The 71,408-nt window shown below is 47.7% G+C and overlaps 1 protein-coding gene across 2 annotated transcripts; it reads left to right on the top strand.

The window, feature by feature from the left end:
• Window positions 1-18,980: 18,980 nt before the first annotated feature.
• Window positions 18,981-51,959, top strand: NLRP12 (NLR family pyrin domain containing 12). Of its 2 annotated transcripts, XM_055309445.1 has the most exons (10): window positions 18,981-19,415; window positions 23,384-23,464; window positions 26,403-28,104; window positions 34,144-34,314; window positions 36,102-36,272; window positions 38,424-38,594; window positions 42,254-42,424; window positions 46,395-46,565; window positions 49,204-49,374; window positions 50,337-51,959. In XM_055309445.1, the coding sequence occupies exons 1-10, from the start codon at window positions 19,133-19,135 to the stop codon at window positions 50,422-50,424; spliced, it is 3,180 nt and encodes a 1,059-aa protein (XP_055165420.1). In that variant the 5' UTR covers window positions 18,981-19,132; the 3' UTR covers window positions 50,425-51,959. The 2 variants fall into 2 exon arrangements, with proteins under 2 accessions (XP_055165420.1, XP_055165421.1); XM_055309446.1 differs by lacking the exon at window positions 46,395-46,565.
• The last annotated feature ends 19,449 nt before the right edge of the window (window positions 51,960-71,408 follow it).

The following is a 71,408-nucleotide window of genomic DNA, read 5'->3' on the forward strand; positions in this document are numbered from 1 at the left end:
TTCTGTTCAGCTCTTTCTAAGTTGTATTTTCTGATAGTAAACTAGTTTTCAACAAAGCACTTTCCCGAGTTCTACAAGCTGTGCCAGCAAATTGTCAAACCTGAGGAGGGGGTGTGAGAAACCCTGACTTATAGCCACTTGGTCAGAAATACAGATGGCAAATTGGGACTTTCGGCTGGCATCTGAAGTGAGGAGGGGGTGGGTCTTGTGGGACAAGCCTTAATTCATAGGGTCGGATGCTGTCTCCAGGTACAGAGGGTCAGAACTTACCTGGATCCCTGGACATTGGTGTCTGGTTGTTGGTATGGGGATCCCCTCCACATCTGTCAGAACTGCTGGTGGTAAGAAAGACACAGTTACACCCCCAGATCCCAGGAGGAGGGGGCACGCCATGCCAGGTGGGGAAAAACCAGGGTCATACAGGACGCGGAGGGAGGGCAAACCATGGGCAAGAGCCTGACAGTGGGTTACTGTGGGAAGGAACACGGTGAGGCAGGGTGGATAGATATAGGATGCGCTCTTGGCCATCAGGGGATGTCCCTGGTTGTCTGGTACCTGCCCCCCTGGATTAGGACAGAGAAGAGGGGTCTGGTGTGAAATAAAGGGGTGGTCTGCATAGGAAAGGCACACTCAAGGGCCAGTTGTTTGCTCCTTCTAGGAATTAGCTAGACCTGAAAAGGGTGGTGGGTCCCTCCAGTGTCAGCCAGATCTCAACGTGTCAAAGCATCAACAAGACAGAATAAAAGGAGATGATGAATACACCCATCCCCTCAACGATTTCAATGCCTGGAGACGGTTTTGGTTGTCTCATTAAGGGAGGGGAGGGTGCTACTTGGCACCCTGCATGCAGGACAGCCCCCCAGGACCCATTGAGAATGACTCAGCTCCAAAGTCTAGTCATGCTGAGGCTGAGAAACTTTGCTTTAGAACAAAACCAGGAGGGCAGCCCGGGTGGCTCAGCAGTTTAGCGCCGACTTCAGCCCAGGGCGTGACCCTGGGGACTAGGGATTGAGTCCCACATTGGTCTCCCTGCATGGAGCCTGCTTCTACCTGTGTCTCTGCCTCTCTCTCTCTCTCTCTCATGAATAAGTAAATAAAATCTTAAAAAAAAAAAAAAAAGAAGAAGAAGAAGAACAAAACCAGGGCAACTAGGTGGTTCAGTGGTTGAGCATCTGCCTTCAGCTCAAGTTGTAGTCCCGGGGTCCCAGGATCAAGTCCTACATCGGGCTCTCTGTGGAGAGCCTGCTTCTCCCTCTGCCTGTGTCTCTGTGTCTCTCATGAATAAATAAACAAAATGTTTAAAAAAGGAACAGAACCAAAGAGCTTATCTTTCCAGAGTGGATTTACTAACTCAGTAGACTTTTCCGGAAACCTCCTGTGTTCTGGACCTTGTGCAGGAGCACAGCAGCAGAACCACCCAGGTCCTGATGTGGGGAGAGCTGTGGTCTGCCTTCATGGGCTGACTCCAGACCCAGAGGTCCAGAAGGCTCTTGACAAAAGCCCTAGAAAGAGTGGAACGAGGCGAGAGTTATCCGTGCCAACTGTTTATATTCCTGAGTCTGATTTGATGAGAAAGATGAGTAATCGTGTTGTGTTCCCGCGCAGAGTGGCATCTGCTCCACACTGCCAGCTCCTTCTTGGATCTCCTGAGTTTGCCTTGCGTCTTGTGGGTGGAATCCAACGCGCACCTGTGAAGTCTCCGCCTTCAGCAGGGGGTATGAGTACTCCAAGAATGAATGACTGAGGGAATGAATGCATGCATGCCTGGGCATCCTGAGTACATGTTCAAGGAACAACAAATGCACAGAGGCAAGAAGGATCTGGTTTTGAATCCCCATAATTCCTTCCTTAACAACAAACGAGGGCAGCCTGGGTAGCTCAGTGGTTTAGCGCCGCCTTCAGCCCGGGGTGTGATCCTGGAGACCCGGGATCGAGTCTCGCTTCCGGGTCCCTGCGTGGAGCCTGCTCCTCCCTCTGCATGTGTCTCTGCCTCTCTCTCTGTTTCTCTCATGAATAAACAAATAAAAATCTTTAAAAAAACAACAACAACATACAAATGAAATGCCAGAACAACAAATATGGCAGAGGGAAATATCTATGGACATCATCTTCAGGAAAATGAAGACACCAAGCGTCCTGATGAACCCTAAAATGCAAGAGGAAGGGCTCAACTGAATGCAGACTTCTTATTCAAAATAATAGTATCACAGGGGCACCTGGGGGTCTCAGTGGTTAAACATCTGCCTTTGGCTCAGGTCATGACCCCAATCCCTGGGGGTCCTGCGATTGCCTGCCGCTTGTGCTCTTTCTCTCTGCTTCTGTCAAATAAATAAAATCCTAAAAAAAAAAAAAAAGTAAAGAGGAAAACAATTATTTAGACATCTGAGCAATAAATAAATCAAGTTGACTTGGAAGGGAAAAAAAATTAGATCAGCATCAAAGGTTTGGACCGCAGTGCTGTGCTCCAGGAGATTGTGGTTTGGGATATAGAGGATACCCGACAGCATGTTAAAACAAAGGAACGAAAATATGTCTTGACTAAGTGGGGATTCAAGGATGACCCAGATTAGGAAATCATTCATTCATCATCTTAACAGGGATAAGCAGGAAAAAAAAAAAAACCCTATTATCATCCCCAGATATGCTCAAGAGGCATTTGGTAAATTTTAATATCTATACTTGTTGGCACACAATGAAATAGAATGTGATGGTTCTTTAAAATATTAGATAGATAGGGACACTGGGGTGGCTCAGTGGTTGACTGTCTGCCTTTGGCTCAGGGCACGATCCTGGGGTCCTGAGATCGAGTCCCACACAGGGCTCCTCAAAGGGAGCCTGCTTCTCCCTCTGCCTATGTCTCTGCCTCTCTCTCTCTCTCATGAATAAATAAATAAAATCTTAAAAAAATAATAAAATAAAATATTAGATAGATATCTTAGCCTAAAATTCAGGATCTCAGAGTAATTATGCAAGTACGTATTCCAGTACATAACACACCAGAAACTAAATCGAAGCCAGGAACAAGAGGAACACGCCCCACTGTCTTCACGACCACTTAACATTGGGCAGCATGTTTCCTGGTGTGTGCGGAGGAGGAGGACTTCATATCCACCTGTCAGCATTTGGGAAAATCTATTGAGATCCCCCTGGTCTGTGGTCATGTGTCCCCATGCTTCATGGAACCCCCAGGTGAAAGGAATCCAGTTGCAAATGACCCAACAGGACCATATGCCAAATATTCCCGTGCACCCCTGCAGTGTGTCGGGCGCTGTGCTCGGGCGAGCGCAGAGGGATCATGGTGACAGTGGGCCACATGTCTTGCTTCCTTGAGGGGTTGTCTCAGCACAGACAGCTGCTACCTTCTTCCCGACTCCAGATGGGATTGTGTGTATGTGGGGAAAACCATCCAGGGGGACGCGGCCTACTCCTTTGCCCCTAGTAGCTCCTAGGTGATGAGTCTCAAGATGGCATTGTGTGCCGTTGGTGCTGCCACCGACTAGTGGACAGAAGGGCCACCTGCCCAGCTGGTGCTCTCTTCCTCTCTCCTTGGGTCTGTCTCCCTGCCAACTTCCCTCCTTCTGTTACTCTTTAAAGAAGTTAATTGCTCACCCTTCCTTTAAATAACCACATTTTCCAGTAGCATTGAAAATACCCATTACCTTACTCAGAGTTGAATCCTTGTTAAGAATCACTTCCATAAATGGTTTGCTGATTAAAAGTGTCTCCTGGCCACCGCCCAGGATCCTAAGACATATGACCACCCTCAGCTTTGTCCAAGAGAACAATGGCAGTCTTTCACTTGCATTTCTTAGGGTTTTATCATCTTACGGGAATTTTGCTACCTTGCTCACTGCCAGCTAGTTGCAGATGATTTCCAGGAGCTGACACAGGGTTACTCAGTGGTGAGTCATTTGCAAGTTGACCGGCCCAGCTCACCTGGCTTCCGCTCGGACCGGGAGGCTGGCCGGGCGCGCACCTGCTGTGTCGGAGCGCCCTCTGCTGGCGGCACGGGCCCTCTGCAGCCGCGGGCGGCCCCTCGGCGGAGGTCACCGGTCAGCCGGGCAAAATCCAGCCAGGGGCGTGCCTCCCTGGCTTCAATCCTGAATTTGGTGGCCACTATCCTTGGGAGTTCAGGGGGTTTTGTTTTCCTTTCTTTTTAAATTAAATTACGTTTATCTTACTTTATTATTTATTTGTTTTATGATTTTTTGCTCTGATTGACTGCTGTGACTGGCACCTCACTGTGCTCAGCTGTAGCAGGGGATTCTCACCTGCCCTGGGTTGTGTTCATTAACTTTCTTGAGTGGTTTCAGATATGTGGGGCATGGGATTGTTATCAGGACAGCTGACACTGGTCCTAGTAGGTTTTCAGACTAACTTTGACCAGTAGAATTGCTTTTAAAAGTAACTGGATGGGGGATCCCTGGGTGGCGCAGCGGTTTGGCGCCTGCCTTTGGCCCAGGGCGCGATCCTGGAGACCCGAGATCGAATCCCACGTCGGGCTCCCGGTGCATGGAGCCTGCTTCTCCCTCTGCTTCTCCCTCTGCTTCTCCCTCTGCTTCTCCCTCTGCCTCTCCCTCTGCTTCTCCCTCTGCTTCTCCCTCTGCTTCTCCCTCTGCTTCTCCCTCTGCCTGTGTCTCTGCCCCTCTCTCTCTCTCTCTGTGACTATCATAAATAAATAAAAAATTAAAAGTAACTGGATGGAGGGGTGCCTGAGTGGCTCAGTGGTTAAGCGTCTACCTTCAGCTCAGGTGATCCTAGGGTCCTAGGATTGAGACCCCCACACCATCAAGTCCAGCAGGGAGTCTGCATCTCCTTCTATCCCTCCCACTCCTCATCCTCCCTCTTTCAAATAAATAAATAAAATCTTTAAAAAACCCTAGCTAGATGAGTTAATTCTGCAGAGATCATATCTCCACTCGACAGTAAAACCAGGGCACTCTTTACTGGAGGCCAGAATCAAGAGTGAGCTACATTTTGGATAAGACAGCTCGATGCTTTGTAAAAGGTCTGGAATATGGCATTTATAGAATGTCTGTTGGGCTCCACTGATATGGGCTTTTTTTTTTTTTTTTTTTTTTTTTTTTGCTAAGCCACTTGAGGGAGATAGAGCATGGGCCCTCTCTTATTATAAATCACAATATCACAGATCCTCATTCATTGCTTCCCCAGACCCTAGGGCATACACATTTGTTTACCTGCACATCCTCACCCAGAGACCAAGTGCCATATCTGCAATTATGTCCTCTGAGCACTCCAGCAACAAACCAACTTTCCTTTCAAGGCTTCTCATCAAGTCCCCCTGTGATGCAGGGTATCCGTTTATTTATTTTTCTAAATTTTATTTATTTATTCATGAAACACACACACACACAGAGGCAGAGACACAGGCAGAGGGAGAAGTAGGCTCCATGCAGGGAGCAGACATGGGACTTGATTCCAGGTCCGCAGGATCAGGCCCTGGGCTGAAGGCGGCGCTAAACCGCTGAGCCACCCGAGCTGTCCAGGGTATCCGTTAATTTTAACAAAGGCTAATCCATGTTTCTAAGGCTTAGAGGATGATCTTTTTTGAAATGTGAAATCCTAGTGTCCATATGATTTAGAAAGGAAATGTGTTGGGCAGCCCCTGTGTCTCTGCCTCTCTCTCTCTCTGTGTCTTTCATGAATAAAAAAAAAAAAAAATTTTTTAAAAAAAGGTAATGTGTCAAAAGATCATATTTAACTAATTAACTAATGAGGGAACTAGTAAAGATATTATCAGTTCTGAGTGTTTTTAAATGACATATATATGCATATATATTTCTCATTTATTTTATTATCATCATTATTATTTTTGGTGCAAAAAAAGTGGTTTTATTAAAGCATAGGGACATGACCCGTGGGCAGGAAGAGCTGCCTTCCCAGATGTCCTATCAAACCTCAGGAGCCCCTGGGGGGGCTCAGTGGGTTAAGCATCTGCCTTCAGCTCAGGTCATGATCCCAGGGTCCTAGGATCCAGCCTCACATTGGGCTCCCTGCTCAGTGGGGAGTTTACTTCTCCCTCTCCCTCTGCCTGCTGCTCCCTCTGCTTGTGCTCTCTCTCTCTCTCTGCCAAGTAAATAAAATATTTTTTTAAAAAAGATGATACCCCAGCCCCCTTGCACAGCCCACTCTGTCAAGGCAGGATATGGTCTGCATACAGTGAATGAAGTACATAATGAACCTGTATATAATAAATATAATATATAATGAATATACAATGAATGAAGATGCAGGGCCAGGCCAGAGAGCCAGGATCAAATGCAGGTGGTCTGGGATGCCTGGGTGGCTCAGCCGGTAAGTGTCTGCCTTTGGCTCAGGGCATGATCCCAGGATCCAGGATCGAGTCCCACATCAAGTTCCTTGCATGAAGCCTGCTTCTCCCTCTGCCTATGTTTCTGCTTTTGTCTCTCTCTCTCTCTCTCTCTCTCTCTCTTTCTCTCTGTGTCTCTCATAAATAAATAAAATCTTTTTTAAAAAATGCAGGTGTCCTCCTCCCAGGATGCATACCTGTCCACCAGGCTCCGTGGGCTTGTGCCGGTGGCCTCCCCCTGCTGGCAACCAGGCCCCTGCAGCTGGAGCCCTTCCTGGTGGCGGTGCGCACCCTTGTCTCTGTGGCCTTGGCCAGCGTGTCCTACAGTGGCATCCTGAGCGTTCCTGCTGTTCCTGCCTTCCTCAGGGCTCCTCCTTGGCCTGCTCCTCCCTCATCCTGGGGGTCTCTGTCAGCCACGGGAGCTGCCTCATCACGTACCTGAACCCCATGCAGACCTCAACAACGGGGCTGCTTTTTCCAACACCCCATTATCACCCCTGTGAACCCCTTCGTCTGCTGCCTTAGCAAAGAGCTGGTGCAGGGATTTGCTGATCAAGGGGAGGTTTTCTTCTAAGAAGCTCAGGGCATAAGCTTTGCAGATGACTGCTTGTTACTTGCTTTGTGTTTGCTTTTTGGTGTTTTAGTTTTGTTTTTTTTCCAACGAAAGCAATTTTGCCCCCACTTGGATAGGAAAAAAAAAATGCTAGTTTAAGAGCTGACTGTGAAAAAAAAAAAAAATAAGAGCTGACTGTGGCTATAGTTGTGCATTCCAGGAGAATGGAAGATGGAAAAAATTGCTTTTTTGCTTCAGAAAACAACCTTCTGGCATAATGCTGGAGGCTGTTAGCTACTCTGCTTCCCCAGTCCCTAGTGAAAGAACACTCTGCATTTCATCTGGGCATGTGATGGCCCAGTTAAAGACATTTACCTCCCCCCCTTGGTCACGTGACTGCTTCTGAGGATTGGGGTAGAAGGGGCATGGATGATCTGTGTAATGTCTGGCCTGTGGTTTCCCTGAGAAGATTGTTTGCTCTCCATATTCTTCTTTCCATCCTCCTGCTGCCTGGGGTCTGGTGACAGCAGTGGCAGCCTCCCTAGGCCGAGGCGTGGAAGCAATCTGCTGAGCGGTGTGGAGGCATCCACCAGCCTGGTCCTGGAGGAGTCTGGAATGGGGCCACTTGCTGGCCTGGTACCCAGCACATACTTCTGGGGGAGAAGACAGGCCTGCCGTGGATTCTGGGATGCTACGTTACATCAGCTTGGCAAGCTTTTCCCTACTCACTCGGCTCTAAAAGAAGATTCCCAGAGCAGAGGCTGGAATGCGGAAGTCCAGATAAAGAAAGGGACAGTATTGCGGCATGTAGTAAACACACGTCCACTCCAGAACGGAGAGAGTGTTCCCGAGCCCAGAGTTGTTTGGGAATTCTGGGACTCTGGGAGAGGAGGTAGGAAGCGTCCATGCTCCACTCCCAGAGCTTGATCCCAGCTCAGACCTCATCCTAGTTCTCCTGGAGCAAAGCTGACTTAGCCTACAGGTCAGCTCCTGGTGGTTGTAGACTAGCCGGGTGGGGATGGTATAGGATCCCATACCATGCTAACTTCTGTGACGCATCCTCCTGCATTCTTGTAGTAGAGAGACATCACCTGGTTTGAGGTGTTAGGAACATAACAGATCGCCTTTGAGTGCCTCGCACCACTACTGAGTTTTGGGTTTTTTTTTTTTTTAAGATTTTATTTATTTATGAGAGACACAGGGGGAGAGAGAGAGAGAGAGAGAGAGAGAGAGAGAGAGAGGTAGAGACACAGGCAGAAGGAGAAGCAGGCTCCATGCAGGAAGCCTGATGTGGGACTCGATCCCGGGTCTCCAGGATCAGGCCCTGGCCTGAGGGTGGCGCTAAACCACTGAGCCACCGGAGCTGCCCGCACTACTTTGTTTTAATATCAGCAGTAAGGGATCCCTGGGTGGCTCTGCGGTTTAGTGCCTGCCTTTGGCCCAGGGCATGATCCTGGAGACCTGAGATCGAGTCCCATGTTGGGCTCCCGGCAAGGAGCCTGCTTCTCCCTCTGCCTATGTCTCTGCCTCTCTCTATGTCTATGATGAATAAGTAAAGTCTTTTTTAAAAAAAATAATTAATTAATATCAGCAGCAAGTGGCCTGCTCTTCCTGGTTGGTCAGGGCAGACTCCGTGGTATCCTGGCTCCAGAAGGCTGTCCAGGAGCCCCGTGGGGAAGGGACCAGTGGGGCTGGGCACTTCCTCCAGGGTTTGCATCAGCGACAGTGAGGACACAGCTATGCAGGAAGTTTCACAACCCCTGTGTGCAGGCCTCCATGACGGTGTGATTGTGAATGCAAGACTGCAGCAGCAGGGCCCTGGGCAGTGGGAGGAGCAACTGGTGAACTTGACAGCTTTGGGGTGCTAAGTGATGGTCTGCAGGTGACTTCCCTGCTTTGGGCCCCAGTGTACCCCCCAGGAGTTGCCTGGGAGGTCAGTAAGTGTCCTTCCAGCAGATAAGGCCTCAAACGCTGGACCTTGGAACCAAACAGATCTTTTTTTTTTTTTTTAAGGTTTTATTTATTTATTTGACAGAGAGAGACAGAGAGGGAGAGGTCACAAGCAGGGAAGAGGGTCAGAGGGAGATGGAGAAGCAGGCTCTCTCCTAAAGAGGGAGCCCCATGTGGGACTCCATCCTAGGACCCTGAGATCATCACAGGGTGAAAGCAGATGCTCCACCCAAGGGCCCCCGGAGTCACATAGATCTGAGTTTGCCTCATTTTCTGAGTCCTCTCACTGCCTGGCTCTGCCAAATATGCACACTCTCTGGGGTCTGGTTTCCCTATCTGCAGGCTGGAAAGATGATTTCCATCTTACAGCCAGTTGTCTGTAAGCTGGTGATGCTGGCTGTGGCGACAACTGTGGTGAGTGACACCCGATGTCCTCTCTATGTGACAACAAGTGTGAATGTTAACTCCCTCTGTGGGCTCCCACAGGGCAGCCCCTGCATCATCTGGTGCCACCAAGGACTCAGTGTTTTGTCACATCTCTTGCAAAAGTAAATCCAGCTTATGGTAGGGAGTAACATAGATCATACTGATGATGGGTGGAGGCAGAGAGCACTTTCCTCACCCACCATAGAGCAAAGCAATTAAAATCCCCATTAGTCATCTCCATAAATCCGCCAAAAGTTCCCTCCAGGCACCTGACATCTATTTCTTTACCCTCTGGCTTTCCCTGCCTGGCTTCTAAAATTCCTTTTTATCCTGGATGATTTAGCTCTGTCTGCAAACATGCACACCTCACACTGAAAAAAATCTGTGCAGCTAACAGGTCTTACACCTAAGTGACTTTCCAAAATGTTCTCTCAACAGAAACAGGTCTCTTCTAGAACAGGGAGATAGGAATTCTGTTGCTAGAAAAAAGTATAATTTCTCTGTGCCCTTACGGTATTAACATAAATATATGTTTCTTAGAATTACTTGCGGAGTTTTTTTTTTTAATTTTATTTATTTATGATAGTCACAGAGAGAGAGAAAGGCAGAGACACAGGCAGAGGGAGAAGCAGGCTCCATGCACCGGGAGCCCGACGTGGGACTCGATCCCGGGTCTCCAGGATCGCGCCCTGGGCCAAAGGCAGGCGCTAAACCGCTGCACCACCCAGGGATCCCTTGGGGAGTTTTTTAAAAACAGGCATTTGGGGATCCCTGAGTGGCGCAGCGGTTTGGCGCCTGCCTTTGGCTCAGGGCGCGATCCTGGAGACCCGGGATCGAATCCCATATCGGGCTCCCGGTGCATGGAGCCTGCTTCTCCCTCTGCCTGTGTCTCTGCCTCTCTCTCTCTCTCTCTCTGTGTGTGTGTGTGACTATCATAAATAAATAAATTAAAAAAAAAAAAAAACACAGGCATTTGATGGCCTCACATCATACCCCCATACCCCCCCCCAACAAAGATGCTGATTCGGGAGCAGTAAGAAGAGGTCAATTTAATGTACATATTATGTTCATATCTTTATAGAGTATGATTTATGTATAATTATAATCTCACATGGAAAATATATACACTGTATATGTATATTTGAAAACTTTTTATATGTATATACACACATCTATACACATATACATATATATTATATGTAATTTTTAAAAATTTCCCTGTGGGGCACATGGGGGCTCAGCCCATTGACTGTCAGATTCTTTTTTTTTTTTTTTTCAGATTCTTGATTTTAGCTAAAATAAGGTCACGATTTCAGGATCCTGGGATCAAGCCCCACATCAGGCTTCCTGCTAAGCAGGGAATCAGCTTGAGATTCTCTTTCTCCTTATCCCTCTGCCCCTCCCCTAGCTCGTTTTCTCACTCTCTCTCTCTCTCTCAAATAGAATAAAATAAAATCCCCTGGGTGATCATGATCTTCACCTTCAGCTGAGAATCAAGAGGGGGATGATAACATCAGCTTTGAACGGGTTTGGATCTGCCTTTTACTATATTTGATCGTGTGATTGATCAAGTCATCTCTACAGATTTATTTTCTCCTACGTACAAGTAGTTCAACAATAGTCCCTGATAAGGGCTGTAGTGCAGATCCCATGAGATAATGTGGCAATGCACTCTGTGCCTGGCACACATTCATTTATTCATCCATTCATTCACATTTTCATCTATTTATATAATTCATTCAAGCATTGAGAGCATCCCCTGTGTGCTGGGTGCTCGGAATATGGTGGTAAGCCATGGGCTGACAGCACTCTGCTCTCATGCTGGAGAGGGTGAGTCTGTGTCACATCTAAGCCCATGACCAGCCTCACCCACTGTCTGCTGGTCCCTGCTAAGAATCAGTCACAGCAAAACGAACACCTGGCACTTATAGAGGACATGTCACATAGTTCATTAGATCCTCACAACCATATTATGAAAGAGGTGATGTTGTTACACTCATTTTTCAGGGAGGAAACTGAAACTTGCAGAAGGGAGTGGTTTGCCCCAGGTCCCAGACCTATCACAAAGGCAGAGCCGAAATTTACCAGTCCAGGACCGTGGTCTTTCCACTCCATCACACCATCTCAGGCTTGAAATTTCATCACAAGAATTTTAGAGTTTGTCATCGTGACCACCTTGATATTAGATTCAGGAACTAGGGACTGGGTCAGTCTTGAGTCTGGAAACATGGTAGGAGCAAATGGACTGAAGTAGGAGAGCAAAACAAGAATTCGTTGACCTGGGCAGCCCGGTGGTTTAGCGCTGCCTGCAGCCCAGGGTGTGATCCTGGAGATCCCGAATAGAGTCCCACGTCCCATGGCGGGCGCTCTCTCTCTCTCTCTCTCTCTCTCTCTCTCTCTCTCTCTCTCTATCTCTCATGAGTAAATAAAATAAGATCTTTAAAAAAAAAATTCTTTGACCTGTTGAATTCTCTACCAGGTGCCAGGTGGCCGGTTCTGGCCGGTAAAATGTAAATCAAAGTGGGCTGTCTTCTGAGCTGGCATTTACTCTTCCTGATAAAATAGCACCCTTTCCCCCACTGATGTTTGCCCCGATTGTGATTGGGACCCTGGAAGCTGTGGCAGCCGCCTTAGGATGAGGTGTCAAGCATGACAATGAAAGTTGATGCCAGGGAGGGAGGAGAATGCAGGATGCAGAGAGAGCTGGGGCCCCTGAGAATACCAGTGGGCAGCTAAGCAGCTTCAGCTTTGTTATACAGGAAAAATAGAATCTACTTACTTAAGTCACAGTGGAATTGACAGGTAAATACCAAAACTAAGTTGTATAAATCGTCAAAATTTATGTTGCCCCCAAACAAATAATGAAAGACATTATTTTGGTCGTATTTAAAAGCAGCCCTATTTGGATAGTGGATGATGTTCTTGTTTTTATTTTTAAGATTTTATTTATTTATTCATGAGGGACACACAGAGAGAGGCAGAGACACAGGCAGAGGGAGAAGCAGGCTCCCTGCGGGGAGCCCAATGCAGAGGACTTGATCTCAGGACCCTGGGATCACGACCTGAGACAAAGACAGATGCACAACCACTGAGCCACCCAGGTGCCCCTATATTCACCCTTTTATTATTTATTTATTTATTTATTTGAATTTTATTTATTTATTCATGAGAGACACAGAGAGAGAGAGGCAGAGACACAGGCAGAGGGAGAAGCAGGCTCCATGCAGGGAGCCTGAAGTGAGACTCAGTCCCAGCACTCCACGATCACGCCCTGAGCCAAAGGCAGAGGCTCAGCTGCTGAGCCACCCAAGCATCCATTTATTTATTTATTTATTTATTTATTATATTCACCTTTTTAAAGTACACAATTCAATGTTGATTTGGAGGGGGAGGGGTGATGGTATATATATATATATATACCACTGTCTAATTCCAGAACATTTCCATCTCCCAAAGAGAGACCCCAAACCAATTACCAGTCACTCCCCATCCCTCTCCTCCCCCCCACAAACACTAATCTATTTTGTATCTCCAAAGATCTGTCTATTCTGGGCATTTCACATAAGAGGAATCATGCCATGCATAGCCTTCTGCTTCTGGCTTCTGGCTTCTGCCACTCAGCATCACGTTTCAAGTTCATCCACATTGTAGCACGCGTCAGAACATTGTTCATTTTTATGATTGAATCATATCCCATTTTATGGATATGCCGCAGTTTGTTCATCTGTTCATCCATTGATGGACCTTTGAATTGTTTCCATTGGGGGGCTATTATTCATAATGTAGCTATGGACAGTTTTTGTGTGGTCATGTGTGTTTTTAAATAAGCTCCACGCCCAACGTGGGGCTCAAACTCATGCACCCAAGATCAAGAGTCACATGGTCTTCCAACTGAGCCAGCTGGGCACCTCACTGCTTTTAACTCTTAATGCTTATCTTTCTCTTCCAACCTGCTCATCAAAATTCTCCTTTGGGCACCTGGGTGGCTCAATGGGTTGAGCATCGGACTCTTGATTTTGCCTCAGGTCATGATCTCAGGCTTGTGAGATGGAGCCCCGAGTGGGACTCTGCACTGAGCATGGAGCTTCCTTAAGATTCTGTCTCTCTTCCTCGGCCCCTCGCCGCCTGTCCCCCAATTCATTCTCACTCTCTTAGAAGAAGAAGAAGAAGAAGAAGAAGAAGAAGAAGAAGAAGAAGAAGAAGAAAAGAAAAGAAAAGAAAAGAAGAAGAAGAAGAAGAAGAAGAAGAAGAAGAAGAAGAAGAAGAAGAAAAAGATTCTCCTTAACATAAATCCTGGTGCCAGTCATTCATTACAACAGCAAAAATTTCTCAACATCTTTATGTTTCTTCTTTATGTCTCTTTCCACTTTCTAACACACTGGAATGTCTTACAAGAAAGACAAGGCATTTTCGTGATCAGAAAAATAACATTTTCTTGGTAAGAAAGAAGTCTCAGGAAGCATTTTCAGTGTTTCCTGAATTGACTTTCATAAAAAATTGTCTTTTCCTATTTTCAAAGTCTGAAGCCCTTGAAGTCAGGGGCAGGGGAGGAGGCAGGGGGGAGTGGATTCATTCCTGTGTAGAAATAGTACTGAGCTACAAGAGTCCCCAGAAATCGCCCATTCTCCTCCTTCCCATGAGAAAGCAGGGCTTTTTTGAAAGGGGATACACGAAATAGTTACAGATCCAGCTTTCCTCTGCCTTCCCATCTGCATTCTTAGAAATCTTTTTCCTCCTGCGACAGTGGTGGGGAGGGAGGTGTCAGATGGTGAGTCATTCAGGGAAGCTCAAATCTAACCCATAAAGATTCCAGATTAGCAACATCTCTTCCCTCTCCACTGCCTTAGAACATTGCCACTTACCCCCGCATCCCTCAAACACACCCACTGCCCCCACCCAGGCCCCTGAACCCAACCAACCTGCTTATTCTCCTAGACTCCTCCTTTGGCTTAGCTTCCACAAGAGCCCTGAAGAATTTTCCTTAATGTGGATCTGACTCCATCCCTCCCCTGTTCAAAACTACTCTGTGCCTTACAATGAAATATTACTTTGCCATAACAAGGAACCAGGTACTGATATGTGCTCCACATGGATGAACCTTGAAACATTATACAATGTGAAATAAGCCCAATGTAGAAGAAGGTCATATATTACATGATTTCATTTATATAAAATAGCCAGAAGAGACAAATTCATAGAGAGAGAAAGTAGATTGGTGGTTGCCAGGGGCTGGGGGAAGGAGACAGGAGAAAGAAGTGACTTGCTTAAGGGTCTGGGGTTTCCTTTGGGGATGAAAAAAGTTCTAGAAATAGATAGTGGTGATGGCTGCACAACATTGCCAATATATTTAATGTCTGAATTGTACATTTTAAAATAGTTCAGGGGTGCCTGGGTGGCTCAGTGGTTGAGCATCTTTGGTGTCTAAAACTCTCAACTCAAAAAATAAAATAAAATAAAAAATAACAAAAAAAATAATTAAAAAAATAAAAATTAAATTAAAAAACCTCTCAACTCCATGGCTTTGAAAGATCCAAAGTTAACCCATAATTTCTTTTTCATTTATATAAATGCTTTTTTTTTAATTTCCTCACATTTGTTCTACACCAAGACCTCCTGAAGACATTTTTGAGGTTTAATCTTTACAGAAGTCTGGCTCCTTGCCAATGTGGACTTGGTCCAGTAATGCTGACATCAACTGGGAGTTTGTTAGAAATGTAGAATCCAGGGGGTGCCTGGATGGCTCAGTTGGTTAAGCATCCAACCTTGATTTTGGCTCAAGTCATGATCTCAGGGTCATGAGATTGAGCCCCATGTATGGCTCTGTGCTGAGGGTAGAGTAGAGTTTGCTTGAGATTTTCCCTCCCTCCTTCTCCCTCTGCCCCTCCCCCCTCCACCATGCACACTCATGCTCTCTCTCTTGCTCTAAAAAAAAAAGAAAAAGAAAGAAATGCAAAGTCTCAAACCTGCTAAATCAGAATCCTTATTTTAATAAGATCCCCAGGTGGGGGTGGCTGGGTGGCTGTCGGTGACACCTCTGCCTTCTGCTCAGGTCATGATCTCAGGGTCCTGGGATTGAGTCCTGCATCAGAGTCCGTGCTCAGTCTTCTTCTCCCTCTACCCTTCCCCCCTGCTTATCCTCCCTCTCTCCTTGTCTCTCTCAAATAAAAAAATAATAAATAAATAAATAAATAAATAAATAAATAAATAAATAAATAATCTTTTTTAAAAATCCCTAGGTGATTCATGTACAATTAGAGTTTGAGAAGCACTGGGCTTGGTTGCCTGGGTGGCTCAGTGGTTGAGTGTCTGCTTTTGGCTCAGGGGGTGATCCTGGAGCCCTGGGATCCAGTCCCTCATCGGGCTCCCCACAGGGAGCCTGCTTCTCCCTCTGCCTATGTCTCTGCCTCTCTCTGTTTGTGTGTGACTCTCATGAATAAATAAGTAAAAATCTTAAAAAAAAAAAAAGCACTAGGCTTATGATTTTGAGATTGTACCCACTAATGGTCACTAATCTCAATCCCACTCCTTAAGCAACCTCAAAAGCTATATTCTTTGTGTATTGTGAGTGCAGCTATATTGTGAGTCCAGAAAGCATTACTGGCTCTCACGATGCCTCCCCTCTCCTTTGAGCATATCTGTCCCATCCCTGCTTCTAGTAGCAACACAGTTGGACTGGTAGACTTGCAGAGGCCACAGTAGGTAGTGAAAGTAGGAAAATTGAAGTAGGTCACATTTGAGGATCAGAGCCCAAAACCTCACCTCTGAGATTCCCATTTTACATAAGTTATGTAAGGCCTTGTCCTGAGTCCTATTTCTTGGTGAGCCTTCAGAGGTTTGGAATGAAGGTAAAGTGACTCTTCCAGGGTCACACTGCTAGTGAGATGGTGGGGTACAGGGGGTGGGGGAAGAGAGACACCTGGGGGATCTCCACGTTGCACCGCTGTCCCTGGAAAGTCAGCAGGGACTCCGCCATGCCTCTTCTTCATGTTGCTGGCATGCACAGAAACACTCACCAACTCCCTGCTCCCTATGGGAGCCACTGATTTTTATGACTCCTGGTGGAATAACATTCCCAATGCCCTGTCTCCCGCTTGGTGTCAAATATTTTATCCTCCTAATCAATCTAGACCAATAATAATAATTTAAAAATTATTTTAAATAATTTCCCAACCCCTGCAATCAAGCATTCTATACTTTTTATTTAAAAGTGAGGAAGGAAAAAAAATAAAGTGAGGAAGGTATTACCATTTCATAGAATTCCTTCCCCACGTTCTTCTCCCACCCACCCACCCATCCCCACTTTTTTCTGCATTCCTTTTCTCAGGCAAAGTGATCTAGCCTCAGGCACCTGGGTGGCTCAGGGGTTGAATGTCTATCTTTGGCTCAGGGTGTGATCCCGGAGTCCTGGGATCAAGTCCCCCATTGGGCTCCTCACAGGGAGCCTGCTTCTCCCTCTGCCTATGTCTCTACCTCACCTCTCTCTGTGTCTCTCATGAATAAGTAAAAATAAAATCTTTAAAAAAAATTATTTAGCCAGCACTGCTCATAGGCTGGACATAGCTTTAAGGTCTTATTTTCATTCCAAGTAGTTTAACAAAATCCATATTTTTCTTCTCCAAATACTATGCCCTCTCTTAGGTAACATCTCCATCTTGGGTCATATAAAATGTTAGATGTATGTGTGATTCATTCATTATATAGCTAATCAGATATAATGGGGGGAGGGGTACATTTCAGGCACCGTTCTAGTTGTTGGGAAGAAAATGGTGATCGGAACTATTTGAGCTGAACTGGATTGCCTCCCCAGGGCAACTGACACTGTTCATTGGTTTTATCTGTTATTGAATTTCATTGAAATGTAATTATACAGAACACACTTTTTAATATTTGGCTTCTCTTGCCTAATATGATACCCGTATGGGGCGTCTGGGTGGCTCAGTTGATTGAGCATGTGCCTTTACCTCAGGTCATGGTCCCAGAGTTCTGGGATGGAGTCCTCAACAGGGAGTCTGCTTCTCCCTGCCTGCCACTCCCCGTGCTTTTGCTATCTCTCAAATAAATAAATAAATAAATAAATAATAAATAAATAAAATCTAAAACACACACACACACACACAAAACATTATGCCCATAGGATTTATCCATATTATTTCTTATAGCTGTGGTTTGTTTCTCCTTATTGTTAAAGGCACTGAAATCAGGCTTCCTGGTTTTAGCTCAAGGCACCCTAAGTGAAGTAATACTGCTTTGACTGCCCTCCCCAAATCATTAAATCCCTATACCAGGCAGTTTGGGCTTACCTATGCCACAGTGAGAAATGAGCCCTCTATCTTCCTGATTTACAGCAGTTCTGTTACCATATTGAGCCTGTTAGCCCTGGCTACATCTATATTCTCATTCCTGGTCCCAGGCAGGAAAAAGTCTGTATCAGTTTCTTTTCTTCTTCTTCTCCTTTTTTTTTTTCCCCAAGATTTTATTTATTCATTCATGAGAGGCACAGAGAGAGGGAGAGAGAGGCAGAGACACAGGCAGAGGGAGAAGCAGGCTCCATGCAGGGAGCCCGACGCGGGACTCGATCCTGGGACTCCAGGATCACGCCCTGGGCCAAAGGCAGGCGCTAAACCGCTGAGCCACCCAGGGATCCCCCTGTATCAGTTTCTTTTTTTTTTTAAAGTTTCTTTTTTTAAAAAAAATTTATTTATTTATGATAGTCACACACACAGAGAGAGAGAGGCAGAGACACAGGCAGAGGGAGAAGCAGGCTCCATGCAGGGAGCCCGATGTGGGATTCGACCCCGGGTCTCCAGGATCGCGCCCTGGGCCAAAAGCAGGTGCCAAACCGCTGCGCCACCCACTGCCCACCTGTATCAGTTTCTTACGCTGCTATAACTAACACCACTACGCACTTTGAGTATTTTACAGTTTTGGAGGTCAGAAGTCCAAAAAGGGGCTAAAGTCAGGGCGTCAGCAGGCTGTTCCTTGAGAGGCTCCAGGTGAGAATCCATTTCCTTGCCTTTTCCAGCCAGTCATCATATCCCTCCTTCCTCTGCTTCCATCTCTCTTGCCTCTGACCCTGGTCATCACGATGACACTGAGCCCACCCTTGGATGTGGATTATCCCATCCCCTGGATGTGGATAATCCAGGACCCCGTCTCAAGAGCCTTACATTTAATCACACCTGCAAAGTCTCCTTTGCTACTTAACGTAACATTTCAGAGATTGGGGGATTGGGACACAGATGTCTTTGGGGGACCATTATACTGTTTACCCTGCAGTCCCTTTCTGTGCCCACGAAAAGAGAAAACAGCAGGCCCCTGCAAGTAAGGTTCTTAATGCTTCTACCTGGAAGAGAGGTTGGCTACATTTGCCCACACTGCAGGGTTGCGTGCTCAGGGGCCGTCTCCCAGAGCAGGTGCCCTATCCAAGTCCCATGCCAACAGAGAGGAGGTCTAATCCTCCCACGAGGAGGGGCCAGTAGCTAGCTGGATAATACTCCAAGGGACCAGGGGCAGGGGAGAGGCAAGGGAAACAGCAGGAAAGATGAAGGAGGGAGTGTCCTCTTGGCCAGGGAGCCGGGAAGAGGGAGCAGAAGTGAAAGTCTTTCTCATGGTGGAATGGCTCCTGGGATTTCCTAATGTGACCAACTTCCTCTTCTTGGAAGGGGAACACCCACTGGCGCGTTGCGGGGCTGGGCAGGCGTCACCCGAGCGTGACGAAGCTCTATTTCGCCACCAGGGCTTTCCTGTCGGGCTCCTGCAGCCTCGCGCGGAGGCCTGCGGTGGGCCTGCGGGGCCGGGGCCGGGGCCGGGACGCTGGCACCGCGGACACACCCTGGGCTCCGCTTCCGCCCTGCGGGGTGCACGGCGCCCCCATGCCCCGCGCCCGGCCCAGCAGCGGCCTCTGTCGCCTCTCCGCCTACCTGGAAGAGCTGGAGGCGGTGGAGCTGAAGAAGTTCAAGCTGTTCCTGGGCACCGAGGCGGAGGCGGGCCGGATCCCCTGGGGGCGGCTGGAGGCGGCGGGGCCCCTGGACACGGCGCAGCTGCTGGTGGCACACTGCGGGCCCGACGCGGCCTGGCCGCTGGCGCTGGGCCTCTTCCAGCGCATCAACCGGCGGGACCTGTGGGAGAAGGGCCGGAGAGAGGAGCCGGTGAGGGGTAAGGAGGCCACCGGCCGCCGGCCCTGCGGGGGCCACCACCACGCGCAGGAACCCCGAACCCCGAACCCCGGTGCTAGCTGCTGCCCTTGCCGCGCTCGCGCCGCGCTCTGCCTTCGGGCCACGGCGCCCTCGCTGCCGCACTTGCCCCCAGAACTGCCGCTTCGCCACCCAAACCCTGGAGGCACTTCGTCGGGCGCTGGTGCTGTCCTCCCGCACTGGGCCTGGCCCTCGCCCTCAACCACCCTGGCTGCCTTCTGCTGCGCCCCGATCTCTCCCTGCTCTCCCTGATCTCTCTACTGTGTCTTCTGTGCCGTGAGAGAATCACGATGCTGCTAACACCGACCCCCTCCTCTAACGCGGCGTCCACTGCGCGGAATGCCGCGCTCTGCGTCCTAAGTGCTGTGTGACCCACATTGTAATGATCACACCTGTTCTAGAGGTAAGACAACGCAGAGGCTCAGGAGGCCTGGGTGGCTCAGTGGTTGAGCATCTACCCGAAAGACCCTGGTTTGTAGCATTTGCTAATTTCCAAGGTCTAAATACTCCAGGAAGAGCTGATTTGAACTTACCAATGTGGTGTAGACTTGCTTGTAATCATAGAAATTTAGCGGCATAATCTCTTGTCCTGGTGAGGTGTGATGACAAGAGGCCTCCTTAGGCCGGGTTCCAGGTGGCTCCTTCTCTCCTCTCTCCATCCTCGGATAGCACTGGAGAGGCATCCGACTGTGGGAGTATGAAACTGCCTTACATCTTCACATAAGAGAATCAAAGTGCGGGACGCCTGGGTGGCTCAGCAGTTGAGCATTTGCCTTTGGCTCAGGGTGTGATCCTGGATTTCGGGGATCGAGTCCTGCATCGGGCTCCTCGCATGGAGCCTGCTTCTCCTTCCTCTGCCTGTGTCTCTGCCTCTCTTTCTGTGTCTCTCATGAATAAATAAATAAAATAAATCAAAGTGCTATCAGCAATAAAGACAAAAGGATAAGTATGTTCATTTATGATCTCATATCATTGTTTTACTTATAGAAGTTCTAAATACTTCTTGTAGGAGATTCAAATAATATCCTTAATAAGTATTAAGTCCCCACCCTTCTCACATTGCTCCTAAACCTTTCCCCAGCATTATAACTGATAACTTTGGTGAGCATCCTTCACCAGACTGTGTCCTTTCAGTTCATCAAAAGGCAGCCCCATGGGCTGAAGCACAGCTTTTTTTCAGCTGTGTGATCCTGGAGAATCAGTGTACATCTCTGGGCCTCTGTTGTCTCATCAGTAAGACAAAGGGATTGGACCAGCACAGTGGTTCTTGCATGTTAATGTGCTGGGAATCATCCAGACACCTTGCTATAAAAGTAGAATCCAAAACCCCATGGTAGAGATTCTGATTCAGCAGGTTTGGGGCACCAGGAATCTGCATTTGGACTGGATGTGGGTGGCGCTCGTGGCATACTTCAGAAAACACTAAGTTGGAACATCTCTGAATGAAGTCTTTTGTCAGCTGTAATATTCACTGATTACTTTTTTTAAATTGTGGCAAAATACACATAACAAAATTATAAATGAATTGAATTATTCTAGATATGTCATAGAAGTAGAATCATAGGGGATCCCTGGGTGGCGCAGCCGTTTGGCGTCTGCCTTTGGCCCAGGGAGCGATCCTGGAGACCTGGGATCATCAAGTCCCGCATCGGGCTCCCTGTGTGGAGCCTGCTTCTCCCTCTACCTGTGTCTCTCTTTCTCTCATTCTCTATGTCTATCGTGAATAAATAAATAAAATCTTAAAAAAATAAAAAAAAGAAGAAGTGGAATCATAGAGTATCTTTTTGTGACTGGCTTATTTCACATAGCATGATGTTTTCAGGATTCATCCACACTGTAGCATATGTCAGTGTTTTCTTCCTCTTTAAGGCTGAATAATATTCCATCATGTGGAGAATACATACACTAATATATATATATTACATTTTAATTCGTTCATCTCTCTCTCTCTCTTTTTTAAAGATTTATTTACTTATTTATTTATTAGACACAGAGAGAGAGAGGCAGAGACATAGGCAGAGGGAGAAGCAGGTTCCCTGCAGGGAGCCCGATGCACGACTCAATCCCAGGACCCCAGGATCATGACTTGAGCTGAGGCAGCCGCTCAACCACTGAACCACTCAGATGCCCTATCTCTCTCTTTTTTAAAGATTTTATTTATTTGAGAGAAACAGAGAGAGCACAAATATGGGAGGAGGGTCAGAGGGAGAGGGAGAAGCAACTCCACCTAATAGGGAGCCCCACATGGGACTCGATCCCAGGACCCTGGGATCATGACCTGTGCCAAAGGCAGACATTCAACCAATTGAGCCACCAGATGCCTCAATTCATTCATCCCTTGATGAGCATTTGAGTTGCTTCTACCTTTTCGTTATTGTAAATAATGCTATTGTTAACACAGATGTACAACTATCTCTTCAAGTTCTGCTTTCAATTATTCTGAATATATACTTGGAAATGAAATTGTTGGATCCACTAGTAATTCTATTTTATTTTTTTTTAAGATTTTATTTATTTATGCATGAGAGACCAGAGAGAGAGAGAGAGAGGCAGAGCCACAGGCAGAGGGAGAAGCAGGCTCCATGCCCGGAGCCTGACGTGGGACTCAATCCTGGGTCTCCAGGATCACGCCCTGGGCTGAAGGTGGCACCAAACCACTGAGCCACCGGGGCTGCCCCAGTAATTCTATTTTAATATTTTAAGGAGCAGTGTTTTCCATAGTGGCTGCACCATTTTACATTCCCACTACGGAAGCACAAGGATTCCAATTTTCCCACAACCCCCACCAACACTTGTTATCTGCAGGTTTGGGGGCTTTTTCTTTATGGAAAAAAAAAAAAGAAAAAGAAAGAAAACAAAACGAAAACCAACTCTATGCCTGACGTGGGGCTTGAACTTATCACCCTGAGATCAGGAGTCCCGTGCTCCAACAACTGAGCCAGCCAGGTGCCCCCTCTGTTATGTTTGTGGTCTACTTCTGCTAGGAAGACTAGCCAAGTGGGGAGCCTGTCCCACCAGGTGGGGGCATACCTGCCAGAGCACTGGAACTCACAGGTAGGCTTGCACTTTAGGGTCCTGTGAAGCTCAAAGATGTCCAGGAAGCACTTGGGATTTTTTTTTTTTTTTTTTTTATGATAGTCACAGAGAGAGAGAGAGAGAGAGAGGCAGAGACACAGGCAGAGGGAGAAGCAGGCTCCATGCACTGGGAGCCCGACGTGGGATTGGATCCCGGGTCTCCAGTATCGTGCCCTGGGCCGAAGGCAGGCGCTAAACCGCTGCGCCACCCAGGGATCCCAGCACTTGGGATTCTTGACCTTACAATGCATCCGCAGAAAAGCCTTTCCTGGTCACCCAAACTAAAATACTACTTTCAACCGCTCTGTCACGTACACTTGTTTTAGACACAACTTTCATCATTATCTGAAGTTATACAAAGTGTTTATTATTTTTAGAAATTCAACTCCCCATGCCAAAAGTATGTAAGGTCCACGGAGCAGAGACCTTGTTTATTGCTGTGTTTCCAATGCAAGCAAAATTTGCCTGGATAACACTGGTGCCAGTGATGCTTGGAGAGGTGGGTGGATGAGACCTGACCAAGGACTGGAGGGAGGGAATTCAAGCTAACTCACAACTTCCTGCCTGAGGGGATTTGTTGGATGGACCGAGGTGCCAATCACCATGATGTGTACCCAGGAAGGAGAGTGGGTTATGATGAACAAGTGTTTTCAGCAGTGCTGCATGTGAGGTGACCGCCAATCATTCGGGGTGTGGGTGGGCAGACAGTTATCATGTAGACAGTTTGATGTAATAGTAACTAATATGTTTTAAATTGACATATAAGTTATATTCATTTCAGGTGTGCAAAGTAGCTATTATTATTGAGAGCTAGCCAGGTATATGCTAGCTGATCTCCTAAAATGTCTCTTCCAGATACTCCACCTGGTGACCCATCCTCACTGGGGAGCCAGTCAGCATGTTCTCTGGAAGTCTTTCCTGGAGCTCTAAGAAGAGGTGAGCCATGAGCCATGTATCTTGCAGACTGCACAAGGCTACACACACCAGACTATTCAACAGAGTAGATCAAGAAAAAAAAAAAAAAAAGATATTTATTTAATGTTTGCCTATAACAAGAGATCTTGACCTGGGTGGTTGCAGAGTTTATGTAACAGATTAACAACACTGTCAAAGCCCCAACATCTTGCTGTTTCATTTGTCCTAAGACTTGTCACCTCATGGTTGCATGTTGGCAACCGAACCACGCAAGTGACTTCCAAGCAGGGGAGAAAAGAGAGACAAAAAGGCTTTCTTCCTCAAGAGAGAATCATTTTATTCAGGAATAAAATCCTTTCAATAAGCTTACTCCTTCTCAGTGGTCATCTCTGTGTTCCTCATTGGTCAGGACTGGGGCACATTCCCAGACCAGCCGCTGGCAACAAGGAATGAGATTGCTCACGAATGGTTTAGCCAAACTGTTCTTCATCCTCTGGGGCTTGTGAAAGGACAGCATTCACTGGAATCAAGGGATCAGCACCCATTACCTTAATAGAATCAGGATTGTTGGCAAAGAAGAAATGACTGTGGGCTGCTGGAAAGACGGCACCACTGTTAACTATAATACAAATAGGGGATCCCTAGGTGGCTCAGCGGTTTGGCTCCTGCCTTTGGCCCGGGGCGCAATCCTGGAGTCTTGGGATCGAGTCCCACGTCGGGCTCCCGGCGTGGAGCCTGCTTCTCCCTCTGCCTGTGTCTCTGCCTCATTCTCTCTCTCTCTCTCTCTCTCTGTGTGTGTCTATCATGAATAAATAAAATAAACAAATATTTAAAAAAAACTATAATACAAATAATTCTGGACACCTTTCAAGGCATCTTAATGCACTGGGCATAGCACATGGTCAATATATGGTAACTCCATCTTTATTCTCATCATTATGTTAAGCTTTTCTAGTTTCCAAATATTCCCTGTGTCTCAAAATAAGAACACTTTCTCCCCAGGAAAAGACTAAGACTTTCACAAAATCCGAATATTACTGTCCCAATTATCTTTGTTCAACTGAAAAATGCTTTCTACATGAAATAGAATCACAGCTGACAAAAGAGAAGTACAATTGACATATTTATGAACCTAGTATTAGTATTTATCAATACACATTAAGGGAGCTAATAAAATAATTTTATCAACCGATGAATGGATAAACAGAATATGGTGTGTATATATATATACATGTATATATGTATGTATACATGTATATACATATATATACATACAATGGAATATTATTCAGACTCAAAGAGGAATGAAATTCTGATACTTGCTACAGCATGAGCATACTTTGAAAACATGATGCTAAGTCAAATGCGTCAACATAAAAAGACAGATATGGTGTGATTCCTCTTACATGAAGTACCTAAAGTAGACGTGAGACAGAAAGTGGAACAGTGGCTGCCAGGGGCTGGGTAGGGGAAGGAATAAGGAGTTAGTGCTTAGTAGGCATACAGTTTCTGTTGAGGATGAGGAAAGTTCTGGAAATGGATAGTGGTGATGATTACATAGCTTTGTGAATGCACATGATGTCACCAAATCCATCAAACACTTAAAAATGGTAAAAATGCTAAGTTTTACGTTACATATATTTTACTATAATTAAAAATAAAAGAAGTACATGCATTCTTTTCGAGAGAGTCCTGGGCTCAAATTTAGATCTCTTTTTAAACCTTCCTTTGGCCAGATTTTTTTTTTTTAAGATTTTATTTATTTATTCATGAGAGACACACAGAGAGAGGTGGGGATATATGCAGAGGGAGAAGCAGTTTCCCTGCAGGCAGCCTGATGTGGGACTTGATCCTGGAACTTCAGGATCATGTCCTGAGATGAAGGCAGATGCTCAGCTGATGAACCACCCAGGTGTCCCCCTTTGACCAGATATTACAGGCCTCTGGTTACATCCAAATACAAAAGGATACATTTTTCTCTGGAGCAGGGTTCCTCCACCTGGGCACCATTGGCAATTTGGGCTGGATCATTCTTTATTGTGGGGTGTCCTGGGCACTATAGGATGTTGAATAGCATCCCTGGCCTCCACCCACTAGATGGTAGTAGCCTGCCCCTCACCCTTATTTGTTACAGCCAAAAATATCTCCAGACCTTACCAGAAATGCCCTGGGGGACGTGTGTGTACACACAATCACCTTGGTGAGCACTGCTGTTCTAGATTATGCATTCACTTCTATACCAAGTAGATTTCCCTAAGAGACTTTAAACACAGGACTTATAGAACGAGTAAGTTCTCTAAACTACTTTCTCAAACTTTTTTTTTTTTAAGATTTAATTTATTCATGGGAGACACAGAGAGAGGTACAGACATAGACAGAGGGAGAAGCAGGATCCCTATGTGGAGCCCTATGTGGGACTCGATCCGGAGACTCTGGGATCACAAACCCAAGCCAAAAGCAGATGCTCAACCACTGAGCCACCCAGGTGCCCTGCCTTCTCACACTTAAATGTGTATGCAAATCATAAAGCAGTCTTGTTAGAAATGTGGTTTCTGATTCAGTAGGTGGGTAGTGGGGCTCACTTTTGCATTTCCCACCAGCATCTTGTGAGCCCACATGGGATTTCAGTGTCTCTTCACCGGGAGGACCCAAGAGAACCAGTGGCAGAGACTGACACATTCCTCTAGGTGCCCTTATGGTCTTCCAGCAGCTCCTGGGCGTGGGCCCCCTTTGAGTAGCAAGAATAGTGCCTCAGGACAGTCCTCATGTTAGTACCTCTGCTTCTCAAGAAAAGGGAAGATCTTTATAGAGAAATACCAAAGTTCCCAGGCTCCATCCAGAAAACTGTCCCAAGGATATTGCAGAACAAATAGACACTAGACTGAGGTTTGCTTTAACTCACGAATCCGTGCACGATTGCTGACGAGTCTCCCACGGACCCCTCATTCCTCTCGGTTAGATCCCCGGGAAACGTACAGGGACTATGTTCGCAGGAAGTTCCGGCTGATGGAAGACCGCAACGCACGCCTAGGAGAATGCGTCAACCTCAGCCAGAGGTACACCCCCCTCCTCCTGGTGAAGGAACACTCAAATCCCATGTGGGCCCAGCAGAAGCTTCTGGACACAGGCCGGGGGCAGGCGAGAACCGTGGGACACCAGGCCAGCTTCATCCAGATGGAGACCCTCTTCGAGCCCGACGAGGAGCGCCCCGAGCCGCCGCGCACCGTGGTCCTGCAGGGAGCAGCGGGGATGGGCAAGTCCATGCTGGCCCACAAGGTGATGCTGGACTGGGCCGACGGGAGGCTCTTCCAGGACAGGTTTGATTACCTCTTCTACATCAACTGCAGGAAGATGAACCAGAGCACTGAGGAGCAGAGCGCCCAGGATCTCATCTCCAGCTGCTGGCCTGAGCCCAGCGTACCCCTCCAGGAGCTTGTCCGAGTCCCTGAGCGCCTCCTCTTCATCATTGATGGCTTCCATGAGCTAAAACCCTCTTTCCACGACCCTCAGGGCCCCTGGTGCCTCTGCTGGGAGGAGAAACGGCCCACAGAGCTTCTTCTCAGCAGCCTGATTCGGAAGAAGCTGCTGCCTGAGCTGTCTGTGCTCATCACCATCAGGCCCACGGCTTTGGAGAAACTCCACCGCTTGCTGGAGCACCCCAGGCATGTGGAGATCCTGGGCTTCTCTGAGGCAGAAAGGAAGGAGTACTTCTATAAGTATTTCCACAATGCAGAGCAGGCCGGTCAAGTCTTCAATTTCATCAGGGACAATGAGCCCCTCTTCACTCTATGCTTTGTCCCCATGGTGTGCTGGGTGGTTTGTACCTGCCTCAAGCAGCAGTTGGAGGATGGGGGGCTTCTAAGACAGACATCCAGGACCACCACAGCAGTGTACATGCTCTACCTCTTGAGTCTGATGCAGCCCAAGCCAGGGAGCCCAATCCTCCAGTCCCCACCCAACCAGAGAGGGCTGTGCTCTTTGGCGGCAGATGGCCTCTGGAATCAGAAAATTCTATTTGAGGAGCAGGACCTCCGGAAGCATGGCCTAGATGGGGCAGATGTCTCTTCCTTCCTCAACATGAACATCTTCCAGAAGGATATCAACTGTGAAAAGTTCTACAGCTTCATCCACTTGAGCTTCCAGGAATTCTTTGCTGCCATGTACTATATCCTGGATCTTGGGGAGAGCAGGTCCAGCCCAGAACACAATGTGACGAGGCTGTTAGCTGAGTACGAGTTTTCAGAAAGGAGCTTCTTGGCACTCACTGTCCGTTTCCTGTTTGGACTCCTGAATGAGGAGACAAGGAGCTACCTGGAGAAGAGTCTTTGCTGGAAGGTCTCACCTCACGTCAAGGTGGAGCTGCTGGAGTGGATCCAAAGGAAAGCTCAGAGCGAGGGTTCCACTCTGCAGCAGGGCTCCTTGGAGCTCTTCAGCTGTCTGTATGAGATCCAGGAGGAGGATTTCATCCAACAGGCCCTGAGCCCCTTCCAAGTGGTAGTGGTCAGCAACATTGCCACCAAGATGGAACACATGATTTCCTCCTTTTGTGTGAAGAACTGTAGGAGTGCCCTGGTGCTGCACTTGCATGGGGCTGCCTACAGCCCGGATGAAGACGATGGGGGGAGATGGGCTTCAGGGCCCCAGATGCTACCGACACAGATGTAAGTACTCAACGGGGCTCACTCTCGAAGTTTCTGCTCTCCACCATGTTCATATTCTCAACTGGGGTTGATTTTGCCCCCACCCCAGGAGATATTGGCAATATCTAGAGATATGTTGAGTTTTCATAACGAGGAGATGGGGGGCACTATGGCTTTTGGAGGCTTAGGCCAGGGATTCTGCAAAGATACCCCACAGTGCCCAGGATGGCCTCCCACAATAGACGATGGTCTGGCCCCCAAATGTCAACACTGCCCAGGTTAGTGTCCTGCATTTAAACAGTACTCATTTGGACTAAACTGGGGCTATGGTCAAGGAAATTGTATCCAGCCAACAAATATTATCAAGGGTGCTTTTCTGGAGTGCATAGTGTGACCAAGCACCTGCCAGCACAGACATCCTAATGGGAAGAGAGAGAGACAAGGAACAGTAAATAAATAAACAAGCAAACCAGGAAAAAAAAAAAAAAAAAGCTCATTTAGGTAATTTCAGGAGGAGAGAACTATTACAATGAAAATAAAACAGGGTGCAGTAAGAGGCAGTGATATGGAGGTATGGAGGGTTGGGTGGTATCAAGAGGAGATAGAGGAAGGAATCTTTGAGGAAGTGACTGTTTTGGCTTTTTGGCTAAGACTTTGTGTTGGTTTGGGTTCCCCAAGGAGTCATCTTAGATGCAAAAATTTGAATGTAAGTAACATCCAGAAGAAGAAAAATCGTCCTTTTTCTTTCTACCCTCTTAGATCTTGTACGGAGGCCTGTAAATTAAACTGAAAAGGGGGTGGCTCAGTGGTTGAGCGTCTGCCTTCGGCCCAGGGCCTGATCCTGGAGACCCGGGATCGAGTCCCATGTTGGGCTCCCTGCGTGGAGCCTGCTTCTCCTTCTGCCTGTGTCTCTGCCTCTCTCTCTCTCTCTCTCTCTCTCTCTCTCTCTCTGTCTCTCATGAATAAATAAATAAAATCTTTTAAAAATTTTAAAAAAATAAAAAATAAACTGAAAAGAGACAGATTAACAGAGAAAAACAAAGATGTTATTAGATCTTTCTTAGTTCTGGGGTGCCTGGTTGGTTCAGTCGGTAGAGCATGCAACTTTTTGATCTCAGGGCCATGCATTCAAGCCCCACATTGGGCATTAAAAAAAAGGAGTTTATTAATTCATCTGCACTTGTACCTGGGAATCCCCAGAGATGAGTAACTCAAAGGGATGGTTAGAACCTGGGCTTTTATAGCATTCTAACAGAAGAACAGTATATTTTTTTAAAGCATCAGCAAGACAAAAGAAAGGGACACTGAGGTTAGTTGTTAGAAGTTGTTAGGGAGGTTAGTTGTGAGAAGGCAGAAATATGGGGGAAACTAATGGGCTGAGATGTGTTTGTGCAGGTCTGTCTTAGAGCTGTAGTGGGAGAAAATTCTCTTCTCTCTTTGGGTCTCTGGCTGGGCCTAAGAATTAAATTGACAGAGGCATCTGGGTGGCTTAGTGGTTGAGCATCTGCCTTCAGCTCAGAACCTGATCCTGGGGTCCTGGGATCAAGTCCCGCATCAGGCTGCCTGCAGGGAACCTGCTTCTCCCTCTGCCTGTGTCTCTGCCTCTCTCTGTGTGTCTCATAAATAAATAAAATCTTTTAAAAAATTTTAAATTGGCCTATGATAAACAAACAAACTGACATGATAGATTCACAGGAGAAAAGCAGGCAAATTTTATTGAATTTTCACATGTCCTTGGAGCCCTACCAGAGCAGGAAGTACTCAAACATTTTGATTAAAAAACAATCAGCCTGTAAAGAATTGACAGGCCACCTAAGGACATATCAGGCTGAATTTTGAATTAGCATATAATGCCATTAACAGAGCTACATTTAAAGTATCTCTGACATTAGGGATCCCTGGAAGCTCAGCGGGTGAGAGCCTGCCTTTGGTCCAGGGTATGATCCTGGAGTCCCAGGATTGAGTCCCACATTGGGCTCCCTGCATGGAGCCTGCTTCTGTTCTCTCTCTCTCTCTCTCTCTCTCTCTCCCCCTCTGTGTCTCTCATGAATAAATAAATAAAGTCTTTAAAATAAAGTATCTCTGAAATTAGAGGCACCTGGGTAGCTTAGTTGGTTAAGCATCTGACTCTTGATTTCGGCTCAGGTCATCATCTCAAGGTCCTGGGATTGAACCTCATGTTGGGCTCCCCACTCTGTGAGGAGTCTGCTTATCTCTCTCTCATTCTGCTCCTCCCCCACCTCCCTCCCTCCCCCCCCATAAATAAATAAATAAATAAATAAATAAATAAATAAATAAATAAATAAATCTTTTAAGAAAAATAAATAAAAGATCTCTGAAATTAGGGGCGCCTGGCTGGCTCAGTCAGTGGAACATGTGACTCTTGATCTTGGGGTCATGACTTTGAGCCCCACATTGGGCATAGTTTACTTAAAAAAAAAAGAAAAGAATTGACAAGACAAAGGGCTTTGAGGTGGGGGGGCAGTACATGGTGAACAAATAACTAGGTTGTTTATATAGACTTCTTGGCCTGGAATTCACTCCCTAGTGATCAGGATGCCTCCCTTTCTTCTGGGACAGGAAGGAGACTCTTCACATGGGAGATTGACCCATTCTCAGGGAAGAAGCGCCAGATGGTGGTGGAGTAGGGGGTCAGTGATCATCCTGCCTCTGCCACTTTCTCAGACTCCTTCAGCTCAAGACATTTAAGAAGCCATTTCTTGGGCTAGTGTGTTCTGAACCCCTCTGGCACGAAATTTCCATCTTCATGGCCATAAAACTTCCCCAGGAGAGGGGATTTGTGGCATCCCTCACTTTCAGATAACAGAAGTTCTGGAAAGGCTTCTTTCTGCACCTCGGTTGCTTTTTGTTGTTGTTGTTGTTGTTTAAAGGTTTTTATTTCTTTATGCATGAGAGACACAGAGAGAGGTAGAGACATAGGCAGAGGGAGAAGCAGGTTCCCCACAGGGAGCCTGATGTGGGACTTGATCCCAGGACCCCGGGGATCACGACCTGAGGCAAAGGCAGACACTGAACCACTAAGTCACCTAGGTGCCCTCCTTTGCCTTAAACTCAAAATAATCCTTATGCCATCGTGGCATATTTGGGGATGTCAGATTCTGGCCGCACAGAGCACTTTCTTTGGGAGGTAATCCCAGAAAGTAGAGAAGACAAGGAAGGAAGGCAGCCAACAGAGAGAACATCATCCGGCTGGTCACTCATGGGACCCAGAGGTACTTCCCACCTGCTCCTCGGGACAGGGGAGCAGGGGTCTTGAGTTGTACATGAGTCAGGTTGGGGCATTGGCCCCCAGGGTCTCCCAGGCCACTAATGTCAGCTTTTGACCTCAGTGAGGAGGTGACTCAGTCATGTGAAAATTTAGGAAGGAGAGGCATCCTAGGGCCAGGGGTACAGGCGGTAGGGACAGGATGCATGGACATCCCGCTCTGACTGGAGGCTTATTTCCAGTTACTACTCTGCCTGGCTCTTCATGACTCTTCGTCCCACGTGGAGGCACAATTCTGGTAACCAGGTTCCTCCCAGACCTAGTTGCCATTAATGTGCACTAAATGTGGGGCCATGTACCCAGGACTTTCAGCTACCATGCTCCAGGATGCAAGAGGGGAGTGAAGATCAGTAGCCTGGGGTTTGATCCTGACTCTGCTGCTCACTAGCTGTGTGGCTTTGCCCATCACCTCTGTTCATCAAGTCTCAATGTTTCTGTGCAGAAAATGGAATTTCAACTCCTACCTTATGGGGTTCATTGTGAAGGCTCAACACTGAGTTGTGTGCAGGGTCAGAAGCTAACAAATGTTAGATGTCATTTTTTAGATGACATTTTCATGACTGTGTAGACACTCTAAGTACAATGATTTGTTAGTCCTACAGCTCTATTGTGGTTAAGGTCACATAATGTTATATATATAAATATCACGGGGCACCTGGGCGGCTCAGTGGTTGAGCATCTGCTTTTGGCTCAGGTCGTGATTCCAGGGCCCTGGGATCGAGTCCCACATCAGGGTCCCCACAGGAAGCCTGCTTCTCCTTCTGCCTATGTCTCTGTCTCTCCCAAATAAATACATAAAGGGATCCCTGGGTGGCCAGTGGTTTAGTGCCTGCCTTCAGCCCAGGGTGTGATCCTGGAGTCCTGGGATCAAGTCCCACATCGGGCTCCCTGCATGGAGCCTGCTTCTCCCTCTGCCTATATCTCTGCCCCTCTCTCTCTGTGTCTCTCATGAATAAATAAATAAAATATTTTTAAAATAATAATAAATTTTAAAAATAAAGTAAAAAAAATAACACATAAGTGGAGAAAACAGTATTTACTGATAATCTCCCCTGTGAGCTCATCATGTAGCCTTACCACGTAGCCACATTTGGCCATAAATTGACCTATCACCCTCTACTCTTTTTTTTTTAAGATTTTATGTATTTATTCATGAAAGACAGACAGAGAGAGAGAGAGAGAGAGAGAGAGAGAGAGAGAGGCAGAAGCAGGCTCCATGCACAAAGCCAGATGTGGGACTCGATCCCAGGACTCCGGGATCACTCCCTGAGCCAAAAGCAGACGCTCAACCACTGAGCAACCCAGTGGGTTGGGTCCCTATCACCCTCTACTCTTGCTTTTCTCTCTTTCTCTCTCAAACATTTCATTTTTTTATTTTAATTTTTTTTAAGTTTTATTTATTTATTCATGAGAGACACACAGAGAGAGAGAGAGAGGCAGGGACACAGGCAGCGGGAGAAGCAGGCTCCATGCAGGGAGCCCAATGCGGGACTCGATCCCAGGACTCCAGGACCACACCCTGGGCTCTAAAGGCAGGAGCTCAACTACTGAGCCACCTGGGCGTCCCTCAAACATTTTATTTTTAAAAAATTTTAATTTACATTCAATTAATTAACATATAATGTGTTAATGGTGTCAGAGGTAGAGGTCAGCGATTCATTGGTCTTACTCTTTCAAATATTTTTTTTAAGATTTTATTTATAAATGATAGACATACATGCGCGCACACACACACATGGGGCAGAGACACAGGCAGAGGGAGAAGCAGGCTTCATGCAGAGAACCTGATACAGAACTCGATCCCGGAACTCCAGGATCACGCCCTGGGCTAAAGGTAGGTGCTAAACCGCTGAGCCACCCAGGGATCCCTTCTCTCAAATATTTTAAAGCAAATCTGAGTCAAGTCATTTCACCCACATGGCACCAGATACTCACCTACTGCTGAACTAAATCGTTCAACATTGATCCCTAACAGAGAAGGATGTTGTTTCCCCATGAGCACTGTGGCTCCACCCCAGCTAACGGTTTCCTGACATCTGATACCCAGTCCATAGCTGCATACAGGTGCACCCAGGTATCTCTATCAGCACTGCTGTGTTCCAGCCAGCATCCAGGCCCTGTGCACACATGGTATTTTCTTGATACATCTCTTAATCTCTCTCTCTCTCTCTCTCTCTCTCTCTCTTTTCTACAGTAGCTCCATTCTGACTCTTTGTTCCATGACCATGTCTTGTTGGAGGAGCTGGGCATTTGTCTTTAGTATGTGATCACCTTTGCTAGTGGTCAGTATTTTCAGCTTCGTGCACCAGGCAGCTACTTTCTTTTGCAAATACTCCATTCTGCCATCGAAGCAGTAAGCACCGTAGAAAAACACCTTGCCTAGTGGGCAAGCTTGTGTTCCAATAGAACCATTTAGGAAGATCCGGCTCCAAGGCTGTGGTTAGCCCACCCCCACCCAAGGACACCCACAGGCAGGCTAAGTGCTCCGTCCTATTTCCAGTCTCCTGAGGGACATTGGACAAGCCCCCAGGGTCATTCAGATGATAAAATAAAGATGACAGGGGCTTCTGGAGGGTTCAGTTGGTAGAGTGTGCAACTCTTGATTTCAGCGTTGGGAGTTCAAGCCTTGCATTGGGCATGGGGCCTACTTAAAAAATGTAAAAAATAAAGATGACAAGATGCTTCATAAATTGTGAGGTGACACATGATTCCCCACACAATCATTGTACAGTGGTTGGTTTGACTAGGCTTTGTCCTGTCTCTCCTTCTTGCAGACCCGAGAAGAACGTTTTGCCAGATGCCTACAGCAAACAGCTTGCTGCCGCTCTGAGCACCAACCCGAATCTGACAGAGCTGGTTTTGTACCGCAACGCGTTGGGCAGCCGGGGGGTGAGGCTGCTGTGTCAGGGGCTCAGACACCCCAGCTGCAAACTTCAAAACCTGAGGTGAGTCCAGGCGAGTCTGCACCCTGTCCTCAGGGGGCTCTGTCAGAAGGAATATATAGTGGTGTGTGTTCCTGCTGGCACACTCTGGGTTTCCAGGGGTTAGGATTTTAGGGTATGAATTTAGTGGGGGACACGACCCAGCCCACAGCAGAAGCAGTTAGTACAAATGCCAGCGTCATTACCTCCCACTTTTCTTATTTTAGCTCCTTCTTTCCAGGCTTCCTATCTCCAATTACACTACCTGAGTTGAAAGTTGAGTACACAAAGTCGTAGTAATTAAAACAGTCCAGTGCCAGGAGCTCCTGGCTGGCTCAGTTGAGGAGTGTGCGACTCTTAATCTCGGGGCCCTGAGTTCGAGCCCCACATCGGGAGGCAGAGATTACTTAAAAAACAAAACGGGGACACTTGGGTGGCTCAGTGGTTGAGGGTCTGCCTTTGGCTCAGGGCATGACTCTGGGGTCCTGGGATCAAGTCCCACATCGGGCTCCCCACAGGGAGCCTGCTTCTCCCTCTGCCTGTGTCTCTGCCTCTCTCTCTCTGGGTCTCTCATAAATAAATAGATAAAATCTTTAAAAAAATTTATAAAAAGAAACAGACAAGAAGTTAAGATGGTAAATGCTACGTTATGCATATTTTACCACGCTGCTATCAAACATGGCAATATGAAGGCACAGCTTGTAGGAATTAGATGGCACCCAGCTGAGGGAACCCAGAGTGTCTGAATCCTGACCCAGAACACAGTGCCGTTCCCTTAGCCCATCCTGCAGGGCAGACACAGGGATAGGGATCCGGATTGGGGCCCAGTAAAGCAAGCTACCGTTTTGTGAGCAGCACGTGGGCCCGATCCCAAAGAAATAATAATAAATAATACCATTCTTTCTTGACTTTGTGCCACGTGCAAGGAGCCATGCCAAGAACTTACATTACATATGTCTCCAGTTAATTCGGGTCAATGCCATCAGCCCTGCTCTGGTGCAGCTCAGAGAGAGAGACACACACACAGTGATGAGCAAGCTTCTGTGTGGCCCTGGCAGGAGGCGTGTGGCCCAAGCAGGTGCCTTGGGACCTGCTGGCTACTCAGAGTCTCCTTCTCCAAGTGAAGGGGTAAGCCCCCTCCCCCCCCCCGCAGAGCCAGCAGGAGAGGCCTCAAATTCCTCTCTAAAGGCACCTCTGTGATAGCGCTCCCGTGCTAAAGCACCAAGACACCTTATGTTATTCTTGTTCCTTTTATTTTTTTATTGACACATCATTGACATGCTGGATGTCAAAACATGCAATGGTGTTTTCCCTTTGTTTTTTTTTTTTTTAATTTTATTTTTTTATCCATGAGACACACAGAAGAGAGAGGCTGGGACACAGGCAGAGGGAGAAGCAGGCTCCCTGCAAGAAGCTCTATGTGGGACTCGATTCCAGGACCTCTTTTGGATCGTGCCCTGAGCCAAAGGCAGACAGACGCTCCATCACTGAGCCACCCAGGGGACCCTCAGTGGTGTTTTTTCTTTAGGGTAGGCACGGACTTGAGCAAATGTATCTGCTAACTCCAGAACATTTTCATCACAGCAGAAACAGCCTATCCCTTAGCTGTCCACCCTGCTCCACTCCCCCGCCTGTCCCCACCACCACCACCCCTTGCCCCACCCCGCCCCTGGGCACCCTGTGATCTCCTTTCTTTTACTTCAGAAAGAGGAGAGAATAGGTACAGACCAAAGGAAGGAGGGAGACAAAGGGTGAGGGGCAGAACCCACAGAACACCGGTGACCTGGCCCTTCCCCCTCTCTCCCACCCAGCCTGAAGAGGTGCTGCGTGGCCAGCTCCGCCTGCCAGGACCTTGCGGCTGCCCTGATGGCCAATCAGAATCTAAGGAGGATGGACCTGAGCAGCAACAAGCTGGGGCTGCCAGGCCTGAGAGCACTCTGCAAGGGGCTCCGGCATCCCAGATGCAAGCTGCAGGTGATCCAGTGAGTCTACCCAATCCAGACCCTCCTCAGTCTGAGTCTTCTCCCCGGAGGGGCTGGAACAGTCCCACAAGATGCTGCCGACCCCAAATCTCTACCTCTAGGTTAGGGCTGCCCTTAGACCCACAACCTTGGACCCCTTCCCTGGACTCTGCACTTTAGGGAGGGAACCCCTCCGGGACCTCCTCTGACCCATCGGCTTCCATGCTGGGGGGTGCATGGGCCACCTGCCCTCCCAGTCCTCGGGCCCTACTTGCCAGCTACACCCGGAGGGGTCAGGATGCTGAGCTCCTGCGAGTTCACGACACGTACTCGTGCTGTCCCCTCTCGCTGCAAGGCCACTGTTGCAGACAAGCCTCCAGCGTGCCCGGGGGTCTCCTTCACTCTCACAGCAAACACGGCGTTTCTGACACTTCGGGTCACCAACGCATGGGGTTTCCCACACAAGCAGCTCAGCCACAGCAGTGGGGTGTCCCACCATACAAGTCCACTTTGCCACCATCTACCTGGAAGTGGCGTCACTTCCCACAGGTGAGGGCTGGGCCCCATCAGACTGCTTCAGAGTCAATTAGGTATCCTGGTTGTTACCTGGCTTCCAAAGGACCCCTGTCTCGGGTTTGAATAATCTCCTAGGGCGGCTCAGAGCACTCAGGAAAACCTTGCCAGGGATCAGTGTATTATTAAAGGATATGGTAAAGGAGGCAGATGAACAGCCTGAGGAAGAGCTCCATGGGGTGAGGCCTGGGAGGGTCCCAGCCTGGGAGCTTCTGACCCATGGAGCTGGGGTGTCACCCTCCTAGCCTGGACCCTGGACGGGTTCACCAGCTGGAAGCTCCAAACCATGTATGGTCTTGCGGTTTTATGGAGCCTTCCTCTTGTGGCCTCTGTTTCATTAACTCCATTTCTGGCCCCTTGCCTTTTGGAAGAGGGTAGGGGGCAGGGCTGAACGTTCCCAGCCTTTCATTCTGGCATTGTCTCTTGGGTGCCCAACCCCATGTAGGAGCCCACCCATTAGAACCAGAGATGCTTTTGGGGTGCCTGGGTGGTCAGTCAGTTAAGCATCTGCCTTCGACTCAGGTTTTGCATGATCCTGGGGTCCTGGGATCAAGTCTGGGTCAGGCTCCCTGTTCCAGGGAAACCTGCTTTTCCCTCTCTCTCTGTCCCTCCCCCTGCCTCATCTCATGCCTCTCTCTCTCTCTCTCTCTCTCTCTCTCTCTCTCAAATAAATAAATGAAGCCTTAGAAAAAAAAAAAAAGAGGAGAAGAAGAAGAACAACAACAACAACAACCAGAGAGATGCTCCTAGCGCTCTGGTCACTTAGGAACAGCAGGGGCCAAACAAAACAAAACAAAACAAACAAACAAAAAAAAAGGAACAACAGGGGCTTCAGGAGCCCTGTGTCAGGAAGGAGGGTGTGCAGAGACCAGTACATGTGTTTTCTACCATCTGCCACACCTTATCCTGTTCCTGCCAGTAACTCCTACTGACCCTTCCAGAACCATCTCAAACTCCCCAGAGTCTTCCCTGACTGTGCATAGTTTGCCAAACCTGAGCTAGGTGTCCCCTCCACCATGATGGTTTTAATAAACTGGAGCTCAGCATAGGAGCACCTACTGTGTGCCCGGTGTGGTTCTACACCCTGCCTCCTTGGTAAAGTATGTAGTCCTTGCAACAACCTTAGGAAGCAGGTGTGATTATTACCCTTATTTTTGAGGCAGCGAACCTGAGGCAGAGCAGCTCATGACACACATAACAGACTTCCTGACCACTTGCTAGAGGGTGCAGGGCTCATGAGCAGCAGAGATGGACATTCCCAGGTCCTGAGCGCTAGAGAACCACCCTGAGCTATGGTGCACTCCTGCCTCAGTGGCATCACCTTCACTGGATGATGCTTGCTTACCCCTCTGTCTCCTTCAGTGGGATACTCCTTGCTGGAAATGATGAAGTCGTCTTCTTCTTCTTCTTCTTCTTCTTCTTCTTCTTCTTCTTCTTTTCTTCTTCTTCTTCTTTTTTAATGATTTAGTCTTCTTAATGCCTGAGCTGTAGTGACACGTGTAGGTTTGTGTTGGGTGATTCAAGGGACCAGGGGATGAGCCAGGAGGATAGAGGACAGCAAGAGGCTCCCTCTTCAACATCTGTCTCTTTCCTCCCGAGGTTGAGGAAGTGTCAGCTGGAAGCGGAGGCTTGCCAGGAGATTGCCTCTGTGCTCAGCACCAGTCGACATCTGGAGGAGTTGGACCTGACTGGAAATGCTCTGGAGGATTTGGGTCTGAAGCTCTTATGTCAAGGCCTGAGACACCCAGTCTGTAGCCTGCAGATCCTGTGGTGAGTTCTTCATGGGACCAACTTAAAATGCAAGTCTCCTCGTATTGAGGGATGATATAAAAAACACACCATCTGTATACCCATGTTTGTAGCAGCATTATTCATGATAGCCCAAAGGTGGAAACAGCCCAAATGTCCATCAGCAGGTGCATGGGTAAACAAAATATGGCATATACATACTAGGTGATATTATTCTATTTTTTAAAAAATTTGAGGGATCCCTGGGTGGTTCAGCGGTTTGATGCCTGCCTTTGGCCTGGGGCGCGATCCTGGAGTCCCGGATCGAGTCCCACATCGGGCTCCCGGCATGGAGCCTTCTTTTCCCTCCTCCTGTGTCTCTGCCTCTCTCTCTCTCTCTCTCTCTCTCTCTCTGTCTATCATAAATAAATAAATAAATCTCTAAAAAAAATTTGAAATTCTGACATCATGCCACACATGGATAAACCTGGAAGATACATATTTTTTAACAGATCAGTATCTTTTTTTTTTAAGATTTTATTTATTTATTCATGAGAGACACAGAGAGAGAAAAAGAAGCAGAGACACAGGCAGAGGGAGAAGCAGGCTCCATGCAGGGAGCCCGACGTGGGATTCGATCCCGGGACTCCAGGATCAGGCCCTGGGCTGAAGGCAGCGCTAAACCGCTGAACCACCTGGGCTGCCCGAACCTGGAAGATATTATGTAAAGTGAAAAGTCAGTCATAAAAGGACAAAGATGTTATGATTCCACTTAGAGCCCTACAATAGTGAAATCCAGATATAAAGTAGAACAGTGGTTGCTGTGGGACTGGGGCAGGAGGGAATGGAGAATTGTACAGAGTTTGTGTTTGGGACCATGCCAGGTTCCAGACATAGATAGTGGTGATGGTTGCACGGCAGTGCAAATGTACTTAATGCCACTGAGTCATACACTTAGAAATGGCTAGAATGGGGTCTGGCTCAGTTGGAAGAGCTCGTGTGACTCTTGGTCTCAGAAGGCATGAATTAGAGCCTCACATTGGGTTGAGTGTAGAGATGGTAAATTTTTTTGTCTGTATTTATCTATACCTATCTATCCATACTTTTTAACTTGTTAAAATGTTAAAATTATATTTATTTCTTCATGAGAGACACAGAGAGGGGGCAGAGACACAGGCAGAGGGAGAAGCAGGCTTCCTGTGGGGACCCCGATGTGGGACCCCGGGATCATGCCCTGAGCCAAAGGCAAATGCTCAATCACTGAGCCACCCAGGCATCCCTCTATACTTTTTTTTTTAAGATTTTATTTATTTATTCATGAGAGATACAGAGAGAGAGAGAGAGGCACAGACAGAGGCAGAGGGAGAAGCAGGCTCCATGCGGGGAGCCCGACATGGGACTCAATCCCAGGTCTCCAGGACCATACCCTAGGCCGAAGGTGGCGCTAAATGCTGAGCCACCCTGGCTGCCCCCTCTATACTTTTTTAAAGTAAGTTTTCACTCAACATGGGGCTCAAACCTAAGATTCCAATCAAGAGTCGCAAGCTCTACGGACTAAGCTAGCCATGTGCCCCATATTTTATATATTTTGACACAATAAAGCATAAATAAATACCCAGGGGATAGTAACAACAGTGACAAGTGCCATCAAGACCCCCCAAAATAAAAAAAGACCCCCCCAAATAAAAGCATTCACAAAAACTCCTGAGGTTGCCAGTGACAGACACCCCATCTCTGTGGTTGAAGATAAAAGTGAATTTGTTGGTTCTGTAACCAAGAAGTCCAGAGGGAAATACTGGTTTTGAGCACAGCTGAATCCAGGGACTCACATGGTAAAATCAGGACTCTGTCTCTGTCTTCCCTTTCTATATATAGGAAGACACTATGCTAAATGTCAACAGAGGACATCTTTGAGGGGCAATAGTGTTTTCCTGCCCTAAATTCCTATCAGTTATAAGGTGCTTCTAACTGTACCCCAAACACATTGCCACTGATTTATGGTGTAACATCAAAGAGAGTTTGGGGGAATCACACATAAGGAGCACAGAAAGAATGTTCTGTATTTTCTTGATTATTTTAGCCAAGAAAATGCATCATGCTAAAAATAAAATAAAATACACATATCATAAAATTTACCATCTTTTTTTTTTTTAAGATTTTTATTATTTATTCACGACAGACACAGAGAGAGAGACAGGCTGAGAGAGAAGCAGGCTCCATGCAAAGAGCCCAACGCAGGACTTGATCTTGGGTCTCTAGGATCACACCCTGGGCTGAAGGTGGTGCTAAACCGCTGGGCCACTGGGGCTTCCCACCATCTTTTTAAAAGTAATCTCTGCACTCAGGACCCAGAGGTCAGGAGTTGCATACTCTACCAGCTGAGCCAACCAGGTGCCCCTACCATCTTACAATTTTGAAGATATGGTTCCACATTATTAAGCACATTTTTACTGTTGTGCAACCATCACCACCATCTGCCTCCTGAACTTTTTTTATCTTGCAAAACTGAGTCTGTCCAGTAAACAGACTCCCGGGCACTTGGGTGGCTCAGTGGTTGAGTGTCTGCGTTTAGCTCAGGTCGTGATCCTGGGGTCCTGGGATTGAGTCCCACATTGGGCTCTCTACATGGAGACTGCTTCTCCTTCTACCTATGTCTCTGCCTCTGTCTCTATATCTCTAATGAATGAATAAATACAGTCTTTTTTTTTTTTTTAATAAATACAGTCTTAAAAAAAAAAAAGAAAGAAAAAGAAAAAAAGGGCGCCTGGGTAGTTCAGTGGTTGAGCATTTGCCTTTGACCCAGGTCATGATCCCAGGGACCTGGGATCGAGTCCCATATCAGGCTCCCTGCAAGGAGCCTGCTTCTCTTTCTGCCTATGTCTCTGCCTCTCTCTCTCTGTGTCTCTCATGAATAAATAAAATCTTAAAGAAAAAGAAAAGAAATTCCTTCCTTTTTGTGGCTGAACAACATTACACTGCCTGGATATATCACAGTTTGTTTATCCATTCAACTCTTCCACTAATGGACACTTGGGTTACTTCTACCTTTTGGCTATTTTGAATAATTCTGTAAACATAAAGGTACAGGTATGTTTTTGGCCTATGTAACCAGAAGTGAAAAGGATGGATCATGTGGTCATTTTAAATTTTTTTGCGGAGCTGCCATATTGTTTTCCACAGCCACTGTACCAATATTTGTTGTTACCAACAGTGCATAAAGTCTCTGATTTCTTTTTTTTTTAAGATTTTATTTATTTATTAATGAGAGACACAGAGAGAGAGAGAGAGAGAGAGAGAGAGGCAGAGACACAGGCAGAGGGAGAAGCAGGCTCCATGCAAAGAGCCTGATATGGGACTCAATCCCAGGACTCCAGGATCACGCCCCGGGCCGAAGGCAGCGCTAAACTGCTGAGCCATCCAGGGATCCCAAGTTTCTGATTTCTTTGTGTCCTTGCTAATGCTTGTGGTTTGGGGGGGCTTTTTAAAATTATTCTTTTTTTTTGAAGATTTTATTTATTCATGAGAAACGCAGAGAGAGAGGCAGGGACAGAGGTAGAGCGAGAAGGAGGCTCCATGCTGGGAGCCCAATGTGGGACTCAATCCCGGGACTCCAGGATCACCCCCTGGGCTGAAGGCAGATGCTCAATCACTGAGCCATCCAGGTGTCCCTCGTAATACATGTTGAATTGGATTTTCTGCAGGTTGAAGATTTGCCATCTCACTGCTGCTGCCTGCGAGGACCTTGCCTCGACCCTGGGTGTGAACCAGAGCCTGATAGAGCTGGATCTGAGCCTCAATGACCTGGGGGACCCCGGGGTGCTGCTGCTATGTGAAGGCCTCAGGCATCCCCAGTGCAGACTCCAGACCCTCCGGTGAGTCTTACCCTGCTCACCATCCTTGCTCTTCTGCATGGGGTCACTGGGGTCATGTTCACTCCTCTCGTCTCCTAACCTCTAGCTACATACATCTGCCGCAAAGATTTTTCTGCTACAGGGCCTTTGCACAGCAGTTCTTTTTTCCTGGGTTACCTGCCTCTCTGCTTTGCTAAATCCCCTTTTATTTGGATGATATCTGTTTTATCGGTAAGACTCAAAACAGGGATGCGTGGGTGGCCCAGTGGTTGAGCGTCTGCCTTAGGCTCAGGGTGTGATCCCGGGGTACCTGGATCAAGTCCCACATCGGGCTCCCCACGAAAAGTCTGTTTCTGCCTCTGCCTATATCTCTGCCTCTGTGTGTGTCTCTCATGAATAAATAAAATTTTTTAAAAAGACTCAAAACAAATGCTTCTTCCTCGTGCATGCCTACTCTAACCCCTAAATCAGGTCTATAGTCCTAGTTTAGGGATTTAATTTGACCTTATGCTTCTCGGCATCACTTATCAAAACTTGTCATTTGTGTGCATATGTGTGATCTTCCAAAAGTGCAGAAGCTGTGTTAGCTCTGTACTCCGATGGCCAGTATAAGACCTGACTCAGGGGTGTTTAGAAATACATATGTCTTATTTTTCTTTTTTATTAAGTTTTTTGTTTTAATTCCAGTACAGCTAACATATTTTTAAATGAGTAAATGTGTGAATAAATCAAGGAACAAAAAGAAAACACAGAAGGCTATCAGTTTTCAGAAAATCATTTTTCTCTGTTGTCCCAAAGGAGAGTCTGACTGTCCTACAAAAGCCTCATGTACTATCTCACGTTGTTCATGCTGAAAGGTTTTTTGGTCTTTTTCTCTTTTTCTTTTTTCTCCTTTTAAGACATTGTGAATAGTGTGGCTTCTATTGTTTTTGTTAGGTTCACAGAGGTGTCCTGTTTCTTCACAGTCTGCTGTCCACTGCATCCTGTACTGCAAGATCACTGAGGACCCACCGTGCCTCTCTAATTTTTTCTCCTTCATTGGCACCCCAAAGCTCATCTGCAGGCACTCCTGTCTCTGTTTTACATAACAATATATCTCGACAGTGTCTCCCGCAACTCTTCCCCTCTCCCCACTCCAATCCACTTACCTTTATACATTCAGGATGTGCTCACTCCGGTGTAGACATATCTAATGCATTTCTTTTTTTTTTTTTTTTAAGATTTTATTTATTTGTGTGTGTGTGTGTGTGTGTGTGTGTGTGTGAGAGAGAGAGAGAGAGAGAGAGAGAGAGAGAGAGAGAGAACGAGGAGTGTGGAGGGGCAGAGGGAGAAGCAGGCTCCCCCCTGAGCAGGGAGCCCCATGTGGAGCTCCATCCCTGGACCCTCAGATCCTGACCTGAGCTGAAGGCAGATACTTAACCGACTGAGCCCCCAGATGCTCCTAATGCATTCCTTGGAGCGTGCCATCACGTGCACGCACCAGATGCTATAGAGCCATGCCCCTCTCTTCCACTCTGCTCTTGCTGTCTGTGTCCCTTTTGGAACCCCACTGGGTTCCCACCCAGGGGCAAGAGTCATCTGCTCAGCCTGAATTTGCATGCTTGGTTATCTCCAACCGTTCTGAAAAGCTCTCTGGAAAGATCCACAGTTTACACTTCCACCCGCAATTTAGGAAAGCTACTTTGCCTGAATCTTTGTGGTTATTCAACTTTCTATCTTTAAATGCCTGGTGGGTGTAAGATGTTCTTAAACGGCATTTCAGTGTTGAGTATCTCTTCATGTGCTTATCAGCTTCTTTGGTTTCCCCAATCTGTGAATTGCCTATTTGTATAATGTATTTATTTCTTTGCTATGTATCCTTGATTTATCTTGATTTCCAGATGTTCCCTATTTCAGATATTTATCTTTTGTTGACTGCCTACCTTGCAAATGTCTGCTCAGCAGGTCATCAATCTGTCAAATTGTCTGTGGATGCTTTCATCAAACAGAAATCCTTATGTTTTGAGGCCAAACCCATATGTGTTTTAATGATTTTATATTCTTTTAAAAAAAAAAAAATTATTTAGGGCAGCCTGGGTGGCTCAGCGGTTTAGTGCCGCCTTCGGCCCAGCGCGTGATCCTGGAGACCTGGGATCCAGTCCCAGGTCGGGCTCCCTGCATGGAGCCTGCTTCTCCCTCTGCCTGTGTCTCTGCCTCTCTCTCTGTGTGTCTCTCATGAATAAATAAATAAAATCTTTTAAAAATTTATTTATTCAAGAGAGACACAGAGGGAGAGAGAGGCCGGCTCCATGCAGACAGCCCCATGTGGGACTCGATCCTGGGACTCCAGGATCAGGCCCTGGGCTTAAGGCAGTGCTAAACTGCTGAGCCACCAGGGCTGCCCTGACCTTATATTCTTGTAACAGGCCTAAGAAATCCTTTGCCAGGAGCCTGGCTGGCTCAATCAGGAGACCATGTGACTCTTGATCTCAGGGTCATGAGTTGGAGCCCCATGAAAGATGTAGACATTACTTAAGTAAAATAAAAAAGAAAGGGCTATGAGACCCTTGTATATCGCTTGCTGTTATGAGTTCATATGTTCAGAAAATCCCCATGTTGCTGTCCCAACCTCCAGGCCCCCTTTGGAAGTAAAGTCTGTATGAGTCTGTCTTCATCTGCTAGGGCTGCCTTAACAAAATACCGCAGACTGAGGGCTCACATGTAGAAATGCACTTTCTCCCAGTTCTGGAGGCTGGAAGTTGTGGATCAGATGTTGGCAGGGTTGGTTTGTTGTCAGACCTCTCTGTTTGGCTTGCAGATGGCCACCTCATCACTGTCCTCACCATCTTTCTTGTGTGTGCACACATGTCCCTTGTCTGTCTGTGTGGCGAAAGTTACTCTTGTATGGACAACAGCTCATATTGGGTTAGGGTGGACAGTGTGTGTGTGTGTGTCTGTGTATTTAAAAAAAATTATTTATTTATTTATGAGAGACACAGAGATATAGGCAGAGGGAGAAGCAAGCTCCCTGCAAGGAGTCCAATGTGGGACTTGATCCCAGGACCCTGGGATCATACCCTGAGCCAAAGGCAGACACTCAGCTGCTGAGCCACCCAGGAATCGCAATTTGGGCAGTGTTTTAATTTAATCATGCCTTGTAAAGCCTCATCTCCCAATGCAGCCATATTCTGAAGCAGGGGGTTAGGGCTTCAGTATAGAAGTTGGGGAGGTGGGGATGCTGGTGGCTCAGCGGTTGAGCACCTGCCTTTGGCTCAGGGCGTGATCCTGGAGTCCCAGGATCGAGTCCCACATCGGGCTTCCTGCATGGAGCCTGCTTCTCCCTCTGCTTCTCTCTCTCTCTCTCTCATGAATAAATAAATTAAAAATCTTAAAAAAAAAAATTGGGGGAGGGACACAACTCAGAGTTGTGTTGTGACCCTGTTGCAGGGTCATTGCAGATAAAATTAGTTCAGGTGAGGGCAGGCTGGAGCAGGGCTGGTCTTTTGTGTGGAGTCCTTATGAAGAAGGGAAATTTGGACACAGACACACACACACACACACACACACACACACAGAGAGGGAGAGAGATCCGGGCGATGCTTCTACAGGGCAGGGAACACCCAAGATTGCCAGCAGACCCCAGAAGCCAGGGGAGGCAGGAGCAGGTGCTCAGGGCTCCTGAATGAACCAGGCTCCCAGCCCCCAGCCCCCGAGACGGTTAATTTCCACCATGAGAGCCGCCAGCCTGCAGGCACAGGTCCTTGTTACAGCAGCCTCAGGAAGCTAATCTGCTGGCACCTGTCCAATTCCAACCCATGCCAGATATTACCTTTTCTATATGATCTTCCTGCCGCCCACTCTCTTCTTTCCTTCTTCCCTCTGCCCTCCCACCTGCCTGCTCCTGTCTTCTCCCTTTTTTCTGCCTGGGGGGTGCCTGGCATGGGAGCCGCTTCTCTGGGAGGGCTGCAGGCTGCAGGCTGAGTCGCTGGGCTCTGGGCCTCGTGTCTTCCAGGTTGGGCATTTGCAGGCTCAGCTCGGCAGCCTGCAAGGGTCTCTGCACGGTGCTGCAGGTCAATCCCTGCCTCCGGGAGCTGGACCTGAGCTTCAATGACCTGGGGGATGCGGGCATGTGGCCGCTCTGCGAGGGGCTGCGTCACCCCACCTGCAGACTCCAGAAACTGTGGTGAGCTCTGGGCATCGGGACTGGTGGCATGAGGGTGGTGGTGTTGGCGGGCTTCGGGTGGGGGCGCAGCCTTGTCCGTATGTTCTTTTCATCGAAAGGCCATCCCTGCACCGCTCCGGAAGACACCGGGAACCCCGACGTAGAAAGAAAAGCTGCAAACCGCTCATGTTCTTTGTGGGATGCAAACATAAAATGCCTCCCTTTCCCCTTTGCTCATTGCCTATAAACATTTCCTGTAAAACTCGCCTTTTCCGCTGCCATTTACTTGCACAGATTTGTGGCTTTTCGGTGACCTTTATGGAATAAAAACTCAATCTGCTCCAGTGTGAATTCCAGTCAAATGTGAATTGTCCCTTCCTCCTCCTCCTTACTCTCCAGGACCAGCCTGGCCACTCACCCTGAGGGACGGTCTGTTTCTGTTGTGGTGGTTTCTGAGTCTCTCGATTATCTGGGGCGCTGGGTAGGTGGGCATCAAGGCAGGCGCTCAGGGATGGCACTTTCCCTGTATTGGTGCTGCTAGGGTCCCATCTGGCAGGCATCCAGAGGTCACCTTTGTCATGGGGATCGTATGCATGTTCTTTTTTTAAATTATTATTATTTTATTTTATGTATTTATTCATGAGAGACACACAGAGAGAGGCAGAGAGAGACATAGGCAGAGGGAGAAGCAGGTTCCTTGCAGGGAGCCTGATGCGGGACTCGATCCCTGGATGCTGGGATCACAACCTGAGCCAAAGGCAGATGCTCAACCACTGAGCCACCCAGGTGTCCCTCATATGCACGTTCTTTTTTTTTTTTAAAGATTTATTTATTTATGATATATATATATATATATATATATATATATATATAGAGAGAGAGAGAGAGAGAGAGAGAGAGAGGCAGAGGGAGGGAGAAGCAGGCTCCATGCCGGGAGCCCGATGTAGGACTCGATCCCGGGGCTCCAGGATCGCACCCTGGGCCAAAGGCAGGCGCCAAACCAACCGCTGAGCCACCCAGGGATCCCCCATATGCACGTTCTTACCAGCTCCCCCTCCCCCCGGGAGCTGTTCCCATTGCCCACTCTCCTGAAGTGGAATCTTGATCTACCTCCTTGTACACACGCCCCCCCCCCCCCCCCCCCCCCCCCCCCCGTCTCACCCTAATCTTCTTCTCCTGACCCTTCTGCATCTCTGGGTGGTTCCTCCTCACCAAACTGGTTTTGTTTTTTTTTTCTCTTCCTCTGCAAGTCCCGAGCTTCCGTCTTATACCTCATCTTGGAAGCTGGCATCTCTTGCCGCACAGGCTCAGGAAAACTAAGATTAAAATATTTCTACTTTAAAAAATTTTTTTCTACTTAAAAAAATATATATATTTCTACTTAACATCCCAGCTGTGATGGTATTTCTTTCAGATGCTTGCTGTGAGGGATAAATGATGAAGTAAACAAAGCCCTTAGCAAAGTGCTCAGCATGCCTTGGCCCTCAGTAAATGCTATCTGTTCTTACTGGAACAAACAGCACAGAATGCAGGAAAGAAACACAATGGGAGGCCAATTGGAAATCAGAGAGAATCAGTCAACATACTGTTTGGGCAGGTGGCAGCCTAATTCACACTGGCTCCTTAAAAAAATAAGGGTGCTTATTGACTTGTGTAACTGGATTGACTTCAGGCATGGCTTGATCTAGGTGTTTAGAGTCTTTTTTTTTTTAAGATTTATTCATGAGAGACACACAGAGAGAGGCAGAGACATAGGCAGAGGGAAAAGCAGGTTCCTCACAGAGAGCTCAATGTGGGACTTGATCCCAGGACTAGGATCACACCCTGAGCCGAAGGCAGGTGCTCAACCACTGAGCCACTCAGGCATCCCTAGGTGTTGAGTCTTGATCTCTATTATCTTCCGTACTTGTTGCTGTGTTGGCTCCTTTATCAAATAAGTGTAGCCTTGATCCTGCTTGGTGGCAAAACACCTGCAGCCCTCACAGGACTTTTGGATCTAAGTTCTGAAAAAAGAACTCCAGGAATCCAGAATGGTTCTGACTCACTGGTTTTGGGTGGGCCTATGTCCAGTTGAAGCCATTCATGGTAACTGGAGACATCAAAACCAACCAGCTCAGGTCTGGAATATTAGTTTAAGGACGGTGTGAGCTGCAGGTAGGCTGAGACTGGAGTATGAATGAGAAATTGGGATAGAATTACCAGAAAGGGAAGTGGATGCTTGATTGCAAAATCAGTGGGTATCCTATAGAGAGATGCAGCTCTGGATAGGTAAGCATCCTTAAATACCTGTCCTTTTTTTTTTTTAATATAATATTCTTTTTTAAAAAAAGATTTATTTATTTATTTGTTCATGAGAGAGAGAGAGCGGCAGAGACACAGGAGGAGGGAGAAGCAGGCTCCATGCCAGGAGCCCGAAGTGGGACTCTATCCCGGGACTCCAGGATCGCGCCCTGGGCCAAAGGCAGGCGCTAAACCGCTGAGCCACCCAGGGATCCCCAAATACCTGTCTTAAGTATTTCCGTTCACCACATTGGCCTTATCCAGGACCGGTCAGGTTCTACTCTGCTTCCTCTTAAATTGGTCCTGTAAAAACATCACCCCAAATCCCTCTGAAGAGGCAGCTCCTTGTGTTGCTCCAACCACTCCTTGTCTTCCACAGGCTGGATAGCTGTGGCCTCACTGCCAAAGTGTGTGAGGATCTTTCGTCTGCCCTCGGGGTGAGCCAGACCCTGAGGGAGCTTTATCTGACCAACAATGCCCTGGGGAATGCAGGGGTCAGGCTGCTCTGCAAAGGACTGAGTCATCCCGGCTGCAAACTTCAAGTCCTCTGGTGAGAGACCGGTTTCTGGGTCTGAAGGAGGCAGGGCGTAGGACTTGGAGGTGGGGGTGAGGGTCAGTAATCAATACCCATGGTTCAAAAAAAAAAAAAAAAAAAAAAAAAAAAAACATGGTTCGGTGAACAAATAAAGCTAGAAAACTTGGAAACATTTCCTTCGTGCGGTAATGTGTGCAATTAGTGTGGAATGCTGAGGTCTTTATGTCCTGGCCAATTTCTTTTTTTTTTTTTAAGATTTTATTTATTCATGAGAGACACACACAGTGAGACAGAGACTTAGGCAGAGGGAGAAGCAGGCTCCCTGGGGGAGCCTGATGCGGGACTCCATTCTAAGACCCCAGGATCACACCCTGAGCTGATGGCAGATGCTCAACTGGAGCCAGCCAGGAATCCCTGTCCTGGCCGATGTCTATCACTGAGGACCCATTTCCTAACCTGTCAAATGAGGCCCTTGTGGCTTAGAATCTGAAATGACTGTTAGGCCTCAAATTTGAATTCTGGGGGATCCCTGGGTGGCTCCGCGGTTTAGTGCCTGCCTTTGGCCCAGGGCAGGATCCTGGAGACCTGGGATCAAGTCCTGCATCGGGCTTCCGGTGCTTGGAGCCTGCTTCTCCCTCTGCCTGTGTCTCTGCCTCTCTCTCTCTCTATGTCTATGAATAAATAATAAATAAAAGCTTTTTAAAAAAATTTGAATTCTGTCCCTTATCAGTTTTGTGATGTTTCTGCACATTATCCAACGTCTTGGCTCCTCGGTATCCTCCAAATCAGAGAAGTCAGCACAGGTCAGGGACTTACGATGTTGGTGCTCAGCTGGAAGTCAAACCTGCTTCCCAATAGGATTTGGTTTCAGATGAAGTACTAGATAAGGAAATTGAGCTAACAAGGTAGGAAGCGCGAGAGATTTGAATGCCACAGCTGTGGCCCGGAACATAATGTGTCCCGCTCTGTGTCCTAAGGTTATTTGGAATGGAGCTGAATAAGATGACCCACAGGAGACTGGCAGCGCTTCGAGTAGTGAAACCTCAGCTGGACATCGGTTGCTGAATGGTTCTAGCCGCCGGCTCTTCTCTTGGAGTCAGGACAGAGGAAGGGGAAATCCCAGGACCCTCTGGCCAGCGTGATGATCAGGCTCTTTTATCTCCTCCAAACTCCCATGCAGGATAAATCCAGAGCTTCAGGACTTTGTCAACGAGTGGTCAAGTGTGGAGCATTAGTGTTGGGAAGGCGAGTGTCATGGAGAGAACTTAAGGGGGGGCTCTGGGTGATCCTTGAGCAGGGATTCTCAAAGGAGGGTGGACTTGCACTTCTCTCCCTCCCTGCGACACGTGGTGGTGTCAGGAGACATTGGGGTGGTGGTGGTGGAGCTGCCCACTCCAGTGGTGGAGGCCAAAGAGTCTCCTAAATATCTGAGCAATGCACAAAACAGCTCTCCTGCAGCAGTGATTAGCTTCAATGACATTTGAGGCTGGATTGAGGAACCTTGTTCTCAAGGACCAGTGGTGCTATGAGAGTGCTAGGCCATCTTGTGTGCCTTAGGATACTGGTCATGCCAAGGGCCCCACCCCATGCCCTTGCAGTCTCATTTTGCATGTGGTTCTACCCCCTGGCTGGAGGCAGGTGCACCGTGGATGGACCTCTTGCCAGGGTTAGTGGACTGCAGGCTGGCCAATAACCTGTGTCATACTTTGGACTTGAACCGATTTTTTTTTTTAAGATTTTATTTATTCATGAGAGACACACACAGAGGCAGAGACACAGGCAGAGGGAGAAGCAGGTTCCATGAAGGGAGCCTGATCTGGGACTCCAGGATCACGCCCTGGACCGAAGGCGGTGCTAAACCTCTGAGCCATCCCGGCTGCCCTCAAACCCAGATTTTTAACCCAGTTGGGAGATTGCAACCAGGGAACCTCAGCCCCAGCCAGTGATTGGCTAGAAACCTGAGGCCACTGTGAGCATGCCCTACTGAAGCCATTGGGCGCAGATGTCTGGAAAGACCAGAACTTCCTAGGAAGCAGAGGCCATTTGTAGAGGAAAAGGTGACCCTGCCACCCATGGAATTCTGGGAAAGGAAATAAATTCGATTCTGCAGAAGATATGCCTGTGGGCAGCAATAAAGGTCCCTCCAATAGCGACAGCACACTGGACTCCTTGAAACCAAGCCCTTCGTTACGGGGCCCTTGGCAGCTGTCAGACCTGTGTGCCACCTGCTTGTGAAGCAGTGCCTCGCGACCTAGGCCCTCCGCTGGAGCTGGGGAGACGTGGCTGACAAGGAAAGCCAATAAGGCCTGTGGGCACGTCTTACTACAGTGTAAGGAAGCCTTCCTAGAGTTGGGGGGAGGTGTTCCTGGTCTAATAAGGCTAAGGGGTGGGTGGGGTCGTTCCCCCAGCCGGACCGCTCATTTTGGGTAGTGCATTGCAGTGCGTTTGTGGAGACGGAGACTGCTCTCAGGACCAGTGAGGCTTGTTCTGAGGTCATGAACAGCCATTCCCAATAAAACCTCTTAAAAACCAGTAGCCAAGGCAGCCCCCATGGGTCAGCGGTTCAGCGCCACCTGCAGCCCGGGGTGTTCCTGGAGACCCGGGACCGAGTCCCACATCGGGCTCCCTGCATGGAGCCTGCTTTTTCCCCTTTGCCTGGGTCTGTCTATAAATGAAATCTTAAAAGAACCAGTAGCCAGATTAGTGATTACCTTCCCACAAGTTGACAGGGATGGAGATGAACTGCACCCATGTCAAATAGCAACGCCTAGACATCCCTCAGAGCAGCCAGTTGTTAGGCCCGGGCCTGACACCACCCCCCATCCTGCTTAGAGCTTTGCCTCGAGCAAATCTGAGGACTGGGGTTTATGGACAATTTACAGACTCTCAAAACCTGGTTTACATTGCAGCTCTGCTTCCAGGAATTCCTTGGGGAAGGGGGAGCTAGAAAACTCAGCACTGTGTCCCCTTATCAAGGTGGCAACTACAGGCCACTTGGACGAATTTGCTTCCCAGGCTTCAAGTGGAAGCAGACCACCCAGGCCTTCGGTCTCTCCGAGCCGCCCTCCGAGGGCCCGTTCATAATTTTAAGACAGGGACACCTGGGAGGCTCGGAGTCGTCCCAGAATTGAATCCCACACCGGGCTCCCTGCATGGAGCCTGCTTCCCCCTCTACCCGCGTTATGTAGCCCTCTACCCGCGTTATGTAGAAGTAAAATCTTTAAGGCAAGTTACAGTCAAACACAAAATCACAGCTGGTTCGTATTTTATTGGACTGGATTTCAGGGCTTCTGTGATGTAAACCTAACAAAGGACTAAATGTTTAGTAGTCGAGGGGATGAAGCCACCCACAAATCTGGGTAAACTTAAAGGTAATTGGAATCAGGGAAAAGTCTAAAGGGAAGGCCTTATTTCCTTGTTTCCTAACAGTTCTAAAGGATTTTAATGATCAGTTTCATGGAAAAATTCGAAGTGTCCAGATGTCCTTTAGGCAGGAGAAACAGGCAGGACCGGAGGACGTAGGCAGTAGGGGCAGACAGTCTGCAGCACGGACAGCTGGGCTGGAGAAGCTGCTTTCCCGTTGGTCCGTGGGAGAAGGATGCTTTCCTCAGACAAGGACACACAAAGTGGGAGCACTTTCCAGACAGATCGGGAAGTGCCCTCATTTTGTGTATCCCAATCTGAGCTGAATCTGCTCCTGGAGAAACGGGGACCCGGCACTACACCTCTAAACACAAGTTAACAGGAGTGGCCACGAGATCACAGGTGGTATGGATTTTCCACTGCCCATTGGCAAAGGTTCAGACATTTCTGGAGTCCCGAGGCTCCATTTCCCCCACGGATAAGGGTCTCAGACGTGGACACAAGAAAAACCCGAAGAACATCCTGACCAGAGCAGGATCTGGGTTCCTTGGACAGTGCCCACCAGCAACACCCAAATATTGTAGCACTTTTCACCAAGTAAACCTGAAGAGTGCTTCCACATTTGAGTACCACGGGGGAGCTTTGCCCAGAGGTGGTTTGGAAAGGGCTCAGTAGAACCGAAGAACCGAGGACAGGGCTCAGGGAGAAAGGAAGAACCCACTCCCATGATTTCACGTAGACCTTCTTAGCCGGGGACACTCAAAAAATGGCGGCACTTTCCTACCTAGAACAGAAAGTGCCCCCACAGTTTGAGTGGCACAGGCCAAGTATCCAGGATTCACCAGCTGGACCTCTTACCAGGTGGAGAACTTGCAGTGCGCGAGGACTAGTGGACTAGAAGCTGCCTTGCCTCCTAGGAGTAAGGGAGATGTAAGGGCCAGAAGTCAAGTAAGATCATTTAACAGGTTACCCCATAAGACCCAGTGCTCAACCACCACTCCAGACTATAGACCACAACACTTAAGGTTTGTCCACGTGGAGCTTAGAGCTCAACCTTGGGCCGATTACCATGTTTAACCCAACTTTCTTTGCCCTAGACACCGAGGCATGGGAGATTGGAAGACCAGTTTTGGGGGAGCCCAAAGGCTGCAGAAAACCTGCAAGGCTTCCCACTCGGGCCATCCCAAACATTCCAAAAAGAGCCCTGTACAAATCTGCAAAGGAGAACCCCAGGCGGGTGAGAGTTTGAGGTGGGGAGAGACTGTGAAAAGGAGTAGGGAATGGGAATATCACCAACCACCACCACCACCTCAGGAATGCAGGCAACAAGCATAAGGGGGCAGGAAAAAGGAAGGCCATACTTACAAAAGAGAAGGTGAGCACGCGGCTTCCCGAGACAGGCAGCAATGCTGGCGCTTATATAAGCTGAAGGCCCACTCGGCCCAGACTCCACCTGAGGACCCCTCCTCTCCTCCCCTTCTCCGCCCAGACCCACCTGAGTGCCTCCGATTGGAGCTGGGCCGGCTCAGACACTCCCTTAACCTATTTTGGAAGCAGTTTACTCTTTTGTTTGATGTCTCTCCTGGGGAAAGGCTGATGAGTTCCCAGGGGAAAGTAATTCCATCTCCTGGGGTGGGATCAGTTATTCATTCAACAAACAGTTTAGTATAATGTATTTTTTTAACTTAGGAGGTTTACCAGGCGCTTTCCTTGCTCCAGGGATGGGAGGCATGAATAAGACCATGGGTTTTATCGTCTAGAACAGTGGTTTTCTTTTTTTTTCTTTCTTTTTTTTTTTTTAGAACAGTGGTTTTCGACCAGAGATGGATTTTTCCTTTTTTCTCCCCAGAGGACAATTGGCAACACCTGGAGAGCTTTTTGTTGGTCACAACTGGGTCATGGGGGCAGAGTTCCCCCAGCATTTAGTCCATGGGGGCCAGGACTGCTGGTAAGCCTCTTCCAATGCAGGCAGACCCTCTCGATGAAGGGTCCCTGGCCCAAAATGTGAGTAGCATCAGAGATGAGGACCTGATGGAGCACCAGGGTGATCAGTAGGGGGGAAAAAAGCCCCTTCCCCCACAAGTACATACACATGTAGTTACTGTCAAATGGTTTCATGTCAATGTTGCAGCATATTAACATAAATGTTGATGCTGGGAGCACACCTCTGTGTTCCTTAAATTTGATAGTTTGTTACCAAGTATTTAAAACATGTTAAGAACTGCCTGGCTGGCTCAGTCTGGGGAACAGATGACTCTTGATCTTGGGGTTGTGTGTCTGAGCTCCGCGTTGGGTGTAGAGATTGCTTACATATAAAAATTTTTTATTTATTTATTTTTTAATTTTTTAAATCTTAAAAATAAAATGTGTTTTAACAACCATACATTTGATACCTTTAAAAAGTGTGCACTGTTTTACTTCATTCATGCATCTTGCTGAGGTCTGAGGCTTTATCCAATTCTCTCCATGGCAATTCTTGGATGTATACCTGAAGTCCATAGGACCTGCTAAGGGAGATTAAGGGCAATTAAAATATATAAACAAAATAACAGATAAATAGATAAAATCTGTTTTAAAGGCTGAAGGGCAATAGAGAATCCTTTTATCATAATTTCATTAATCCCCTGGAACGCCTGGGTGGCTCATTGGTTAAGCATATGCCTTTGGCTTTGGTCCTGATCCTGGAGTCCCCGGATGGATTCCCACATCAGGCTCCCTACAATGGATCCTGCTTCTCTGTCCGTCTATGTCTCTGCCTCCCTCTCTCTTTGTCTCCCATGAATAAATAAATAAAATCTTCAAATAATTTCGTTAATCCCCTACTGTCAGACATTTTTTATTTTTTTAAAAAAGATTTTATTTATTCATGAGAGACACAGAAAGAGAGAGAGGCAGAGACACAGGCAGAGGGAGAAGCAGGCTCCATGCAGGGAGCCTGATGTGGGACTCGATCCCTGGTCTCCAGGATCACACCCTGGGCTGAAGGCAGGCGCTAAACCGCTGAGCCACCCGGGCTGCCCCATTTTCGATTTTTTAAAATGTAGGATAATTTTATAAAAGTAGGCTGTGCACCCAGTATGAGACTTGAACTCTGACCCCGAGATCAAGAGTCAAATGCTCTACCAACTGAGTCCAGTCAGGCACCCCCAAATTTTAGGATGATTTAAGAAATTGATTAGAATTTAATTAATTTAATTGATTGAATTGAATGATTTAAGAAATCATCCTAAACATTTGTGAGAGCAGCTCTAACAAGACCGCGGGCATTTCTGATGCCTTCCAGAAATCTGTGTTAATCCTCCAAATGCTGTGGGCAGCGAGCAGACAGGAAGCGACAACAGGTAGCGACAACAGTGATGCAGGGATTTGCCCTGGAAAATAAGAGTCGGGGAGAAGTAAGGTTTAGAAGTCTGGGTTTGGTCCTCGTCAGGTTGTTAGAGGGCAGTGCATAGGACCTGGCACCTGCCCCAGATCTAGATCTAAAAGGGTGCACTCCCCCTGCTGCCACACCTGGATGCTGGGATCTTCAGGTGTTTCTCTAAACTCAGCAAGCTCTTTCCCATCACCTCACGTTGCCTTTACAATTTTCTGGGCCAGTGGCAGCTTTCTCCTCCTGCCTCTGACCCCCATATGCCTTTCTTCTCCTACTGCCTTGTCCAGGGGACTCCACCCCGAGTGCTGCATAGATAGCTATTCACCCATCCTCTCTCCATCCCCAAATCAGTCCTGGGTCTGGCACATGGTAAAGATGCAGCAAGTATTTCTGCCCCCTCCCTGGGTAATAAAGGTTGTTAATGCAATTGAATTTAAGGAACATTAAACAAAGACTATCTTCAAAGACGATTTGAAGTAAATCGAGAGTAAAAGACCTGATTTGATATTTTCCCAGTGATTTGTGATGTTGGTGGTGAGACAGTGCAAGAGAATGCACCCCTCATGCCTTCCTCTGATTTGAGTCCTACATTGGGCTCCCTGCATGGAGCCTGCTTCTCCCTCTGCCTGTGTCTGCGTCTCTCTCTCTCTTTCTGTGTCTCTCATGAATAAATAAATAAAATCTTTTTTAAAAAATCAAAAATGCTTGGTCTAACCCCTTGCTAGTTTGGCCATTTAACATGTCTGTTTAAAGTCTCAATTAATTATCATTGTTAGCTAGTTTTCCCGCAGTGTTTTGCTTTTCTGGTTTTATTGACTCGAAGTCTCAAATCAATATTCTAAAAATTTTGGGATGTGTATGTTTTTTTTTTTTTTTCTCTCTCTCTCTCTCTCTCTCTTTTGGATTCCTACTGGAAAGAATCAGAAATTCCACAACTTGATTTGGTGGCCTGAGGTGGAGGTGGTTGGGTGAGGCTGGGAATACACACAAGGAGTTTTGCCTAATCAGGAATTCTTCTTGCAGAATTGGAAGATCTTCATTTGCAAATCACTAGACCTCGTTGTCATTACAATCACCCTGGACAACCCCTCCCTCCCCACCCAGTCCTCAGAATTATCTGGCTGGTTTCCATACCAATGAGAATAGATTCTTTTGGGAAATCCCAGCCGTTTTTGAAATCCTTTTACTTAAGTATTGTTCTCTCTAATCCCATATTCTATCGGCCAACTTTTACCTGCAGCCCGAGGGTGGGGAGGGTCGATAATCCTATTTATGACTAGAGGAGAATCCTGCCATTTTATCTAATTTTACTGCTTTGGGACAAGGCTTTGGAGACAACGTGGGGAAGGATTCTTTCCTGACTGGCCAAGGTGCTTCTCAAGGGCACCCAGGACATCACCGGTACCTATTGTGTTTACCTGTATGCCCGACACCTCCAAGACTCAGGACATGTCACTTAGTGCACCCTGAGACTTTGGGGTGCTGCCCTCAGGCCTGAGCGCTGGCGATAATAATGGTATCTAAGAAATACAAAAAGTTCTCACCCGCCTGGAGTTTATATTTGGGCAGGGAAGAACAGAGTTGGCAAAAAGCATCACAAATCAACAAAGGTACCTGGGTGGCTCAGTGGTTGAGCATCTGCCTTTGGCTCAGGTCATGATACCGGGGTCCTGGGATCAAGTCCTGCATCAGGATCCCTGCAGGGAGCGTGCTTCTCCCTCTGCTGTACAGTTTATCCAGCAATCATGAGGGTTGTTTTTTTTTTTAAGATTTTGTTTATTTATTCATGAGAGACACCCATGTCCAGTTCCATGCTCAGCAGGGAGTCTGCTTCTCTTCATCCTCTCCTCTGCCCTTCTGCTCTCTCTCCTTTCAAATAAATAAATAAATAAATAAATAAATAAATATTATAGATATAGATATATACATCCAAAATATCATCATTTCAACAGGTAATAAGAATCAAACATGTATTAATGAGATTTTATATGATTTTTTTTGTCTTTTGGGTACTAAGTTTTTGAAATCCCAAGACCTATTTCATACTAACAGCACATCTCAGTTTGCATGAGCTTTATTTTAAGTTATTTATTATCTGGAAGAATGGATCTCTATATCCTCACACAAATTTATAGTTGATTTAAAAGCTTTTTCAGTTATGAAGGGGCACCTGGCTGGCATCCCCAGTGGAGGGCATGACTCTTGATCTTGGGGTCATGAGTTCAAGCCCCACCTTGGGCACAGAGATTACTTAAATTAAACATACACACAGCCCAAAATACAGCCCCACTCTATCATTGTCATCTGCAAAAGAAGTGCTCATCCATTGCAATTTATGTAACAGTTTTTATTTTAAAAATATTTTATTTATTTATTTGAGAGAGGGAGATCAGAGTGTGCACATGAGAGAGAACGTGAGACCTGAGAGATGAAAGCAGAGGTGAGGGGCAGAGAGAAAGGGAGAAGCAGGCTCCCTGCTGATCAGAGTCTGATGCAGGACTTCATCTCAGGGCCCCGGGATCACGACCTGAGCCAAAGGCAGATGCTCAAGTGACTAAACCCCCCCGGGTGCCTCTAATTTTTCTATGACCCTTGTTCTTTTTTTTTTTTTTTTAAGATTTTATTTATTTATTTATTCATGAGAGACAGAGAGAGAGAGAGGCACAGACACAGGTAGAGGGAGAAAGCAGGCTCCATGCAACGAGCCTGACACGGGACTCGATCCCGAGTCTCCAGGATCACACCCTGGGCAGAAGACAGTGCCAAACCGCTGAGCCACCCAGGCTGCCCATATGACCATTGTTCTAAGTGTGATATCAGAGATTCCTGGCCTGGGTTGTCATTACAAGTGTTGGTTCAGAGTTGACCTGACAAGCCACATATGTTCCACCTTTTTTTTTTTTAATTTTTATTTATTTATGATAGTCACAGAGAGAGAGAGAGGCAGAGACACAGGCAGAGGGAGAAGCAGGCTCCATGCACCGGGAGCCCGACGTGGGATTCGATCCCGGGTCTCCAGGATCGTGCCCTGGGCCAAAGGCAGGCGCCAAACCGCTGCGCCACCCAGGGATCCCCATATGTTCCACCTTAAGTGAAGAATAGAATCAAATTTCTAAAGGACATGATAATGAGATGAATAGTTATCTCCCAAATAGATTATGTAGCTAGAATAAAGGGAATTCCGTATTTCATTCTTATTTTTCTTTTTTTTTTAAGATTTTATTTATTTATTCATGAGACACGAGAGAGAGAGAGAGAGAGAGAGAGAGAGAGAGAGAGAGAGAGAGATTGAGATTGGCAGAGACACAGGCAGAGGGAGAAGCACGCTCCATGCAGGGAGCCCGATGTGGGACTTGATCCCGGGTCTCCAGGATCACGCCCTGGGCTGAAGGTGGCACTAAACCACCAGGCCACCAGAGCTGCCCTTATTTTTCATTTTTGTGATAAATACATAAATAGAAGACTTTTGGCATAGTGAAATGTTCCTCAATATCTTTTAAGTCTTTTTAAATGGTAGAGAGTATTAAAAAAAATAAAAAATCTTTAAACTTTTTCACTTTTTTATATGCGGCTCGCATTGTATTTACCTCGTGGACAGCACAAAGCTGTGTTTTGTCAAATTGCCCACAAACACATGTGCCACTTCATGGACTGCTGGCTCCAGCTCACTAGAGGGGTGGCGCTGGCCACAGAGAGGAGGGCATGGGGGGGGAGGTGTTTGCACCTGAAACCCTAAGATTTGAGACGCTGTAAGCAGGGGCTGGGGTAGGGGGGAAACTGTGGGCTTTAGCACCCCAGCTCTGGTCCTGACTACCTGTGGGGAGTTTGGGAGTGAAATCACATGCCTCTTCCTGCACTTCCCCATTCCTGAAATAGGGGCAGTCCAAGCTTCTCCAGCTAGACCACCGTGTGGCTTTCCTTCTGGAGAGAGAGGACATCTTTCATCTGGAAATTCCATCTCCCACATTCTCAGAAAAAAAAAAGTGCTTTTGTGAATTTATTGTTTCAGGCATCTTTCACTCAAAATAGCCAATATGTCAGAACGGCATAGTTTGGGGTTGTGTGTTCTGACCTCCTTCAGGGTCCTTTCTCAGTGGGGGAGACAGATTGAATTCAACCCCCAATATATCAAGGAGAAATGGGGATTTGCAGCTGAAGAGTAGAGGGAGGGGGTCAGTGAATGGAAATTAATAAGAGGGAGTCCACGGATAGGGGGATTCTTACTGACCTGGCCTCACAGGCTTCAGGCCGAAGAGGGGACATCCCAGAGCTGGGCTATCAAGGAAGGGGGTGGGCAGCAGGATTCTTTATCCAGACCAGGCTGGGCAGGCCCAAAAGGTCAGACGCCAAGGTCAAAGTCAGGGAGCCCGGCTGCAGTTTGGTCTGGGACAGAGTCTGATGCTCTAAGTACATTAATCACAAGGGAGGAAAAGATCCAAGAACTTGAGTTGGAAGCAAAATGGGTGAAAGCACCCCCGTGCTGAGCCTCGAGGACTGTCTGTGACTGGCCACTTCCTTCCTCACCCACAAAGTCCCATCTGTTTGGCCGCGGGTGATGGGGGCAGGGCAGGGGTGATGGGGACCAGACTGGACTTCCTCCCTCCACAAGATTCAGGGAAGACAGTCAGACTCTCATCCCATGCAAACAAGGAGACTTGATGAGCTGTTTGGGGGAATATTTTGAATACCAGGGAACACAAAGCCTAGGAATGCATCACTTAATAATGGCAAATTCACTTCTGTTTACGATGGAAGCCCTGCGGGTTGAGGTTGGGGGGAGGTGACAGTGGGGCACGGGACACACTCCCAGTCATTGGATTTCTAAGAATTTGCCAAGCCAGAAGACTTTTTTTTTTTAATCTAAAGATTTTTATCTTTAAGTAATCTGCACACCCAATGTGGGGCTCGAATTCACAAGTCCGAAACCCCACGTCTCACGCTCTGCCAACAGAGCTGGCCAGGCTGATCCTCAGACTTTTTTCTTTCTTTCTTTCTTTTTTTTTTTAAACAAAACTTTTGATTTTAGAACAAGTTTAGATTTACTGGAAAACTGGAAAGACAGCACGAGAGTTCCCAGCATAACCCGTATACCCAGTTTCTCCCTGTTGGAAGTGCATTCGTATTTGCTACAGAGCCAGTATTGTTATTATTATTATTGACCACAGGCCATAATTTATTCAGATTTCCTTAGGGTTTTTATTTGTTCTGCGGCTATTACCCTCAAGTCCTGGCTCCTACCCAGGAGACAATATTGTTTCGTCTTCACAGCTCTTCAGGCTCCACGTGGCTGTGACGGCTCCTCAGACTTTATCTTTGATGATGATGACTGTGTTGAGGCATAATGGTCAGACTTTGTAGAAAGTGCTTCAACTGGGATTTGTCTGAGTTTTTTGGGGGTGGGGGTTCCTGATTAGCCTGGGATGGTGGCTTGTGGGGAGAAAGATCTTGGATGTACATATATTTTTCATCACGCTTCAAGGGTACATCCCGGAGACTCTCTCCTTGAACAAACTGTGGTAAGGCTCCCCTAGCCCTCCTCACTAGGCCTTGACCTTTGCCCTGACCTGTCCTGGGGAGCCTACTCCACCGCCTTAGCAAAAAATCCTGCTGTCATATCCCACCGCCTCCCCCCCCATCTGATGACCACTGATATCTGATCAAGTTTCTCATCCTCCACTCTTGAAGTCTGCACCCTTGCCAGCCCTCAGCAAGAAGCCTGTGAAGCCACTCCAGTAGGAATCCCCCCTCCCCGTGACCCTCTACCTCAGTAACTTTCCACCTACTGACCCCCTCACTCTGCTTCTGGGCTGTACCTCCCAACTGTCCTTATGGACTTGCACCTGATATCTACCCCTGTATTGTAACAGTCATGACCCTGTCAGGGTTCAGAGTGCATCACTCTGAAATATGCCACTTTGGCATGTTGCTTATTTTGAATTAAAGGTACACAAGAGACTTCATTTGGCAGAAGGCCATCTGGACCTCTTTTGTCCTCCTGAGAGCAGGAGATAAATTCCAGCACCAGGGAGGCAGAGGGTCACCACCCTCACCAGAGAGGGGAACCCAGGGCCTAAGGCTGTTTAAACAGTCCTGTTAACCACCCTGAGCCCGAACCCCTTTCTCTCCTCAATTCTTCACCCATTTTTTAAAAAAAGATTTTATTTATTCATGAGACACACACACACACACACACAGAGGCAGAGACATAGGCAGAGGGAGAAGCAGGCTCCACGCAGGGAGCCCGACGTGGGACTCGATCCCAGGTCTTCAGGATCACGCCCTGGGCGGAAGGCAGCGTTAAACCACTTAGCCCCCGGGCTACCCTTCACACATTAAAAAAAAGAAAAGATTTTTATTTATTTATTCATGAGAGACACAGAAAGAGAGAGGCAGAGACACAGGCAGAGAGAGAAGCAGGCTCCATGCAGGGAGCCCGACGTTGGACTCAATCCCAGGACCCGGGATCACGACCTGAGCAGAAGGCAGTTGCTCAACCACTGACCCACCCAGGTGGTCCCCTGGTGTGAGTTTTTAGTACACAGATCTTCCAAGGAATGCAAGTCTGTCTGAGGTGCCCATTTAACTGGGTGCTCTGCATTCGTGTGCCCTGAAGCCCTCTTCAGGCGCAGCAGCCCCATTTAGTCTCGCGCCGGGTGCAGGACAGCACAGATGCAGTTCTGCATATTCACTGGAGCTTCAGCAGGGCAGCAATGTGCAAAATGGGTGGCAGGGACGTGGTCATGTGCAGATGTTGAGGGACAGGGCCGAGGGCATGAAGCCTGAAGGGCGGGCAGGTTTGGGGACAGTTTAGGAAATGGGATGAGAAGCCAAGGCACATTTGCAGCTTCTGGAAAAAAATTGATTTCAGGTGCTGCTCCCTTCAAAGAATCGTTTCTGATGATCTTGATGCAATTTTTTTTTTAAGTGACACAGATCAGTGATAGCTCTGTTCACCATAGGGAATTCCTCTCAGATCACTGCAGAATCCTACAGAGCACTGAGTGGGGCAGAAATCTCCCGACTCTTGGGGACTTGCTAGGCGCAAGTTTCCAGAGCCCGCTCCTAAAGATTCCTGTGATGCACTTGGTTATTTAACAAGTATTCCTTGGCCCCCTGCACTTTCCCCGTCCTAATTGGGCCAGAACGAAGGGAGATGGAATCCCTGTACTTGGGGCCTGTCGTCAAGAGCTCAGAATTAGAGAAGGCTGGGAGCCGAGGCAGGTGTGGGGGAGGGGGGAGAGGCCGGCCTGGAAGGGGTTCCGGAGAAAAGGTTTGGAGGGAAAGCTTTCGTCTTGCCTGAGTCCAGCGCTGGCCTGGCAATTACCTGACAATGATCATAATTAGCAGGAGAAAAGACAGGTTTGTTTACCTGTGCCTGAGGGACCTCCCAGTAAACGGGGGGAAGGGCCAGGAGACAAGTTGATACATATCAATTTAACAAAAGGAGGGATGTGAGGGCTTCTGTGGGAGAGGATGGAAGATTCTTTTGGGCTTTTTGATGCTAAGGGAAAAGGGCAGACCAGGGGGTCCGGGCAGCTGACTTTGCCGGAAACTCCTTCCCAGGGGGGGTTGAAGGCAGCAGGTTTTTTCCTCGGGAGGGGAAATGCGTTTAAGATTTCATTCTGCATCTTCTGTAGCTCAGATGTTTTCACTTTGGGATAAAGATGCCGTCATCTTTATGCCCACTCTGGGGCTCCACGTGGGTCCTTGCTTCACAGCCTGGTGAGACAGGCAGCACCATGCGCGTGGGCGGTTTGCAGGAGACGCTGCTAGCATCTGCGTTAGCAGGATAAAGGGCTGGTTCTGAAAGACTCGAGTGTTTTCTCAGGGCATTATGCTAAGCAAAATACATACGACAGAGAAAGACAAATATCATATGGTCTCACTTATATGTGGAATCTAAAAAAATTTTTTTAAAAATGGAAACAACCCAAATGCATCAATACAGAGAACAGATTTGAGGCTATGGAGTGGGGGTGGGGTGGGGAACAGGAGAATTTTTTTTTTAAAGATTAAGAAGGTGTTAAAAAATACAAGCTCACAGCTATGAAGTTAGTCATGAGGATGCAATGTACAGCACCAGAACTATAGTTAATAATACTATATTGTATATTTGGAGGTTTTCTTTTTAAAAGATTTTTATTTACTCATGAGAGACAGAGGCAGAGAAACAGGCAGAGGGAGAAGCAGGTTCCCTGCTGGGAGACTAATGGGGGACTCCGATCCCAGGACCCCGGGATCACAGCCTGAGCCGGAAGGCAGATGCTCAAGCACTGAGCCACCCAGGGGCCCCTGAAAGTTTTCGTCACGAGAAAAAAAAAAGAATAAATAAATAGAATCTTCAAAAACAAGGAAAACACAATTCCACCTACGTATGGTGATTGAGGCTAATTCCGGAGGCCGGGGATGGAGTAGTGGGGCCCTTGGGGAGGGCTGAAGCTTCATGATTAGGAACCTGGTCTCTGAAACAGAAGCCCCATAGGAGCAGAGATTAGGTCTGGATTGATCTGTGGTGTCTTTCCAGGGTGGGTGCATGTGTGATAAATACTTGATGAGTCATCTATAAATATCATCCTCAGGCTTTTTTTTTTTTTTTTTTAATTGTGTGTCAACTGGAATTCAAGAAACTGTCTTCCTGTTTGGGGAGTTGCTGTTCCCATTTTCCAGATAGCAAACTGAGATCCCAGCAAGGACGGCATGAGGTCCCACCTGTCAGCTCAGCTAATGAACAAGGGAGCTCATCTGGGTGCACGTGGGGAAGAGGACAGTGGAGACTAGATGTAAGCCCCTAAGAAGATGCACATCTGCAGATACAGTTCCTTTTGGGGTGAGGACTTGTTTATGTATTTTAAGATTTCATTTATTTATTCATGAGAGACACACAGAGAGGCAGAGACACAGGTAGGGGGAGAAGCAGGCTCCTTGCAAGGAGCCAAATTGTGGGACTTGATCCCAGATTCTGGGATCATGCCCTGAGCCACCCAGACATCCCAGGACTTCTGTTTAGTAACGACATTTGTGACTCTCCATGGAAGGTCCACCACTCAGGCCACCCTGGGCTGTGGCTGCCTTCCCCTCAGTCTGGGAGCATCTCAGGGCAAAGTGTGAGTGAGACACATCCCTGGTGTCATTCAGCTTTGGTGCTGGCCTGCAGAAAGCTGACTGGATGTGGACAGGTAGACGGATGGATGGACGGATGAGTCAAGAAGCCCTGATACAGCAGATCCCCGGCAGGACTTGGCTGGGTGGCTCAGTTAATGAAGGCTCCATCTACTAGTAGGGAGTGTGTCAATCGGCACACCCAGCGCCTGAGGCACATTCTTTCCTGTTTCTGTCCCTGCAATGAGGAAGGCATGGGGGTCTTTGAGACTCCGAGAACTCAAGCCACTTGCTCAAGGTCATGGCGGGTGGAGACTGCCTACAGTTCTTGGCCAAGAGCAAGCCTGGTACCTCAGGGTATAGTCAAAGAAACGTAGGAAAACCTCCCTCCCTTCCCAGCTCAGAGCGAAAGGCTGTGGAGAGCTTGCCTGGGGACTGTCCTCTGGCAGGAGAAGGCGGGCAGGGCAGAGAGTGGTTGGCAGAGTCTTCCTCCAAGGCCCAGGAGCCTGGAATTCAGAAAATAATAGATATTTATTTATTCTACATCATAATAAAAGCAATGGTGACAGTAGTAATCTATGTTAATAGAAAAATAGCAACACTTATAAGGAATAATAGTCATTTAAGTGCTATAATAACAGTGATAATGGTAATATCTATTAATATAGTAACACTGTGACAATATAGTAATACTGTATCGTCTCACGGTCAATGAGAACTAATTTATTACAAGACAAGATGCCAAGCAGGCTACAGAGATGCTTCCCCCCATGCATAGCCTCATTTTGTACACCTCCTGATGGTGATCTAAAGATTATGATTTCATGGTGTTAACAGTGAGGGCGAGCAGGAGTGAAATGAGATAAGGAGGTGTCAGGCTTTCAGATCAGTGTCCTATTAACAGAGATGATTGCGCCCCAAAACAGATGGTCAAATATTTGGAACTCTGTGTCCCCAGTGGGCACAAAGAATATGAACAAACCGTCTGTGGAAATAAACTCATTCTGTTGGGAAAAAAGTGGAGAAACAGTTGCTCAGACACCGAGGCTGGAGCGCAAAAAGGCAAGACCCTGTGGTGGCCAGCTGGCAATTAAAATGACAAAAGCATTTGCCCTTTTACCATTTCTTGCTAATTAGCCTGCAGGTATAACAGCACATGTTCAGAATTAAATGAGTACAAGGTTATTAACTGCAGCATTGTGTGTGGCGGCAAAGTGTGAGAAATGATCTGTCAGGGCACCTGGGGCGCTCCCGTCTGTCAAGTGTGCTACTCTTAATCTTGGGGTTGTGAGTTTGAGCCCCACATTGGGTGTGGAGATTACTTAAAAAAATAAAATCTTGGAAACAATCTGTCAGTACGGGACTAAATAAAAATTATGATACACACACACACACATTGGAAGATGCAAATGGTTTGCAAAAAAGCAAGGAAGCTCTTTGATTTGGAACTTTCTGTAGGACACACTGCTGACTTAATTTTTTTTTAATTAAAAAAAAAATTAAAGGTGTAGGCACCTGTTGGGCTTAGATTTGTATGGCGATGAGGGTGCTTGACTCTGAGCAGAGAAACAAGGATGGGTGGGAGAGACACTTGTGAATTTGTATCTTTTACAAACCATTTTAAAAACGTGGAACCACATAAATTTAATTCAAGATATCCTCTTATTTTTCTTAAAACGCAGAGAACAAGAAAACAGATTGCAGAGGTGCTGAATCCTATATTCTCCCTTTTGGAAAGTCACAGCTACCAGGGCTGAGAATGTAAGAGCCCCCAACCCCCCACCCCCCACCCCCGCCCAAACCCCCCAAATCAAACCTGAGTGATTCGTTTTCCAAGTTATTTTCAGGGATACTCTGGGTTTTGTCTTCCTTGGGGGCCACTGTGCATTCTAGGGTCATCGGTTTGGCGACAGGAGGTCATGTGGTCACCTGGGGGCCAGGACAGGGGGCTAACATTTGCCCACCGCTTAACACTGACTCGTTTTTTATAAGGGGAGGAAATGAAGCACAGAGGTAGATATTAGAGGAGTCAGTGGCTGGCCGGGGTGGGGGTGAGGGGTGGAGTGGGGTGAGGAGTGGGGGTGAGGTGGTGGGGGATGGGGTGGGGAGTGTGTGCATGGGTCTTGAACCCAGGACCAGGCTCGGAAAGGACGCTTGCGCAGCAGGGCGGGCCTGGCCTGGCTCGTGCTCTCCCCCTATTGGCCGGAGAAGGAAGTGCCCGCGGCCTCGGCTTTGCCGGGTGGCCTGTCTCCGCGCGCCCCCTGGTGGCCGGGCTGGGAAAGCACATCTCGGCTCCGGTGCTTGCCAAGTGCTCATGGCGACGTGCGTGCAGGGCACCTTCAGTTTACTGATCTGCATCCGTAATGCCTTATGCACAGGCTCCCCCTGCTATGGAGCACTCCCATCTCCCCTAGCGTCCTGGCGGGGGCTGGGGGGATGGTGGCGAGTTCAAATGCACAGTGCCTATGAGGACCTCACCGTAAGCCCACCCTGCTAACCCCAACCCCCCAGCACCCCTGCAGCCTCCCAATCAGCGCGCTGCGCTCGCCCTACATCCACGCAGGCCTCCCCGGGATAGCGTGCTCCAGCTGGACCAGAATGTTCTTCTCCAAACGCAAATAACTATCCTGACATGAAACCAGCCAAAGACCTTTACCAGTCCCCAGGTGTCCTTGGAAGACCGCATTCTAACCAGCGCTCGCAGGGACCTCAATAACTTCGTCCCTGATCCTTTCTTCAACATAACTACTCCCTCTCTCTCCCTCTTTCCCCTCATTACATTTCAGCCAAGTTAGCTGTTCTTCCTTTCCTTTCTGACCCATGGCCGGCAGCCTAGCATTTTCTCTAGCCCGTCACCAGACCAACCTCTGTGCATCTTCTTAAACCCAAAAGCAATGTGATTTCCTTAGAAAACCTGCTCCTGATAGAACCAAAGGCTCCCATTTTTTTTTTTTATGATAGACATGGAGAGAGAGAGGCAGAGACACACAGGCAGAGGGAGAAGCAGGCTCCATGCGAGGAGCCCGACGCGGGACTCGATCCCGGGACTCCAGGATAGCGCCCTGGGCAGAAGGCAGGCTCGAAACCGCTGAGCCACCCAGGGATCCCCTCCCAGTCTTTTCTTTTGCAAAACAGATCAGTCTTTTTGATCTTTTAAAATTCTCAGCAGCTTCTATTATAGCTCTGCTTCATTATTTCTATCATTTTTATTTTAGACAAAATGGTGCAAAATGAATAGGTACATAGACATACTGGGTATACTGATCTTGCTGTTGCTTGGCAGGAAATTGAGAAGACAGGACGCATGGTGAACCACTCAGAGGTGTGGAGGCCGAGAAAATTAAGGCCATTCCATCTCAAGTTCAGCGTTAGCTCAAGTACAGCCATCTCAGGCCCCTGTGAATAAGAGCTGAACTTTATATCCTACTTCAGTTACAGGAAAACAACCAAGAATGCCCTTGAAAGCCCCATACTGGAATGAAAACAGAGCTTAAGAAATTCCTCCACCCCTTCTGGAGGTCCCCTAGACCAGCCCATAAAAACCCAGCTGTAACCCCCATTGGGGTCCAAGTCCCTGCTCCACTGTGTCGGGTATACTTGGACCCAAGCTCGAGCTTGCTAGTAAACCCTCGTGCGCTTGCATCGGTGTCGGCTCCTTGGTGGTTTCTCGGATTCGCAATCTTGAGCACAACAGAGGGTGTGCAGACCCTGGGACATCCTTAGAGTCAGAGGGCTCAGGCTCCCCTGGACACACAGTAACAAAGGGGATCTGGTCTCCAGAATGGTCTGGCTGGTGGAAAAGCATCAAAAAAGAAGGCAATGTTACTTCTCAGTGAAGGCTTTATTGTAGTGCTCACCATCTCTATTTTGATGGTGTGTTTCCGTATCCTGCTGGGACAGCAAGGTTCTTGAGGGCAGCTGTTAAAAGAGTTTTGAGTCTGCCATCCAAACAGTGGGGACAGTGTTTGGCTAGGCGTATTGTTCAAAAACACTTCCGTCAATCAGTTCACTAGAGATTGAATGACAAGTCTTCTGTGTGAGACTAAGCACCATCTGGCCACATCAACGAAGGCGGGGAGAGGTTCTGCCAGAAAAGGGCACCTGCAGACCACCAGGCAGTGAACGAGGCTCAGAAAATACGAGATGCCCAGTTACATTTGGACTTCAAGTGATTGAGGAATCATCTTGTAGTCAGAAACACATCTCAGATAATTTCCACACCTCAACGACAAATCCTTTTTCCCTGTATGTCCCATGCATGCCCTATATATGGGACATATTTATACTAAAACGTTGTTTATCTGAATTTCAAATCTTACCAGGCACCCAGTAATTTACTTTCTCCAGCTGGCACTCCATCCTGGAAGCTCCCTTCAGGAAGGCAGTGAGGCATCTTTCCAGATGGTTTGTGCCTTGAGCAGAAACGAGGGATGCAAGATCCCAGCTATGGGATGGGGCCAGTAGGGTCTCCATCACTCTTTAGAACCCTACAAGGTTGTCCCGTGAGAGTGGGAATCTGAGTGAGAAAGATGGCTGGGCTGGAGAAATTCTGGGCTAGGTCTTGGCCAGAAGTTTTTGTCACCAGGTTCTGCAGCCATGGATGGGGAGAGACGTCCAGGAGGACAGATGGGGAATCCAGGTGGCTTGCTCTTCCAGGATAAACACCCATTCAGTTCAGAGCAAACCACAAACCCCAAATTGCCTCTTGACAGACATCCTGCAGCCCTCCTCCCCACCTCCTCACTGCACACTGTGCAGGAGGGCAATGCCCGCATCATCCAAGCCTGGGTCATTTGCTACCTTCCACTTCCCATCCCCACACCCCATGGAGGGCAACACTTCACTGATCCCAGTGACCAGAATGGGGTTTCCACCCTCATGACCATCCCAGGTCTGGCTTTCCCATCATCAGGGTCTGCCTATACCCCTCAACCTCCTGGAGGCAGGGGAGTTTTTTCCACTCCATGTGCCTGGGGTCACTCCCCAATTATGAGTCTCATTAACAGACAAACTAAAGCAAATGAAATCACATTATGCCAGATGGAACAAGCCAGACACAAAATGCCACATATTGTGGTATGGATTTCACTTCTATGAAATGTCCAGAAGAAGTGAATCCATACTGACCTAGAGCAGACCAGTGGTTGCCCAGGGCTGGGGGCAAGGGGGAATGGACAGTGGCCGCTGATGGGTATGTTTTTTTTTTTTTTTAAGATTTTATTTATTTATTCACAAGAGATACAGAGAGAAACAGAGACACAGGCAGAGGGAGAAGGAGAAGCAGGCTCCATGCAGGGAACCCGATGTGGGACTCGATCCCGGGTCTCCAGGGTCACACCCTGGGTCGAAGGCAGGCGCTAAACCGCTGAGCCACCCAGGGATCCCCATGGGTATGGGTTTCTATTTGGGGGGATGAAAGCATTCCAGAATTAGAGAGCACTGTTATCACAGGACCCCCTGAGTATACTAAAATACCCACGGAATTGAATACTCTTAAAATGGTGTATGTTATGGTGAATCTGTTCTCCATGGAGACTATGAAAAATAACCAGAACCATAAAGAGCAGAAAGATAAACCAAACCTGTTGATTCTTTTTTTTCCCTTCTTGGCTGGCTTCTCTCTTCCTGAGAATCATTCTGAACCCCGTGGAGTCTTTCCTGTCCACCACGGCTCAGGTGGGGAGGTCAGAGTCCCAGTGAGCCCAGCTCTCCATGGACTCTTCATCTGACTCGGGCGATCAGGAACCATGTGGAAGCCACAGCGATGCGGAGAAGACACTGTGCAGAAAGCCTTGCCCCAAACAGCTCGAAAACACAGTGAGGGGCTGGCTGGTAAGGAGGCTGTGCAGGCTGGGAGTGGGGAGACAAACCTGCCCAAGACACTGGGCCTGGCACTCCAGTTCTGGTTCTTGGTCCCATCACGAAATCCCTTCCACCTCTTGAGAGCTCATGATTTCCCTTTAGGACAAAGGGCTCTGCCTCTCTAAGCCCCAGGTGTGCCACCAGTTTACTGCCTGGACCGTGCACCGTGGGATGTCCTTCTCAGGTCCCCAACTGAGTCGTTTTTTTTTTTTAAAGATTGTATTCATTTGAGAGAGAGAGAGAGAGAGAGAGAGAGAGAGAATGAGCAGGAGGGAGGAGCAAATGGAGAAGGAGAAGCAGACTTCCCCCTGAGCCGCTGAGCAGGAGCCTGATGCAGGACTCAATCCCAGGA

Source organism: Nyctereutes procyonoides, unplaced genomic scaffold (genome assembly GCF_905146905.1).
Source record: "Nyctereutes procyonoides isolate TBG_1078 unplaced genomic scaffold, NYPRO_anot_genome, whole genome shotgun sequence".
NCBI classification, from domain to species: Eukaryota; Metazoa; Chordata; class Mammalia; order Carnivora; family Canidae; genus Nyctereutes; species Nyctereutes procyonoides.

Coding starts and splice junctions, on each gene's coding strand:
- NLRP12 (XM_055309445.1), top strand. CDS start 19,133: ATGCCCCGCGCCCGGCCCAGCAGCGGCCTCTGTCGCCTCTCCGCCTAC. Junction 28,105..34,143: donor CAGATGCTACCGACACAGAT/GTAAGTACTCAA, acceptor TCCTTCTTGCAG/ACCCGAGAAGAACGTTTTGC. Junction 38,595..42,253: donor TGTAGCCTGCAGATCCTGTG/GTGAGTTCTTCA, acceptor GATTTTCTGCAG/GTTGAAGATTTGCCATCTCA.